At 44.4% G+C, this 72,089-nt stretch overlaps 2 protein-coding genes across 4 annotated transcripts; one reads left to right on the top strand and one right to left on the bottom strand.

Annotated features, from left to right (window-relative positions):
• Positions 1-15,510: 15,510 nt before the first annotated feature.
• LOC115177301 (teashirt homolog 1) lies at positions 15,511-52,859 on the bottom strand. Of its 3 annotated transcripts, XM_029737949.1 has the most exons (4): positions 52,719-52,859; positions 51,092-51,167; positions 50,379-50,937; positions 15,511-20,283 (listed from the first exon to the last, which is right to left on the bottom strand). In XM_029737949.1, the coding sequence occupies exons 3-4, from the start codon at positions 50,416-50,418 to the stop codon at positions 16,808-16,810; spliced, it is 3,516 nt and encodes a 1,171-aa protein (XP_029593809.1). In that variant the 5' UTR covers positions 50,419-50,937; positions 51,092-51,167; positions 52,719-52,859; the 3' UTR covers positions 15,511-16,807. The 3 variants fall into 3 exon arrangements, with proteins under 3 accessions (XP_029593809.1, XP_029593810.1, XP_029593808.1); XM_029737950.1 differs by lacking the exon at positions 51,092-51,167; XM_029737948.1 differs by lacking the exon at positions 52,719-52,859 and having other exon boundaries at positions 51,092-51,704.
• Positions 51,991-56,458, top strand: LOC115177303 (prostaglandin reductase 3). Its single transcript, XM_029737951.1, has 2 exons — positions 51,991-52,563; positions 55,257-56,458. Exons 1-2 carry the CDS (start codon positions 52,280-52,282, stop codon positions 56,182-56,184), a joined length of 1,212 nt encoding a protein of 403 aa, XP_029593811.1. The 5' UTR covers positions 51,991-52,279; the 3' UTR covers positions 56,185-56,458.
• Positions 56,459-72,089: the final 15,631 nt, after the last annotated feature.

Raw genomic sequence — 72,089 nt, 5'->3', positions numbered from 1 at the left:
GAAGTAGAAGTCCTGGGAGTGCATTCTGACGAAGAACAGCAAAGGTAATCCAATTTTTCTACTAGTAATTCTGAGTTTACTGAGCCTCGATGTTAGCTAGCCTTGATGGCCGAGCTATCTACTCAGAATATTGCAAAATGTGCTTTTGCCGAAAAGCTATTTTAAAATCTGACACCGCGATTGCATAAAGGAGTTCTGTATCTATAATTCTTTAAATAATTGTTATGTATTTTGTAAACGTTTATCAAGAGTAATTTAGTAAATTCACCGGAGGTTTTCGGTGTGTATGCTAGTTCTGAACATCACATGCTAATGTAAAAAGCTGTTTTTTGATATAAATATGAACTTGATTGAACAAAACATGCATGTATTGTATAACATAATGTCTTAGGAGTGTCATCTGATGAAGATCATCAAAGGTTAGTGCTGCATTTAGCTGTGGTTTTGGTTTTTGTGACATATATGCATGCTTTAAAAATGGCAGTGTGATTATTTTTGGGAGGGTACTCTCCTAACATAATCTAATGTTTTGCTTTCGCTGTAAAGCCTTTTTGAAATCGGACAATGTGGTTAGATTAACGATAGTCTTGTCTTTAAAATGGTGTAAAATAGTCATATGTTTGAGAAATTGAAGTTATAGCATTTTTAAGGTTTTTGTATTTCGCGCCACTCGATTCCACTGGCTGTTGACTAGGTGGGACGATTTCGTCCCACATACCCGAGCCCTTAAGAGCTTGTACAAGGTCTACACCTGTTGTATTTGGCGCATGTGACAAATACCATTTGATGTGATTTGATTTGATTTTCAGAGTCCACAAGACACAAAACTCTGTGGCCTTTTACAAAACAGTGAATGCATTTTCGAAATGTAAATGCCTTCTCAAAACATAAATAAATGAATCAAAACGATATTATACCGTCAAAATTGCAAATGCAGTCATCAAAAGAACACGACTGCCTGCGAAAATATTTAATGCAACCAGTCATCGCTTGAGTCCAAGCAGGAAATACAGAAAGTTAATCTATTATGAAAGGTCACAATTTTAGAGATTATTTACTGTAGGAGTAACCCAAAGTTACTTAGAGGTAACCAAACTTTATTCGCTGCATCTCTTTTTAGATTTAGTCTAGTCTTAGAGATTTTTACTAAAATATGATTCAGTCTTAATAACATTTTTGTCATTTGAATAATGATTTAGTTTAGTTATTGTCAACATGGTGAAAACAGTGGGCCATTTTAGTAAACTAAATTCCCTTTCATTTTAGTCACATCACATTTGTATTGCCTTCCAAACATACATAGCTTTGTCCTACCAACACATTTTTCTGCATAACACCCTATTCTCTTCCCAACAGCCGAAATATGACAAACATATAGAAGAATATAGAATAATTATCTGGCCATGTAAATTCCTAATTCAGAAATACAAAACAGACAAGACACACACAAGCACAGAGAGAGAGAGAGAGAGAGAGAGAGAGCGAGAGAGAGAGAGAGAGAGAGAGAGAGAGAGAGAGAGAGAGAGAATCAATCACCAGATGGTGCTACAAAGTGTTGGTAAAGTAGTATGGGCTGCACCTCCGTCACTCGGTCGCGTCATTGCCATTGTTCTCAACGTTCCACGGACGCCGCAGCCACATTGGTGTCCAAAAGCAGAACAGGGGCTAATGACTTTGAGCAGGAGCTAATGACTGTTTCGCCCAGTGTTGTAGTCGAGTCACTAAACCTCCAGTCCGAATCGAGTCCCAAGTCCCCTGGCTCAAGTCCGAGTCAAGTCATGAGTCCTCATGGCTGAAGTCTGAGTCCCAGTGCTCAAGTTCTGGTCCAAGTGCCCAAATCTGAGTCAATGGGTCCACATTAACTCAAAATAAAGTTATTCACTTAGTCAGATATAGTGTAGTTGCAAGAGGAATTGAATCAATAAATTGTTTGCTATCCCTTTTCCATTCTTTCTGTGCCACCAAGTGTTGCATATAGGCTACTGCTAATGTTACAAAGGCCACGTTCAGTTGCAAAACGTTCTCAAACGTTGCTGATAGAAATTCCAATGAATAGTTCCAAAGTTATTCCTTATTCAACATGTCAGAGAGGCATGTTTGTTCTACCTAGCATATTTCTATCTGTACATTCCAAAACGTTGCGTCCTGCTGAACGCACCTCAGGTTGTTAGCCGTAGAAAGAAAGAAATGTAGCGATGCTGTTACGGGTCACATCATTTGAATTAAGGGTTAAAATCAAGCCATTTTTTTCTGAGAAAAAGAGGGAGACTTGATTTGGCTATAACCTGGCTATGAAAGCCATTGGGGAAAGTGGGAGGGAGACTACAAATTCAAAGACAGCCTTCTTTTTACACTCAAGGGAGAGAAAAACAGAGCTCGACTGTTATTTTACTATTACACTCAATCCTGTTGTTGTTTTTATTTGGTCAAGCAGATTACGTTTCTTATCCAGGTAATGGGTAGTTCACTACTGTAGAAGGCTGGTGACGACTGGTTAGCTACAGTTAAGCAAGAGAGTTGCCTGCGAGAAGGGTAGCTAACTAGAAGGCAGGCGGTAACTGGTTATCTACAGGGAAGAATGTGTATAATCGGAGGCTGAGCTGGAGCAGAGACTTTCTGCCCACACTCATCTCTTGCTCCCCGAACCTCACCAGCTGATGTAGGCTGTATGTGACGGGTGTGGCGAGTCTTTCCCACTGCTGAACACAACTGCGCTAGCGCATCTGTACTACTCATATTAATTGTACTTATCAATGAAAATCTGTCAATCTCTACACTCTCCAAAAACTATCGTCCAGTCCATTTACTAGTCTGATTTTCGTCACAAGCTAGGTTGCCATCCAATTGGCAACAGATTTTCATGCGAATATTCTAAATTCCGAATGAAGAAAATATGCACATTTTCCCACCAGTGTGTTTCCACCCAACGGACTTGTTGCTGATAAAAAATAATTGTGTGATGACATAGTGCACACAAAATGTACTTTTCGCTTAAGTTTTCATATACTGAATACAAATCTAAAGTTCAATGTGTTTCCATCACATTTTCAACTCTCCGGATGAATAGCAAATGTGCCTACTCTGGTCTTGGCACGTGCGCTCTAGCCAACAGTTCACAGATACAGTACAGCCTAATAAACTGCATGGTTTATTAGGCTATCATACCAATTAATTTTACCCACAGAAAAAGATCCCACCATGTTGAATGAACAAATTATCTGTCGGCATTTATACAATTGTACAGAAGCTACCTGTTTCCGTCACAGCTGTCATTATTACATTTTTTTATATAGGGTATGACTTTACTCGTAAAAATTGGAGATGGAAACGTGGTTAGTGAGATAATTTTCTCTTCTCGTTTTAGTCAACTGAAATTAAAAATAATTTTCGTTTAGTTATAGTTTTTTCTGGGTCTATTGTTTAGTCAGTTAAGTCTCCTCAACTGCCACTGAAAAATGTTTGATGAATATTTGAGTCACTATTTTTGTTGATGAAATTAACACTGCATCTCTGCAAAAGTGTGAAAAAGCATAACAATTAGACAGTCCCCATTGCCTAGATCTTTCCATATATTGTACATGGTATGACACTAGTGGAGGCTCCTCAGAAAAGGACCATCCTCCTCATTGAATTTCTGAAAAATAAAAATAGTTAAACATTAAAAAAGTTTGCCTTTTTAGATAAAACTATACTAAATGTATTCACGCCATCAAATAATTAATTAAAACACACTGTTTTGCAAAGGTCTACGGTAGCCTCAACAGCTCTCTGTAGGGAAGCACCATAGTGTAGCTGGAGGACGGGTACATTGACTTCAATACAAAACCTAGGAGGCTCGTGGTTCTCACCCCCTTCCACAGACTTACGCAGTAATTATGACAACTTCCAGAGGACGTCCTCCAACCTATCAGAGCTCTTGCAGCATGAACTGACATATTGTCCACCTAATCAAAGGATTAGGGAATGAATCTAGTACTGAAAGCCTGAGCTACGCTATCTAGCAGTGCATACCATGTGATGAGTAGTTGACTCAAAGAGAAAGTTTTGAAAACAAATATTTATTTAAAAAGGAAGGAGAAGCGAGAGTGAGATATTTCATTGTATTTTTATTTCCACTTTCACTTACTTAGTTAGCGAATGCAGCTAGCTAGTTTAGCCTACTCAAACACCTGGGTAAAACAGAAAGGGATGCTATGTTAGCTAGCTGGCTATGGCTATCCAACACTTTAACTCTTCCAAGTCAAGGTAAGCTTTTGGTTTTATTAATTTATTGCCACCAGGGCCCGCCAGTGTAACGGCTAAACTGCTTATTGGCTGTGGTGCATGATTGTAGCAGGTTTACTAATGCGTTGGTTCTAGTAGCTATGTTGACTAAGACGCTAGCTAATATGGTGACAATGATGTAGGCTGTGTGTAGCGGTTAGCGGTTATGATATGGTTTGGCTTGGAAAGTTTTTTTTGCCTGGTCAAAGAATGCTGATGCACTGTGCACTGAAGTCCACAAGCGAAGGGAAAAGGTGAGAGGAGGAGAGCGCGAAGATGCAGGAATGAATTATACAATGGTAAAAGGGATCATGCTGTTTGTATGTGGCTGCTATGAAAGGTAACTGTGTTTGCGTGTGATCAGGGGTCTCTTCCTTCCGCCGATTCTGTTGAAAAATATTTATTAAAGTGGAAGCAAACGGAACGAAACGGGGATAAACATACAATACATGACCAAAAGTCGTCGAACATCTCATTCCAAAATCGTGGGCATTAATATGGAGTTGGTCCCCCGTTTGCTGCTATAACAGCCTCCACTTTTCTGGGAAGGCTTTTCATTAGATGTTGGAACATTGCTGCGGGGACTTGCTTCCATTCAGCCACAAAAGCATTAGTGAGGTCTGGCACTGATGTTGGGCGATTAGGTGTTTGATGGGGTTGAGGTCAGGGCTCTGTGCCGGCCAGTCAAGTTCTTCCACACCTATCTCGACAAACCATTTCTGTATGGACCTCACTTTGTGCACAGGGGCATTGTCATACTGAAACAGGAAAGGGCCTTCCAGAAACTGTTGCCACAAAGTTGGAAGCACAAAATCGTCTAGAATGTCATTGTATGCTGTAGCATTAATATTTCTATTCACTGGAACTAAAGGGCCCAGCCCGAACCATGAAAAACAGCCCCAGACCATTATTCCTCCTCCACCAAACTTTACAATTGGCACTATGCATTAGGGCAGGAAAGCATTCTCCTGGCATCCGTCAAACCCAGATTCGTCCGTTGGACTGCCAGATGGTGAAGCATGATTCATCACTCCAGAGAACGCGTTTCCACTACTCCAGCCGACACTTGGCATTGCACATGGTGATCTTAGGCTTATGTGTGGCTGCTCGGCCATGGCAACCCATTCCATGAAGCTCCCGACGAACAGTTCTTGTGCTGACGTTTCTTCCAGAGGCAGTTAGGAACTTGGTAGTGAATGTTGCAACCGAGGACAGACAATTTTTACGTGCTACGCTCTTCAGCACTTGCCGGTCTCATTCTGTGAGCTTCTGTGGCCTACCACTTCGTGGCTGATCCATTGTTGCTCCTAGACTTTCTACTTCACAACAGCATTTACAGTTGACCGGGGAAGCTCTAGCAGGGCAGAAAGGTAACCAACTTACTTGTTGGAAAGGTGGCATCCTATGACAGTGCCATGTTGAAAGTCACTGAGCTCTTCAGTAAGGCTATTATACGTTCAATGTTTGTATATGGGGATTGCATGGCTGTGTGCTCAATTTTAAACACCTGTCAGCAACGGGTGTGGTGAAATAGCTGAATCCACAAATTTTAAGGTGTGACAACATACTTTTGTACCAGTCAAAAGTTTGGACACACCTACTCATTCAAGGGTTTTCCTTTATTTTGACTATTTTCTACATTGTAGAATAATAGTGAAAACGTCAAAACTATGAAATTACACATATGGAATCCTGTAGTAACCAAAAAAGTGTTAAACAAATCAAAAAATATTTTAGATTTTAGATTCTTCAAAGTTGCCTTGATGACAGCTTTGCACACTCTTGGCATTCTCTCAACTAGCTTTATGAGGTAGTCACCTTGAATACATTTCAATTAACAGGTGTGCCTTGTTAAAAATGTATTTGTCTAATTTCTTTCCTTCTTAATATATTTGTGTCATGTGTGCTCTCTCTCCGGCCTCTAGGTCACCAGGCTGCTTGTTTATGGCGCACACCTGTCACCAGCGTTACACGCATTTGCGTATAATGCCACTCACCTGGACTCAATCACCTCCTTGATTACCTGCCCTTTATATGTCACTCCCTTTGGTTTCTTCCTCAGTAGTCATTGTTTCTGTTTCATGTCGGTGCGCTGTTTGTGTTTCTTGTTTTGTTCGTTTATTAAATGTATTCACTCCCTGAACTTCCTTCCCGACTCTCTGCGTACATCATTACAATTTGAGCCAATCAGTTGTGTTGTGACAAGGTAGGGGTGGTATACAGAAGATAGCCCTATTTGGTAAAAGACCAAGTCCATATTATGGCAAAAACAGCTCAAATAAGCAAAGAGAAACAACAGTCCATCTTTACTTTAAGACATGAAGGTCAGCCAATTAGGAACATTTTTAGAACTTTGAAAGTTTCTTCAAGTGTAGTCAGAAAAACCATCAAGCGCTATGATGAAACTGGCTCTCACGAGGACCACCACAGGAAAGGAAAACCCAGCGTTACCTCTTCTGCAGAGGATAAGTTCATTAGAGTTACCAGCCTCAGAAATTGCAGCCCAAATAAATGCTTCACAGAGTTCAACAGACACATCTCAACATAAACTGTTCAGAGGAGACAGCGTGAATCAGGCATTCATGGTCAAATTGCTGCAAAGAAACCACTACTAAAGGATACCAATAAGAAGAAGAGACTTGCTTGGGCCAAGAAACACGAGCAATGGACATTAGACCGGTGGAAATCTGTCCTTTGGTCTGATGAGTCCAAATTTGAGATTTTTGGTTCCAACTGCCGTGTCTTTGTGAGACACAGAGTAGATGAACGGATGATCTCCGCATTTGTGGTTCCCACCGTGAAGCATGGAGGAGAAGGTGTGATGGTGTGGGGGTGCTTTGCTAGTGACACTGTCTGTGATTTATTTAGAATTCAAGGCACACTTAACCAGCATGGCTACCACAGCATTCTGTAGCGATACGCCATCCCATCTGGTTTGCGCTTAGTGGGACTATCTGTTTTACTACAGGACGACCCAACACACCTCCAGGCTGTGTAAGGGCTATTTGACCAAGAAGAAGAGTGATGGAGTGCTGCATCAGATGACCTGGCCTCCACAATCACCCAACCTCAACCAAATTAACATGGTTTGGAATGAGTTGGACCGCAGAGTGAAGGAAATGCAGCAAACTCAAGTGCTCAGCATATGTGGGAACTCCTTCAAGACTGTTGGAAAAGCATTCCAGGCGAAGCTGGTTGAGAGAATGCCAAGAGTGTGCAAAGCTGCCATCAAGGCAAAAGGTGGCTACTTTGAAGAATCATTGAACTGGGTTACATTGAACTGGGTGAATGGAATATGAAAGACAGTCATTCAATATGCTGTACTAGAAATAAGGCCACGCTCATAAAAAAAAATGTCCTCCCTCATCTTACTAAACGCACCGACCACCACTGTATGACAGTGATGGGGTGATTTAGAATTTTGTGCAGTAGTATTTACTGATTGACAGAATAAGTTAACGCAATTGCGCACATTTCTCTTTGAAACAATGTGCAAATATTTTGTGAAACAGACACGTAACAGTGAATTTTGTATGCACTGACGACATTTGTGTTTAAAGTGTTGCAAAAGGTGGTCTAAGGCATGTATTTGAGCATTTGATAATTTACTGTTCTGCTATAGATACACTGTACGTTTCAACATAGATCCAAAAATGTATTTTCCTCGATTGAGAAAAAAACACAACAAACACAACACAACAACTCCCCTTCTTAGGAGAAAGTAACCTGCAGTCGGGCAGTATGGAGAGATTTTAGCGGAGGGGAGGGTGTTCAATAAAACCACATCCCTCACATCAAGACTCACATCAAACATCTCCAATCCAAAGTTAAATCTAGAATTGGCTTCCTATTCGCAACAAAGCATCCTTCACTCATGCTGCCAAACATACCCTCGTAAAACTGACCATCCTACCGATCCTCGACTTCGGCGATGTCATTTACAAAATAGCCTCCAATACCCTACTCAATAAATTGGATGCAGTCTACCACAGTGCCATCCGTTTTGTCACCAAAGCCCCATATACTACCCACCACTGCGACCTGTACGCTCTCGTTGGCTGGCCCTCGCTTCATACTCGTCGCCAAACCCACTGGCTCCAGGTCATCTACAAGACCCTGCTAGGTAAAGTCCCCCCTTATCTCAGCTCGCTGGTCACCATAGCAGCACCCACCTGTAGCACACGCTCCAGCAGGTATATCTCACTGGTCACCCCCAAAGCCAATTCCTCCTTCGGCCGCCTCTCCTTCCAGTTCTCTGCTGCCAATGACTGGAACGAACTACAAAAATCTCTGAAACTGGAAACACTTATCTCCCTCACTAGCTTTAAGCACCAGCTGTCAGAGCAGCTCACAGATTACTGCACCTGTACATAGCCCATCTATAATTTAGCCTAAACAACTACCTCTTCCCCTAATGTATTTATTTATTTATTTATGTTGCTCCTTTGCACCCCATTATTTCTATTTCTACTTTGCACTTTCTTCCACTGCAAATCTACCATTCCAGTGTTTTACTTGCTATATTGTATGTACTTCGCCACCATGGCCTTTTTTTGCCTTTACCTCCCTTATCTCACCTCATTTGCTCACATTGTATATAGACTTATTTTTCTACTGTATTATTGACTATATGCTTGTTTTACTTCATGTGTAACTCTGTGTTATTGTATGTGTCAAACTGCTTTGCTTTATCTTGGCCAGGTCGCAATTGTAAATGAGAACTTGTTCTCAACTTGCCTACCTGGTTAAATAAAGGTGAAATAAATAAATAAATACATCCCCAAGATGGAGAAACATTTCATCTTCAGCATTTTGTCTGGGCATGTGATGGATGAAGGTGCTTGGCGATATACACCTGCAGTCCTCATCCAGGCAGGCTAAGAGATCATAACTAAAGACATGGCAGACAAAGATTATCTACAACATCCGTTATAGCCGCATGTGTCAGCCACCATCATTCTGCCAAGACAACTTTGTCACATCTCCCTCCTACGCCAACATAACCTTGCTTTGATAAAAGGGCCCCTGGCCGACCATCTAAAACAACTGCACTATTTCTGACACTAATATGGCATTTTACAAGGGCGCCTCAGTGGCAACCAGCAGATATCAATTACATCCAGCTGAAGGAAGCAGTGTGACTGCAACATGACGGACTCCATTGAGTTACAACACCATGAAACACCAGGGAGAGTGTTCAGGGTGAATCAATGATACAGCAGACTGATCAGCAGCATAGATAACATGGAAACTTAACTAGAGAGTGAAATTTAATATCCTAATCTCGAGCCAACTATTTCTGTGGAGCGCTGTATTCAAACTGAAGCGAACATCAGATCAACATGAAATTTGACTGTGGAATGAGAAAAGGAAACAGCGTTTTTTAGCCACCTTTCACGTTGCGCAAACACACATCGATAACTTCCAACGTTGACAATAGCTACTCATATCAGGAGACAAACAGATTGCCCCCGTGTTCGTTTCAGTTATGGTACAAAGTTGCCTTTTGACTGTGTTGGTTTTGTTGTGCTGATACTGTCAGGTATTGTTTTGCTGGGCGTGTGGTATTTTGGGGGGGTATTAAAGCGTACGTTGGAGTGCACAGAGTTCAAGGCTTTAAGCGCCCGGTGGTGGGATCCTCTGCTGCCGCTTGTCTTTCTTTAAGGGGGAGTAACTCTGATCTATCTGCCTGCCGGTAACCACGACATATTCACAGGTAAGACAGTCCACAGACACATGGACCTAAAAGGTACTTGAGGTGTGTGTGTGTGTGTGTGTGTGTGTGTGTGTGTGTGTGTGTGTGTGTGTGTGTGTGTGTGTGTGTGTGTGTGTGTGTGTGTGTGTGTGTGTGTGTGTGTGTGTGTGTGTGTGTGTGTGCGTGTGTGTGCGCGTGTGTGCGCGTGTGTGCGTGTGTGTGTGTGTGCGTGCGTGCGCAATGTACAGAATACAAACCCAGAGGCAGAGCTTAGTTTTATAATACACCTTGAAGGGGATTTAATGCTCATGTGAGGGATCAGATGCAAAGTCATACAGGAAATGAAAACATGGCAACACACACACTTCCTCAAGCATTTAAACTATTGAGATCTGATAGAGCTTAGGAGTGACTAATGTTACATACACCTTTCCATTTAGGGGACATTTCCGTGTACTGTAGGCTACAGTAGGTTATTATTTGTAGCGATTGTTCTTCTTTCATATTTTGTTACAGTAAGAGCGGCAGAGAAGTTGATATGTTCACCTCCGCACACTGTTACAAGCCCAGGTAATATTTAGTTATTCTGTCTGTGGCCCTTCTCGACACCCACCTCTGTCTGCTGCTCCTGTACATAATGGTCCGATCCCTGGGAGGAAGTCGGCATTTACTAATACAAAACCTCGAGGAAATCCCTACGAATCCTCAAGGCGCACGTTTCTGCGCGCCCAAAACACAAAAGCTATGCAAATCTGCCCAGACTGTGTTTATCTACCCTCGGTTTTCCGTTTGCACCACGGGAACCAGCATTGTGTCCTGCGTTGCGATTATCGCATGTAATTTACATAGAATACGCACAGGAAACAGTGTGCTGATCTCTAACAAAGCAGGGAGAGAGTCTCTATCTGCTCAAAAGACAGCGATCTGACAGCAGAGCAAAATTACAGGTTTAACCGTAGGGTATTAAACTGACAAATGTACAAGATTTTTCCCTTTTTATTTCTTGTGTGCATTGAACAGTATCTCCTCAAAGTGTTCCTTGTTTATCTGCTCTGTTTGTTTTATAACCTCACTTCCTAACACCCCTTCCAGGAAAACTGCATCCTCATTCCGGGTTAATCTTCACTCTCTGTGTTTCCTTTGTCACCGAATCCATGTAGCACATGCTAAGGTGCAGCTGGATCAAAAAAGGTCTGTAATTTTTCACAAAGACTCTACTTACTAATGTGTTTGTGTGTGTGTGTGTGTCAGTGATAGGCACAGCACACTCTGCCAATACAACACGTTTTGAGAATGAGGAATGTGAGTCATCACACTGTTGTGCTCCTCTGCTGATACAAAGTCTAGTCAGTACCCAGTCTGAAATCTGAGACCTGAGGGAGAGATGAGCGATCAAATTCTTGATGGTGTAATTTCTCTACAGCTGCTCGAGGAACATACAGTGGGCTCCAAAATTACTGGCACCCCTGACTGGCAATGCACAAACAATACTTTAAAAAATATAAACAACATAATTATAGAGATAAACTCAAAATACCAACATGTGAGAAATACTGTACTTTATTAATGTTTCAATGGAACCAACCAAAATCATACAATTATTTAAAACAAAATAAAGTTAACCAAAATCAAGGTTTCATAATTATTGGCACTCCTCATTTAGTACTTAGTGCAACCACCTCTGGCAGGGATAACAGCATGGAGTCTCTTCCTGTAATGTTAGACAAGGTTAAGGAACACATTTGGAGGGATTTTGGACCATTCCTCTATGCAGATCCTTTCAACATCCTTCACATTCTTGGGTTTGCGCTTATCAACAGCCCTCTTCCACTCGGCCCACAGGTTTTCGATTGGATTGAGGTCCGGTGACTGAGATTGCCATGGCAGAACATTGATTTTGTTGACACAGAACCATTTCTGTGTGGATCTTGAGGTATGTTTCAGGTCATTGTCTTGTTAGAAAGTCCACCTACGGCCAAGTCCCAGCCTTCTGGCAGAGGCAACCAGATTGTCAGCCAAAATTGCCTGATTTTTGGTGGAATTCATTATGCCATCAATCTTAACCAGTGCCCCTGGGCCTCTGGAATTAAAACAGCCTCAAAACATCACTGACCCCCCCCCCCCCCCTCCATATTTTACCGTGGGTATGAGGTTCCTCTCCTTGTATGCATCTCTGTTTCGACGTCAAACATGCCAATGCTGTATCTGACCAAAATGTTTAATTTTGGTCTCATCTGACCAGAGCACCTTCTTCCAGTCATAATTTAAATGACATTTGGAAAACTCCAAGCGCTTTCGTCTGTGTCTTGGGGTCAGAAAGGGCTTTCTTCTGGCAACCCTTCCAAAGAGCCTGTGGTTGTGGAGGTGGCATCTGATGGTGCTTTTTGAAACCTGGTGACCCCAAGACGCCACCAAGGCCTGCAATTCTTTCACAGTGATTCTTGGGGATTTTGTTGCTTCTCTCACCATCCTCCTCCCTATCCTGGGGGGCAAAATGCATTTGCGTCCTCTATCCGTGAGGTTTTCAACTGTTCCATATCTTTTGAATGTTTTAATAATTGCCCTGACAGTGCTCAGTGGTATATTCAATCGTTTGTGGATCTTCTTGTAGCCATGACCAGATTTATGAAGGTCTACGACCATCTGTCTCTTTTGAACTGCCAGTTCTTCTGTTTTCTTCATGGTGCTGGATGACAGCAGGATATTGCATGTGTGTTATCTCATTTTTATACCCAAGTGAAACAGGAAGTGATGTAATGGCTCAATATAGTTCCTTAAGACTTAGATAAACTTAAATAAGTGGAATTTAATTTGTGGTTTAATTTTGGTAGATGTTATTTACAATAATCTTTAAGGGTGCCATTAAATGTGAAACCTTGATTTGGAGGACATTGATTTTTAATTAAATCAATAAATTATTTTGGTTGGTTCCATTGAAACATGAATAAAGTACAGTATTTCTCACATGTTGGTATTTTGAGTTTATCTCTAGAATTATATTGTTTATATTTGTTTAAGCATTGTTTGTGCATTGCCAGTCAGGGGTGCCAGTAATTTTGGAGCCCACTGTATCTTATGTGAGACTGTTAAACTACAGCAAAGGTCAAACAAAGGTCACTTCCCACTGGGCACATTTCATTGAAATTATACGGAAACCATGTTGATTCAACCAGTGTGCGCCCAGTGGGTTAATACTATGATTCATCTTTCTGTTCCTGATCTATTGCATTAACTTTTGTAAGAGTTGGCTGTGTGACATTATTAAGAGAAACTCATATAAAAGTATTGTCTCAGTCCAAAATACTCTTTGCGTGACATCTTAATTGTGTTATTTATTGAGTTGCTCAGTGTCGACAGTCAGCAGTCTGGATCAAATGGAACAGACACCCATCTGACTCGTTTCCAGGAAGACAGGCACAAGCACATTCATTCCCATCATGAAGACAACACTGATTCTTTCAGTGCAGAAAACTCCAAAGGCCAGTCACAAGCCTAGCATGGGGCTCACAGCACAATAAACACCCTTACAGCTTATCATCACCCTCATCATCATCATTATATGATGATTCTCAGTCATTAGTCTGTGGTATGACACTAGGTTTTTTTATAGACTTTTTATAGACATTATTTTTATCAATGATAAAGGAAAGCTAATGTTCTTTTGTGTGTACTGTAAACGTAATATATCATTTGATGTCATTTGATATCATATAATGTTGCACCTTACATAACCTTGAAAAAACAGAATGTTGTGCAAGGTGAGTATTTCGTTACAGTATTTAATCTGAGCAACTATAAGAGTGTTATTTATTTTCTTAACCATAAAATAGTAACCAGAGAATTATGGAAGTTAGCCCCAGTCTTTTCACTGTGTCTACAGTTGAAGTCGGAAGTTTACATACACCTTAGGAAAATGCATTTAAACACAATTTCACAATTCCTGACATTTAATCCTTGTAAAAATTCCCTGTCTTAGGTCAGTTAGGATCACCACTTTATTTTAAGAATGTGAAATGTCAGAATAATAGTAGAGAGAATGATTTATTTCAACTTTTATTTCTTTCATCACATTCCCAGTGGGTCAGAAGTTTACATACACTCAATTAGTATTTGGTAGCATTGCTTTTAAATTGTTTAACTTAGCCTACCACAAGCTTCCCACAATAAGCTTCCACAATAAGTTGGGTGAATTTTGGCCAATTCCTCCTGACAGACCTGGTGTAACTGACTCTGGTTTGTAGGCCTCTTTGCTCGCACACACTTTTTCAAATTTTTCCAACAAATTTTCCATGGGATTGAGGTCAGGGCTTTGTGATGGCCACTCCAATACCTTGACTTTGTTGTCCTTAAGCCATTTTGCCACAACTTTGGAAGTATGCTTGGGGTCATTGTCCATTTGGAAGACCCATTTGAAACCAAGCTTTAACTTCCTGACTGACGTCTTGAGACGTTGCTTCAAAATATCCACATAATTTTCCTCCCTCATGATGCCATCTATTTTGTGAAGTGCACCAGTCCCTCCTGCAGCAAAGCACACCCACAACATGATGCTGCCACCCCCGTGCTTCACAGTTGGGATGGTGTTCTTCGGCTTGCAAGCCTTCCCCTTTTTCCCCCAAACATAACCATGGTCATTATGGCCAAACATTTCTATTTTTGTTTCATCAGACCAGAGGACATTTCTTCAAAAAGTACAATCTTTGTCCCCATGTGCAGTTCCAAACCGTAGTCTGGCTTTTTTATGGCGGTTTTGAAGCAGTGGCTTCTTCCATGCTGAGCGGCTTTTCAGGTTATGTTGATATAGGACTCGTGTTACTGTGGATATAGATACTTTTGTACCTGTTTCCTCCAGCATCTTCACAAGGTCCTTTGCTGTTGTTCTGGGATTGATTTGCACTTTTCACACCAAAGTACATTCATCTCTAGGAGACAGAACGCGTCTCCTTCCTGAGCGGTATGACAGCTGTGTGGTCCCATGGTGTTTGTACTTGCGTACTATTGTTTGTACAGATGCACGTGGTACCTTCAGGCGTTTGGAAATTGCTCCCAAGGATGAATCAGACTTGTGGAAGTCTACAATTTTTTTTTCTGAGGTCTTGGCTGATTTCTTTTGATTTTCCCATGATGTCAAGCAAAGAGGCACTGAGTTTGAAGGTAAGCCTTGAAATACATCCACAGGTACACCTCCAATTGACTTAAATGATGTCAATTAGCCTATCAGAAGCTTCTAAAGCCATGACATCATTTTCTGGAATTTTCCAAGCTGTTTAAAGGCACAGTCAACTTAGTGTATGTAAACTTCTGACCCACTGGAATTGTGATTCAGTGAATTATAAGTGAAATAATCTGTCTGTAAACAATTGTTGGAAAAATTACTTGTGTCATGCACAAAGTAGATGTCCTAACCGATTTGCCAAAACTATAGTACGTTAAAAAGAAATTTGTGGAGTGGTTGAAAAATTAGTTTTAATGCCGCCAACCTAAGTGTACGTAAACTTCCGACTTCAACTGTATATACTTCCATGCAAAATGAACACACAATCACAAATGCATGACTGTTAACAAGAACTGCTTTGAGATTTATTTTACAATTGAGAAAAAACAAAATGAAACAAACTAATCGGTGCTAGAAATATTTTTTTTTTACAATATCATTGATAAAACATTGAAATGTATAGTCATTGTGCATCGCTTAATTCTTTTTCACACCATATCATGCATCAAATTGGATGCAAGTATAATTCAAATCATTTCTGTAAACCAAGCCAAAGAAGCTAAATTCTTATTTCTTAAAAAATGACATTTTTGTGGATCTACAGTATATATCTATATACACCATTTTTTTAAACATTATTTATTATTTTTTAAATATAAAATGATGATATAAAAGTTAAAGAATGCACACACCTTTAAGAACAAAGAATGTTGAGCTGTTGCAAATGGCAAGATATGTCTTATGGAGTATGACATTTCACTGCGAGTCATTTACATGTAAAGGACTGTTCTTTTTATGGTTGAATTAAAAGCGGCAAAATTTTAAAAGAGGAGTTGGTAACAAACCATACAATTGGAAAGTTACTGTAAGTGATACTTCACATAAAAATGATTTTTTTGTTGTTGCAAACTTGCATACTGTACGGCCATTCATTTTCACTGACTGATATGTAACCGGAAGCAGCATTTCAATTACTCTGAATGTTTACATTATCTGTTTATTTTTGTAATACACTGACAGATTTCTGAGCAGGCCATTCATTATCAAAGATGTTGCAGTGTGACAAGAACTGAGAGAAGAAAATAATTTATCTTTCAACTTAAAACAGATTTTGACAAATGCAGAATATCTTAAAACATGTTCTCTTTACAAATAAAATCTTAAACGTCTATAAGGTGCTACTTCAGTCTTTCAAGGGGTTCTTCCATTCTTTTGGTGTGTACAATGAATGTTCACCTTCTTCATATCAAGTATTGTACAGTTTTCTTTTCCCCTTAATTCATTTTCACCACTTTAGTCACCATTGAAACAGTAGTTGTTTTTTTTGTCATGAAAAGATACAAAAAAACGTGTGTTTAACGTTGGTTCACTAAAATACATGCACAGATCAGACAAATAGCATATAAATACATTACAAAATAAGTGTTAAAAAAGCTTGGCAAAAAAAATCTAATAAGACATGGTCCAGTCAGGCAGTATCACAACAAAAAAATAAGACTGATTCTGGCAGCTCAGTTCGGCCCAGTGCAGTAACTGTGAACAATGTTATTTTAGTGCAATGAAATTCTGGTCAGTTACACAGCCGTCTTTCTGTCTGTTTTATCTGTCTCTTCCCTCAGCTCCAGACCCCTCTACTACTTCTCCAGTTTCTCAAGAGCAGTGACGAACACCAGGTGATCTTCTGGTGACTTGCCATGGGTCTTGCTGAGGTGCAGTTTGACCGCGTGCTTGCTGACGAATGTCCGATTGCAAAGCCTGCACTGGTAAACTGAGCCAGTGTCATCGTCTGGTGCGGTCAGAGATGCCAGGGTGCTGCCAAAAGTCATTTTGTCTGTGATCACCTTGGAGGCAGCCTGCTGCTCCCGTAGGTGCTCATTGGACAGCTTGGACAGGTCCTTCAAGCTGAAGCCCAGGTGAGACTCCAGGTGGCCGATGTAGGCGGGCGCAGTCCTGAACTGCGAGGCACAGTCACCGCAGAGGAACACAGGCTGGCAGGAGTCCATGTTCTTCAGGAACTTGGTCCCGCCAGTCCGCCGGAGCTGGTACTTGACGTTGGCCAGCCAGTGAGAGATGGTGGTCATGGAGAGGCCTGTGAACTTGCAGATGTGGACCCGCTCTTGGGGGCCGAGGTCCGTCATGGCGTAGCGGCCCTCCGGGTTCTCCCGCAGGCTAGAGCAGAACTGAGCCTGGAGGATGAGGAGGTGCTGGGGGTTCCAGTTGGACTGCCGCCCTTTCCTCTTCTGGACCGGGGAGAGGTCATCCAGAGCATCCTCGAACGCACTGCCGTCTGCGTCTGACTTCTCTGAGATGGATGACGGGGTGGAGGACTTGGGTGTCAGCCTGCCTGTAAGGTTCTTCACCATGTCTGAGATGTCCATCAAAGCATTCTCTCTCAGAGGAGAAGAAATGTCAGACAGAGACAGGCTTGACATTATGGGCTTGTTACCATTTATGCTGCTGTTGCTGTTGATGACAGTGCTGCTGTTGCTGTTGTTGTTGTTGCTGTTGTTGTTGTTGCTGTTTTTGGACTTCCTCAGGTCCATAGGCTGGTCGTTGCTCTCGTACTGATAGTAGCAGTTGATGGGCTCGGGTTGCTTGGCTTGAGTCTGGTTGAAGGCCGGTTTCTCCATCATGCTGTTGCTGATTTTGTAGAGCATGGCCAGCGGGTCGCCCGCGGGGCTGACGGACTTGGAGGCCTTGCCTAGGTGGTTGTTCATGATTGACTGAAGTGCGCTGAGGGGGTTGATGAAAGGCCTCTCTGGTGAGTGATCGGTGATGATGCCCAAGCTGTTGGTGCCGTTGGTGATGGGAGACTGGCGAGTCTCTGGGCCGTTCTTTGAATGGCTGTGGTGGTTGTCTACCAGGCTCTCTTTAGGCTCCTTTTTGCAGACCAGCTCTGATTCTACATTTCCAGGGCTGCTGTTCCTCACGAGGGCCTTCCCGACGGTGAGGTCATTAGGTGTTGAGTGATGGTCCCTCTGCTCTTTCAGTACAGGAGACGGCGACTTGAGGGAGGATGGATGCCTGTGGCGGTCCAAGCTGACCATCTTCTCCTCTTTCTTCACAGCAGCAGCAACAGCTTTCCTTGTGACTTTCTCCACCAGCTCTTCCATGGCAGTAACATTGCTCCTGAGAGAGGGCGGAGATGCAGGGCTCCTAGGGGAGTGGATCACTGAGCCGGAGTCCTGGGTCACCAGCCCGCGGAGCCCGCTGTTGAACACCGGCTGGATCTGCACACTCTGGACCGAGGAGTGCAGTGCTGCATGCTTCATGTGGCCCTGGAGCTGGTAAGCAGCGTGGATGCTGGGGTAGCCACCACCCCACTGAGGCGTGCCCGTCTGGGCCTTGCTGATGGCACTGGACACAGTGTTCTCCAGGGACTTGAGGATGTCCAAACCTCCTTTAGGAGCCTCCTCCAGGTCCTCCTCTGTCAGATACTTATACGACCCAGCGTTCACCTCAGTCTTCTCACCTGGCTCTTCCTTCTCCTCTTTGATCTTTTTCTCCCTGGGTTCGCTCGCCTCCATCCTCTCGTCTCCCGGTTCTCTCTTTTCGTCAGAGCCGCAGGAGAGTGCAGGGGAGACAGGCTGAGATTTGACACTGGGGACGGGAAGCCTGTTGGTGGTGGGTGGCAGAGGGATGGATTGGATCTTCTCCTCCACCACTGGGTCAAACACTAGCTGCTTGCCCTTTTTTGAGGCAGAGTTGGTGACCTTGAGGAAGTGGCCCGTGACCATCATGTGGGCAGTCAGCTGCTGCAGTGTATCATGGGAGCTCCCGCACTCCATGCACTTCAGGATCTGGGCCTTGCGAGCCTCGAACTGCCAAGTGTAGCTGGCACCGTTCTGATAGCCGTAGCGGTTGTTGGGTGTGACATAGGGGTTTGTCGTGGACTTGGGGTCTTTCCCAATGTCCCCTTGGGGCATGTGGCCACCGCTACCATGTACAGAGTCTGGGGAGCATGGGGATACCAGGGCGTCCTGGAAGCCTCTTTTTTTGGCAGAGGGCATCAGTTTAGTGGCCAGGGCTGGCACCGGTTCTTTGAGAGGCACTTTCTGGTAATGCTTGGTCTTGATCATGTGGACGCTCAGGTCCTGCAGAGACTCGAAGGAGTGGCCGCAGTACATGCACTTGAGCACCTTCTGAGCGTCCTCTTTGCCCTCCATCTCCATCAGGGAGCGCTTGCGGGGCTTGGACCAGCGCTTGCCCCGCTCTTCCTCCTTGTCCTTGTTGTCGTCACGGTAGTGGCCCGACTCGTTCATGTGGACCGTGAGCCCCACCAGCGTGTCGTAGGCGCCGCTGCAGTCTTTGCACCGGAACTTGCTGGCGCCGGTGAAGACTGAGCCGTAGAGCTTGTTGTTCTGGCGGTAGAGCTGCACCGTGCTGAACAGGCTGGGCTCAGGCAGCAGTTGGTAAGGGGTATGCTGGAGGGTCTTAGCCAAGGCTGCCTGGTGCCAGTCATAGGCCACAGCCCCACCGTTACAAGCACCACCACCGCCACTGCTGGTGCCACTGTTGCTACTGATGGAGTTAGCCGCGGTGCCGTTAGAGCTGCCACTGCTTGTGTGGTGGTTGGCGGTGGCGGTACTTCTTCTCCCATTGTGGTGGTGGCTGCTAGCATTGCTGTTCTCACTATTGTTGTTGTTGTGTGTGGTGGTAGTGGTGGGGCTGGTGGCGGTGGGGATGGGGATGGGGATGGCGCCAGCAGTAGCCGGCGTGGCTTTCATGATGTCCATGGCAATGCTGGACCAGGAGGCATCTGAGATCAGGTTTGCATAGACAGCTTTCATCTGAGCCAGGCTGTCCCTCAGGGAGAGGCCATTGTTCAGTCCAGAGGGGAGGGGGGCTTCCTCCCTCTCATGGCCATCCCTGGAGGAGGTGCTCTTGAAGTCTGTGAGCCGGTCGCTGGCATCGCTGAGCGGGGAGCCGTAACCAGCGTCTGGGTTGGTGCCGTTGCTGAGTGGAGAGGCCCGGTAGCTGGGCGGCTGGCCTCCATCCTCTTCCTCGTTGCAAAGGTACGCAGTGTCCTCCCCGTTCAGTGACAGCCCGTCATCCTGCAGGTGTTCCTCATCAACTGCTCCTGCCTTAAACTCATCCTCTGGTGAGTAAGCTGGAAGAGAGAGCGGTAGAGAAAAGGGGAAAAGGAGGTCAACAAAGTGAAATAAAAGATTTACAATGCACTAACACAACCACTGACAAAACCTAGTGATGAATAATCTGTGGCAGGAAATATGGGCTTTTATCTGTGTGTGTGTGTGTGTGTGTGTGTGTGTGTGTGTGTGTGTGTGTGTGTGTGTGTGTGTGTGTGTGTGTGTGTGTGTGTGTGTCTGAGTGTCAGTGGTGAAGAAATCTAGTTTCATAGAGAAAAAAGACACTAAAGTGTTGACATTTTCTTTCTTTACTCCCTATTTCATTGCCCATGCCTCCTGTTCCCTAGGATATCGCTAACTGCGTGGCCTTGTTAGCCAGCTGCTTGACTCTCCTCCTTTCCTTCTCCCTCATGCCTTATCTCTACACCCAATCATTCACACACACACACGCACACGCACACACACACACACACGCACACGCACACGCACACACACACACACACACGCACACACACACACACACACACACACACATACACACATGCATTTCACTTTATTTAGTCATTCACATGGTGAGCTTACGCAACCAATCAGGAGGGAGGGAAACAAAACACTCATTCTGGGATGTTGCAGAATCTCCTTCACCCACACTCATGTGCCAAAGGCCACTCTCACTGAGTTAACAAATACAACTCTATTAAATACCAGACAGTACTGTCAAGTCACCTCTACAATGTCAAATAGGGGAGTGACACCCCTTGACTGTCTCTGTTATGTTTGACAGCGTTATTGAGAGGCGGACGTGGGTATGGGTCATACTATACATGGCGTTCTGTATTGTTTGCCTTGACACATACAGCATGTAAACAACTTATCGTCAAAAACACAGGGGATGAAACTAAAGAATGCACAGGGTAGACAACATAACGTAACAGGTACGAGAGAGAGAGAGAGAGAGAGAGAGAGAGAGAGAGAGAGAAGAAGGGAGAGAGAGAGAGAGAGAGAGAGAGAGAGAGAGAGAGAGAGCAAGGGAGAGAGAGTAAGGGCAAGAATATGGGAAAATATTGTGAGGGTGTCTGCGAGCAAGTAGAACGTCGGGGGGGGACAGAATAAAAAGAGGTGGAGAGAGGGAGCTAGAGACGGAGCAAGGGAGGGAGACAGGAAAGACGGCCCCCTCAGTTCTCCCTTTATCTCCTTCCTCCATGGTGAGATGTGTGTCCCAGATGCCAGCATCAGTCTCTCCTGATGAAACAGATGTGCTGTCAGCTTCAAACAGCATGCTAACCTGTCATATCATAATCTAAGTGGACATAATACCTGCTATATGTACACTGGCACCATTTACTGCTGCCTGAGAGGAGACGGGAGGGAAAAAAGGCGAGCAACTGCATACGGAAGTGTGTGTGTGTGCGTGTGTGTGTGTGTGTGTGTGCACGTGCGTGTGTTTGCGTGTGTGTGTGTGTGCCTGCATTGGTGTATGCCATTCGCATGTTCTCATACATGTACGCTTTAACACGGTAGCTTTTGACATAAAGGCCCTAACGTTGTCTATAGGTTTGTATTTTCTGTCTATGACTGATAGGCCCTTCTCTCCAAAATGAGCCACATACTGTATTCTCCTCATTCTCTTGATTCCTGACAGGATCTGGAGGGAAACGAGCACAGCACAGGAGAACCTGGCTGTGTTTCAATCCCACTGACAGACAGATGCTGAGACAGTTCCTAAAACTCTGAAAATCCCTAACACAGCAGATTAGCGTTAGCTGTATACTATACAAACTCTAACTGTAAGACATGTCCCCGTTATTATGCCAGCCTTCCCCTCACCAACAGCCATCCTGTGCTTGAAAAGAAAGAGGACTATGAAATCATGCAGTAAAATGGCTATTCAGTCGTCACTAGCCTCTGATCAGTTCCAGTGAACTCATGTGAATTACCCATGTGAATAACTGTCCACATCATCGGTGCCAAAAACTGCATTTTGGCAGCCCCACAAATCTACGGAATGAAAGGGTGAATGGAAGGGAAGAAAAATATCTGTGAGTGAATGACAAAATACAGACAGGGAGGGGAGGGGCAGGAAATGGTGAACGACAGGACGTGAAGGAAACCCTTTGACGATAGCTGTCAATCAATGCTTATCCCCTCATGTTGTCATGGAAACAACATAGAGAGCCTGCAGACAAAAGAACGACCTAAAACATCTGTAAAATCACAGGTTGGAAAGTGGAAGGCTTCAGAAACCATGAATATGGGATCTCATGATGAAACCCATCAAAAAATTAGGCCTAGGTAGAGAATTGCGAAACATAAAATCTATAGATTTTGATGCTGTGATTAAATCGCAAGCAGATGACAACACCCCCCTCCAAAAAAAAACTTAAACAGAAATAGGACAGCTTTATCAGTTCAGCCATTCATGAAACCCGATCGAACACAACGACTCAAAATCCGACTGGTGACCGAATCCCGCCTCCTCAATGTGTCCTAGACCTAGACGCACATATGAGGGGAGACGGGAGTGAGGGGAGGGGTTTGGCGTGCCGTCCCCGGTGGTTTAGCTTGCCGAGTGGGTGATGGCTGTGAGCGGGGCCATCTGCACGGGCGTAAAGGCGCCTGTCACTTCTGCTCCGGGACGCCTCGCCGTCAAGGGGACAGGTGGTGGCGTGGCCAGGATGTGTCCGAGGCCTGTGCTGTCACAAACGGCCGGGATCAAGCCACGCCATGTCACCCCAACACACACACTAAACGTCACGCCATTTCTGGGCACCACACACGTACACATAATAAACATCATCAACAACACGGAGGATCTACATTGTTTTGAAAAAAGTAGTTAGTGGACAGTCCATCTATATTATGCGCAACAAACTCCACTATCAGTAACATGCCTACTGCACGTCTGTGGACATGTAACAGGGAAGCCTTAACTGTTACCAAACAAAGTAAACTCTAGTTTCGTCTCACGTTAGGGGGTTTCCAGATGTGTGTAGTCTTGTCGGAGAGTAGACGGACAGACAGACAGAGCGACAGAGACAGAGAGACACGGGTTTAGACGGTGTTATGATTAATGAGTCTAGGATGACTGTGTTCCTTTTCACTCTGTACTGTCTCAACATAATGCTAGGGCTGGAGGTGACACACACACACACACACTAGTCTGTTTCATTTAATTTGGGGAATGATAACAAATTAAATGTAATCACATGCACATCAGCGTTTTAGCAGAGAGTAGCTCGGCGTCATATCACTTCTTCTCAAACTTTGGCATCTCGGTCTGGCCTTTCCATTTTGTGTTTTTGTTGTCTTTCCGAATTCTGCTAGTTGTTAAATCAATAAATCTCTCTGTCAGGCTGGCGGTGCCTCGCCATTTGGCCGCAGTCAAACCCAAACAAAACAGATAAGAAAAGCAGAAAGGCGATGAAACGAGAGAGGGAGAGAGAGGGAGGGAGAGAACGGGGAATGAGACCCAGTCAGTTACTCCGCCATCCGATCCCATTTCCCGTCCCCAACACCCCTCCTATTTCCTTACACACATCTCTCTATTTATCTGATGTGATTTTGGGAAGAGGGGTGCAATCACCGCAGTCATTTGCGCCACTAATGTCCAATCCCGGCCCCCTTCACTCACGCAATTTAGGCTGGTGTTGGAGTGGGCTAGTGGGGGTATGGGGAGCTGGGAGGGAGGTGGGGGCCAGGGGCCATTTATCCCACGCTCTAATGGGAAACTGGCAGTCTTATTCCTTCCCCTACATTCTGTTTGTCACCCCGCTCCTCCATTACAGTCCTCTCAGCCCTGATGGCTTTGGACAGGAGCTGATCAAAAAGCCATCGCTTGACCTACGCTCCGTGGCAGCCCGGCGAGACGACTCGCGCCAGCCAGAGAGAGAGAGGGATGAGATAGAGAAGAGGAGGGGGGGGGGTAGTATGAGTGTATGTGAAGGGGATGAGGAGGACGGGTGGGGGGGGTGATAGCTCCTCGGACCAGGACAAGAGGGGAGGGGGTTGTAAATAAAATGACATTATTATTTATTCTGTCCCATCATGTAGATAACCCAATTATGGTAAAGTCTGCTGCCGGCCCGCCGTGTCAGAGAGAGGGAGAGCAGACAGAGAGCATGCTGGGTTGTGGATTCCTCTGGAGCGGCTAACGTGAGAGCAGTGGTCTGCCTGCATGTCGGTCTGCCCACCGAGGCCCTGCCCTCGATCCCCTGACAGTACACACTTAGAAAAAAGGGTTCCAAATGGGTTCTTTGGCTGTCCCCATAGGAGAACCCTTTTTGGTTCAAGGTAGAACTATTTTGGGTTCCGTGTAGAATTTTCTGGGGAAAGGGTTCCATATGGAAGCCAATATGTTTTTTATTTTTTTTATTTCACCTTTATTTAACCAGGTAGGCTAGTTGAGAACAAGTTTTCATTTACAACTGCGACCTGGCCAAGATAAAGCAAAGCAGTGTGACACAAACAACAACACAGAGATGGAATAAACAAACATAAAGTCAATAACACAATATATATATATTTTTTTAAAGTCTATGTACAGTTTGTGCAAATGAGGTAAGATAAGGAAGGTAAGGCAATAAATAGGCCATGGTGGCGAAATAACTACAATTTAGCAATTTAAACACTGGAGTGATAGATGTGCAGAAGATGAATGTGCAAGTAGAGATACTGGGGTGCAAAGGAGCAAAAACATGAATAACAGTATGGGGATGAGGTAGTTGGATGGGCTATGTACAGGTGTAGTGATCTGTGAGCTGCTCTGACAGCTGGTGCTTAAAGTTAGTGAGGGAGATATGAGTCTCCAGCTTCAGTGATTTTTGCAATTCGTTCCAGTCATTGGCAGCAGAGAACTGGAAGGAAAGGCGGCCAAAGGAGGAATTGGCTTTGGGGGTTACCAGTGAAATATACCTTCTGGAGCGCATGCTACGAGTGGGTGCTGCTATGGTGACCAGTGAGCTGAGATAAGGCGGGGCTTTACCTAGCAAAGACTTATAGATGACCTGGAGCCAGTGGGTTTGGCGACGAATATGAAGCGAGGGCCAGCCAACGAGAGCATACAGGTCACAGTGGTGGGTAGTATATGGGGCTTTGGTGACAAAACGGATGGCACTGTGATAGACTGCATCCAATTTGCTGAGTAGAATGTTGGAGGCTATTTTGTAAACGACACCGCCGAAGTCAAGGGTCGGTAGGATAGTCAGTTTTACAAGGGCATGTTTGGCAGCATGAGTGAAGGATGCTTTGTTGCGAAATAGAAAGCCAGTCTGAGTCTGGAAGGAGAGTTTACAGTCTAACCAGACACCTAGGTATTTGTAGTTGTCCACATATTCTAAGTCAGAACCGTCCAGAGTAGTGATTCTGGACGGGCAGGCAGGTGCGGGCAGCGATCGGTTGAAAAGCATGCATTTAGTTTTACTTGCATTTAACAGCAGTTGGAGGCCACGGAAGGAGAGTTGTATGGCATTGAAGCTTGTCTGGAGGTTAGTTAACACAGTGTCCAAAGAAGGGCCAGAAGTACACAGAATGGTGTCATCTGCGTAGAGGTGGATCAGAGAATCACCAGCAGCAAGAGTGACATCGTTGATGCATACAGAGAAAAGAGTCGGCCCGAGAATTGAACCCTGTGGCACCCCCGTAGAGACTGACAGAGGTCCGGACAACAGGCCCTCCGATTTGACACACTGAAATCTATCTGAGAAGTAGTTGGTGAACCAGGCGAGGCAGTCATTTGAGAAACCAAGGTTGTTGAGTCTACCGATAAGAATGTGGTGATTGACAGAGTCAAAAGCCTTGGCCAGCTCGATGAATACAGCTACACAGAACTGTCTCTTATCAATGGCGGTTATGATATCGTTTAGGACCTTGAGCGTGGCTGAGGTGCACCCATGACCAGCTCGGAAACCAGATTGCATAGCGGAGAAGGTACGGTGGGATTCGAAATGGTTGGTGATCTGTTTGTTAACTTGGCTTTCGAAGACCTTAGAAAGGCGGGGTAGAATAGATATAGGTCTGTAGCAGTTTGGGTCTAGAGTGTCTCCCCCTTTGAAGAGGGGGATGACCGCAGCAGCTTTCCAATCTTTGGGGATCTCAGACGATACAAAAGAGAGGTTGAACAGGCTAGTAATAGGGGTTGCAACAATTTTGGCTGCTCATTTTAGAAAGAGAGGGTCCAGATTGTCTAGCCCTGCTGATTTGTAGGAGTCCAGATTTTGCGATCTTTCAGAGCATCAGCTATCTGGATTTGGGTGAAGGAGAAATGGTGGGGGAGGCTTGGGCAAGTTGCTGTGGGTGGTGCAGGGCTGTTGACCAGGGTAGGGGTGGCCAGGTGGAAAGCATGGCCAGCCGTCGAAAAATTCTTATTGAAATTCTCAATTATTGTGGATTTATCGGTGGTGACAGTGTTTCCTAGCCTCAGTGCAGTGGGCAGCTGGGAGGAGGTGCTCTTATTCTCCATGGACTTTACAGTGTCCCAGAACATTTTGGAGTTTGTGCTGCAGGATGAACATTTCTGTTTGAAAAAGCTAGCCTTTGCTTTCCTAACTGCCTGTGTATATTGGTTCCTAACTTCCCTGAAAAGTTGCATATCGCGGGGGCTATTCGATGCTAATGCCGTACGCCACAGGATGTTTTTGTGCTGGTCAAGGGCAGTCAGGTCTGGAGTGAACCAAGGGCTACATTTTTTGAATGGAGCATGCTTATTTAAGATTGTGAGGAACTCACTTTTAAAGAATAACCAGGCATCTTCTACTGATGGAATGAGGTCAATATCCTCCCAGGATACCCGGGCCAGGTCGATTAGAAAGGCCTGCTCGCTGAAGTGTTTTAGGGAGCGTTTGACTGTGATAGGGTTCTAGGGTTCTACATGGAACCAAAAGGGTTCTTCCTGGAACCAAAAAGGTTCTTCAAAGGGTTCTCCTATGGGGACTGCCGAATAACCGTTTTAGGTTCTAGATAACACCTTTTTTTCTAAGATTGTAGGCACAACAGCGGGCCAGCATTTTGGCCTGGCAGCTTCCACTCTGGGCCTGGCACCCTCCACTCTGGGCCTGGCACCCTCCACTCTGGGCCTGGCACCATCCATGATACAGTGGGTTGCATACAGGACCGTATAGAGTAGGCTACATGTAGATGTGTAAGAAAGAGCGGATATCTACTGTAAGTGTCTGGAGTTTAGCACCACTGGAGGGACCATCTTACCTAAAAACTTAAGATGTAAAAAGTATTTGTAAAATACAGAGAAATCAAAAGATGTACGATAATGATCAATTTCTGCAAATCGTTATTTGTTTCCCTTGCATCGTCTTCCTAAGTCCTAATACCTAGTCTGGAGATGTGCGTGATATAGGTTCTTCTAAAATAATTCCCCTCTACTGCCACCCACACCTCTTTCCACCTCCTCCTCCTCCTCCTCCTTTCCTTTCCCTCCCCTGCTTTTCGCTCTCTCTCTCTCTTGTCCTCCACACTGGTCCAACCCCCGACGTCAGCCCCTCCCGAGTATCAGAATAGAGCATATGGCCAAGCACCTACAGAGCCTTAAATAACTGCTGCGCCATTCCACCTCACCGTACCGATTCATCTCCACTCATTTGAGGAAACTGCCAGCCGGAGCAGAGTGGAGCGGTGGCCGCACACACTATTCCTGTAGACAGAGCCGGAGCGTGTGTGTGTGTGTGTAGACATGTTTAACAATACTTGTGGGGACCAGAAGAACAGTAAACAAACCAACATTTGACCAACTGGGGACATTTTGCCAGTCCCCACAAGGAAAAAGGCTATTTCTAAGGGATTTAGGGTTGGGTTAGAATTAGGGTTAGGGAAATGTCATACCTAGTCAGTTGTACAACTGAAAGCATTCAACCGAAATATGTCTTCTGCATTTAATCCAACCCCTCTGAATCAGAGAGATGCGGACAGCAGTTGTTCGAATTAGGGTTAGGGGTTAAAGGTTAGGTTTAAGGTTAAGGTTAGGGTTTAATGAAAATAGGATTTTGAATGGGTATCAATTGTGTGTCCCCACAAGGTTGGGGGTTGAACGCTGATGTATACACAACTTGCAAGGCATAGTTACAGTTGCTGTAATGTGGCCTCATAACCTTGAACATTTTTGTCAGCTTAAGTGTTAGCCAAGGGTGAAGAGTGAGGCGATGAAGTCATGTCAACAGAATTCCTTCCAGATTGCTCTATTCCCTTCTGTGTCCATACAGTAGTCCCTCGGCTTAGTGACTTCACTACGACACAAAATCCCATTATTATTTGTGAGATTACGATGGGAAACACACACTGGACACTGCGGTGTTGTATGGTAACAGCTCTTAACATGACACATCTAGAGAACATAGAGAGGAAAAGTACTGCCTGGCAGACAGGTAGTACTGTTCTGTGTGTACGTTTAGACATGTTGAATGAGAGGGAGGGGAGGTGTGAGGTGTGCATGTACAGTATGTGTGTGTAGATACAAGATGTGTGTGTGTGTGTGTGTGTGCGTGTGTGTGGGTGTGGGTGCGCATTAATAGACCTGGCTCTATAAATAAAACAGAAGCACCACACACACACGCATATGCACACGCACACGCAAACACACACACACACACACAGAGACATCATTTCTGCACCACGTATTCTTGTACACTAACCCACACCCCCACATATTTATTTATCAATATGATTGTTGGTTCTCCTGTCTGATTGTTAAGAGGGGGGATGTGAAAACGAGCGTCTGTTTTCAGAGGGTGTTGAATGAACGCACTTGCTGGAGTACAGCTGGACTGAACGTGCTGTGTGATCAATAGAGTCGACCGGCAGGGATCGATCGCAATTCATCTCACTTTTTTTATTTTCATTCTCACCCACACACACACTGAGCATGTTACTAGCTTGTTAGGAGAGGGACAAAATAGGTTCACGCACGTATAGGCGTGCATGTAAAAACACACACACACACATGCAAAACACACACAGACACACACATTCAAACACACGCACACAAACAGTCCGAGGTTCAATAAAACAATATGGAATGTATTTATTGGGCATATCAGCTCACCCCCGTCGTCTCCTCTGCATAACAAGCCCTGTATAATTAAACCATAAATTTCAACACGTCCGTTTAATTACCAGAGACAATGTCGGGAGGCAGGAGAGTAAACAAGCGCCTTTGAAGTGAGGAGTTAAAATCCGCTCCAACACAGATGCTGTTCATTTAGGTGGGATGTTGTTTTATATGAAGATGTAATGTTCAAAAGAATGCCTATTTGTGTGTATGTGTGGGTGTGTGTGTGTGTGTTTTGTATTTTTTTGGTACTTCTCCAGGAATGCTTGGAAAGTAGTAGGCTGGTGAGGTAGTGGGTACAGGTACTAGGGGTGTGTGTGTGTGTGCCCGTACATGCCCGATGTGTGTGTGTGTGTGTGTTACATGGTAGTGTATGCATTATGTGTGTGTGTTCCCTGAACAAACACAATGGGCTGAGGGTATAATAATTGATTGAGGGCCACCTCCTTGTCCAGGGTGACCGTGACAGCGGACGACAGAGGGACAGACACGACAGTGGCTGGGACGGTCGAGTGGACGCTTCAGGTCAATGTCAACACACACTCGTCGCTTCCAGCAGCTTAGCTAATTACACAACAGCCCTTAAGGCCACTTACAATAGGTTAGCTAATTAACAAACAGCTGATTACAAATTAACAGAGAGGTGTTCTTAATCTCCCACCCAAACAACCTGATGACAAACACTAACCGCTTGTAATTAGTTCTGGGTAAAGGGAGGGGTGGAGAGGGCAGGGTTGTTTGTGTGTGTGTGTGTGTGTGTGTGTGTGCGCTGTTTTGGTAAAGGGACCGCATCTATGTGTCAGACTAACAACAACACTGTCACAATGTAGTTGCCACTTTGTGAAAAGTTCAACGGTCCAGCCACAGTTAACTCAGTCTCTGTACCTTCCTATTAGCATAGTGAGAGTCATCAAAATAATATAGGGGTTGAGGGCTAACACAACTCACAGGCCCAGACGGCCATAAGGCTCCGAGTCGCACCTGCCAACAGTTATAAAATCCTTTCTCCACCCTAATTTTCACGGCCCCTAAAACATCCACTCTCTCGCAAGGCCCCAAACGTCCATCTGCCCATATAAATCCCTTTCTAAAACGTACCCCCCCCCACCAACACACACACACACACACACACACACACACACACACACACACACACACACACACACACACACACACACACACACGTCACCTGTGCCTTTTAAGCCACCGTCCCCCCGTCCCTCCCTCCCCCTCAAACACTTCCCTTGAATTCCACCTGCCCCCTTTCAACATTAATACCCCTTCCTCTCTCCTTCCTTCCCTCTCTCTCGCTATAAAGGCACCTGTGACTTTAAATCTCTGTGTCAGGCCCTGCCCAGGCCCGACAATCCAGCAAGCCCAACTTCACCTGAGCACCCCCACCCACTTCCCCTCCCCTCCACCTCGACAAGACAACAGTGCAGCCTAGAAAACGGCCAGGCCAGCCGCAGCTGTCTCCATCGCCTAGCAACGGCGAGCCTGATAGATGACCCCAACGATGGATAATTACCGTAAATCACAAGAGCTCAGACACTAAGGGGGAGAGCAGGGGAGAGAGGGAGAGAGAGAGAGAGAGAGAAAATACAAAAGAGAGAGAGCAAAATAGAGGGTGAGAGAGATTGAGCAGTAGAGAGAGAGAGAGAGAGAGAGAGATCAAAAATAAAGGAGGGGTGGAACTGGTCATGCATGCACTAATGCACCTTGATGAGCTCAGATTCCCCCCCCCTGACTCAAACACGCACACAAAAACACAGGAACACACAAACGCACAGGCAGGAACACAGAGGCAGCAGCCTTGTCGCTGTAATCCGACACCCCATTCCCCGCCTCCCTGCAGAGGCGCTTGTCTGTCAGAGATTCACCTCTTTACACAGAGGCGCCAATCAAAGGCCAGACAGAGCAGCCCAAAACATTGAGAAGGCAGGGGAGAGCAGACCGGTCCAAAAGCCAGAGGGGAAGGGGTGCACTGCACTGTACAGCATACCAGTATAAAACAAAGCCACACACTTGGATTGAGGAGGAATGGTGACAAAAAGTCCAAAACAAGTTTAAATAACCTAAAGATTTCATGTAGAACTGTCCAAAGCACAGTTTACTCAATAGCAAAGGTTCAGCCTTTTTCTACTAGTCTTACAAACTGTCCCTTCTCTCTCCCTCCATCTCCACTCCTCTCCCTCCCTCTCTTCCTCTCTCCCACTGCCTACACACCTCCCTTCCTCTCCTCTCCTCTCCTCTCCTCCCTCCCTCCCTTTCCCCCCCTCCCCGTTCCAGATGTTTGATCTGGTTCTGCGTGTGATAGACAGGTAATGGGGGAAGTTGAAGGGGCGATGGAGGCAGGAGCAGGTGTTCAGCACAGTCTTTCTGGCCGGCGTGAAGCTGCCTTGTCCTTCACTACATCTACACCGCCTTTCTCGCTCTCTTTCTCTCTCCCCATGGCTCAATCTCTCTCTCTCTCTCTTGTTCTCTCCCCCCTCTCTTTCGGTCTCTGTTTGAGAGGTGTAATCCGTCAGCATAGTGAAAGGGTTGGACATGTAGGCCTACTGTCGTTCATGGGGAAACACATGTGCAGTGGGGTGGGGGGGGGGGGATAACACAATAAGAGCCCAGAGTCCCAGCCACAAAACTACTGTGTAACTGTGTGACACTGAGCACTACTGAGCACTACTGAGCAAAAGAGGTTATTACTGAGTAACTCGCGCAATTTCAGGTCACGTGTCCATCGCAAACTGCAATTATTACAGGAGGAGGGGGAGAGAAGAGAGTGAAGACCAAAGGGAAAGAAAAATGAAGAGGAGTGTGATGAGTAGGGGAGAGAGAGAGAGAGAGAGAAAGAGAGAGAGAGAGAGAAGGAGGGGGGATGCAGGCCATAAATCAAAAGTGTGGTGACGGTAAATAACTGCGGCGAGGCTGTAACTACCTGCCATCATGTGACCCCAGGAGAGCGTTCAGCGCGAGGGAAACAGGGGTCTCGCTGATAAATCCCCTCCAATTTTTACTGCATAACATTAAAGGACATGTCACCGTCGCAAATCACTTCGGCTCTGCTTTGGAGATGGAAGTAGGGAGTTCAAAACAGGCTCTATTTGGATGCTGGAGCTCCAACATTCCGGAGGAGTGGATATCGGATAAGAAAATCCCTCACTGACTGGGGTGTATTAACTTGAAAGTACAAACACTTAAAGACATGCTCCAGAATTTTGGCGAGTAGTAAATATTTTTTAAACCTCCTGCTTTGGCCTGGATCTCTCAATGCGTAGTCCATGCAGTACATGCATAATCTATGAGCAGAATTACTGTCTTACCTCAATTAGCCATGAAATCCCTAGTTTGAAAGTGAGTATTCACTGGAAGCTGTACAGGGCCATTTCCCATACATTTTCCCCCATGTGGACCAGCCCCCTAGCAATTCGAGTTCCAGCCAATGAGCTTCAGCCCCTCGTCGTTTGAGCGACAGCTAGCAAGATGCACAGACAGCAGAGTGAGAGAGCAGTGACGTGTTGGACATATCTGCACATACTGTACGTGACATAGTAGACAACTTTTGGGGGGGGACACTTTTGGCTGGTGATCGCTACTTTCAGAACTACTGGCTAAAAAGTACACAAAAGGACCTGAGAAACTCTTTAAACCAGAGATTATAATCATTAGGTAAATGTGGTGGACCTCAGTTTAATCACTCAACTTGCTGGCGGTGTTCGTATTTTTAAAGAAAGGGGAGGACACAGGCAATACAGAAATCCTCCCGTTTGAATCCCACTGTAACTGCATTGTAACATTCAAATTCAGCACTTGTTCATAAAGCATCAGCTGGAAGCCGACGGACTGAAACAGGGAGGGGCCACCTCGACCTTTCCGATAAGGAAGGCTCATTTTCACTTTCTGTTGCAAAACAATGTCTGTTGAGTGCTCTAATGAACAGGGCCCTGCTAATGCAAATTCCACACCGGCTCTATCTCTTCCAGTTCTACCTTGTCCAAGTCTGTGTCCCAAATGGCACTATATCCCCTACACAGTGCACTGCTTTATAGGGAATAGGGTGCCGTTTCGGACGCAGACCATTGCTACCTGACTTCGCCTGAACTGACTCACAGGATAACTTGATAACAACATCAGTCTGTATTTATTTCCTTATTGCCCATCATATAAGACTTGCACAAGTTAACAGTATCCCCGACAGAAAGGTACAGAGGTTCAAACTGGTCACTCCTCGGCAGTTATCTAGAAGCAAACAATCACTTTGAAACACACATGCTTTCTGTTATTTGATAACTCGCTCTTTCGCTCGCTCGCTCGCACACACACACACCACACACACTTTTCAAGCAGTGTGCCGGGCATCTGCTGTCACACGACCTGTCTCAGTGAACTAAGCAGAGACAGACACTGTCAACTTAGAGTGCCTCAAATGCCCACCGAAGAACAGGCGAGGTAGGAATCAAGGCTGTCTCCCTGTATAATTTGAGCTAATCCGCAATAGGAGATAGTCAAGTTTATGGCATATCTGTCTGACAGCGTCAGTCACCGGCAGCTTTTAATCTCATATTTGGACCTGTTTCCATCGCACGCTGACGACAAAAGCAGCCGCACAAAGTGTGATTACCTTGCCTATTTTTACATTTCTGCATGACTTCTGATAATGGCGAGGATTTGAAACAGAAGAAAGAATACACTTAGATTCCCTTCTTAGTGAAGGAAAGCAGGTAAGTTATGGCAGGCGACTGGCTATAGGAGAGGAGTGAAAAAGGAATGTTTCAAATGTGAGCTACACTGAGTGGACAAAGCATTAGGAACACCTTTCTAATATTGAGCTGCACCCCCTTTTGCCCTCAAAACAGCCTCAATTCGTCGGGGCATGGACTCTACAAGGTGTTGAAAGCGATCCACAGAGATACTGGCCCATGTTGACTCCAATGCTTCCCACAGTTGTGTTAAGTTGGCTGGAAGTCCTTTTGGGTGGTGGACCATTCTTGATACACACGGGAAACTATTGAGCGTGAAAAAACTCAGCAGCGTGCAGTTTTTGACACACACAAACTGGTGCGTTCAAAGGCACTTAAATATTTTTGTCTTGCCCATTCACCCTCTGAATGGCACACACACAATCCATGTCTCAAGGCTTTAAAAATACTTCTTTAACTGCCTCCTCCCCTTCATCTACACTGATTGAAGTGGACGTAACAAGTGACATCAATAAGGAATCAGAACTTTCACCTGGGTTCGCCAGGTTCACTATTTCATGGAAAGAGCAGGTGTTCCCATTGTTTTGTACTCAAAAAGTGGAGGTTAACACAGACACACTAACACACACACACACACACACACACACACACTCCCGTGCACAAGAGCAAACAAACACACTCGTACACATGCACACACACACACTTCCTATTCAGTGCCAAGGTTTACACCCTGTGGTGTTTGTCCTGCACTGTTGGCCACATGACCGCCTGCATTTGAATGTCGGTTGGAGTGCATCCCTCATCTTCATCCAGAGAGAAGACAAGAACCATAAAAGACGACACACACAATGAAGGCTTTTACCCGAGAGGGGCTTAGAGGGTGTGTGTGGGGGGGGGGGGGTACGCTGGGGTGCAACTCTGGCAGGGTAGGTACTTTCAGGGCACAAGGCAGAAACCCAACCTAGGCACAACAAGAAAATACCTCTTAAAAACATTTGGGAGTGGGGTAAAGTTAACTCCGTAAAAAGAGTTGAGTTGCTTGATTTAGTTGATAAGTCTCTTTCTCTCGGTCTCCCCCACAGAGAGTGGTTTTGGTTTGGCTCTTCCATAGAGGAGTGACCTGGGAGAGAGGAAACAGACAAAGGAAAAAGGGGAGACAGCACACGGATCCTAATGAAGCCATAAATCAAACGTCCGGTGAGAAAAGACTCCGAAGGAGGATCACATCGCTGGGGATCAATGGAGGCACATCTAAAGGAGGAGACAACAACAGCCCGCGAACACACACACACACACACACACACACACACACACACACACACACACACACACACACACACACACACACACACACACACACACACACACACACACACACACAGCTAGAAGGACACAAACAAGCGCATGCAAGTACACACAGGCTGAACAACAGCCTCATAAACACACACATATACACCCTTGAACATACACACACATACTCTCTCACAAAGGCGCAGAGTAACTGAGACACGCGCTTGTCTTCAATCTATTAAACTTCCTCGCACATTGTCCCCCCCTACCACCCAGGAGAGCTCCGAGTTACACCTCCACGCTCAATCCCTCTCGTCTAAATAATACCGGCCGTGATAAATGGCGCCATAACTCTGATATCCACAATCAATCTCTGCTTTAAAGACACATCCATCTTCAGTAATTCTGATGGGGGTGGGGGGGGTGGGGGGTCCAGGGAAGTGTGAGAGGTGTGGAGGGGAGGGGGGAGCCGAGGGAAGACGTGACTGTTTTCCTGACCTCCTGGTGGGGGACTAGGGTGGGGGACGGGGGGACCCGGTGGAGGCGGGCCACTGAGTGATGTCTGTCAGCTCACATCTGGCTGGGAAAATAAACTAGGCTTATGAAGACAAATGAAAAGGGCTGTTCCCGCCGACACCGCCGAGACACGGCGAGAGCGAGAGAGCGGGAGAGAGAGAGGAGACAAAGAAGCAGAGAGAGAGAGAGAGACTGAATAAAAAAGGGAGCGAGGGGGAGAGAAGCAAAGCAGCCATTAACGTAGTCACGCTGCAAAGACGCAGAGCTCACTTAGTCAAAACCTTGTCCTTCTCCCTTCTCTCTCTCTCTCTCTTCTTTTTCCTCTCTTGTTATCAGTCGTTGAGTGGCACGCCAGGAACATTCTAGATGGCAATATGGCCACAGTATGAGGAAGACAAAAGACAAGACACTGTCTCCTTCCTTTCATCCTCAGTGGTTGTGCAGTGTACAAGTAGGGAGGGGGGTTGGGGGGTGGAGTGAACTAGGGCTGGGAATTGCCAGGGACCTCGCGGTACAATATTATCACGATACCTAGGTGTCAATATAGTTTTTAGTTTTTCAACTAGTTTTTCAACCACTCCATAAAGTTCTTGTTAACAAACTACAGTTTTGGCAAGTCGGTTAGGACATCTACTTTGTGCATGACACAAGTCATTTTTCCAACAATTGTTTTCAGACAGATTATTTCACTTATAATTCACTGTATAACAATTCCAGTGGGTCAGAAGTTTACATACACTAAGTTGACTGTGCCTTTAAACAGCTTGGAAAATTCCAGAAAATTATGTCATGGCTTTAAAAGCTTCTGATAGGCTACTTGACATCATTTGAGTCAATTGGAGGTGTACCTGTGGATGTATTTCAAGGCTTACCTTCAAACTCAAACTTTGCTTGACATCATTGGAAAATCAAAAGAAATCAGCCAAGACCTCAGAAAACAAATTGTAGACTTCCACAAGTCTGGTTCATCCTTGGGAGCAATTTCCAAATGCCTGAAGGTACCACGTCCATCTGTACAAACAATAGTACGCAAGTATAAACACCGTGGGACCACGCAGCCGTCATACAGCTTAGGAAGGAGACGCATTCTGTCTCCTAGAGATGAACGTACTTTGGTGTGAAAAGTGCAAATCAATCCAGACTACGGTTTGCAACTGAACATGGGGACAAAGATTGTACTTTTTGGAGAAATGTCCTCTTGTCTAATGAAACAAAAATAGAACTGTTTGGCCATAATGACCATCGTTATGTTTGGAGGAAAAAGAGGGAAGCTTGCAAGCCGAAGAACACCATCCCAACTGTGAAGCACGGGGGTGGCAGCATCATGTTGTGGGGGGGCTTTGCTGCAGAATGGACTGGTGCACTTCACAAAATAGATGGCATCATGAGGGAGGAAAATGATGTGGATATATTGAAGCAATATCTCAAGACATCAGTCAGCAAGTTCAAGCTTGGTCGCAAATGGCTCTTCCAAATGGACAACGACCCCAAGCATACTTCTAAAGTTGTGGCAAAATGGCCTAAGGACAGCAAAGTCAAGGTATTGGAGTGGCCATCACAAAGACCTGACCTCAATCCCATAGAAAATTTGTGGGCAGAAATGAAAAAGCGTGTGTGAGCAAGGAGGCCTACAAACCTGACTCAATTACACCAGCTGTCAGGAGGAATTAGCCAAAATTCACCCAAATTATTGTGGGAAGCTTGTGGAAGGCTACACAAAACGTTTGACCCAAGTTAAACAATTTAAAAGCAATGCTACCAAATACTAATTGAGTGTATGTAAACTTCTGACCCACTGGGAATGTGATGAAAGAAATAAAAGCTGAAATAAATCATTCTCTCTACTATTATCCTGACATTTCACATTCTTAAAATAAAGTGGTGTAAAATAGACTGACTTAAGACAGGGAATTTTTACTAGGATTAAATGTCAGGAATTGTGAAAAACTGAGTTTAAATGTATTTGGCTAAGATTTATGTAAACTTCCGACTTCAACTGTATGTATCGCGATTCTCACAGTTGTATATGTACTGCGATTCGATAATTAGATTTGATTGCAACTGGATGTTCCAAACATATTGCTCACATATGTCTGCTGCAGAGGAACAAGAGAGAGCCATGAGAAAGTTCTGATCGGTCATTGAAATAAAAGATGGAGAACGAGCTATGAAGGACAAAATGATGGCGTTTCGGTGCAGGTACAGCCAACTAGTGCAGAAATAATATTGCGATAGTCAAAACGATAAGCTACGATATATTGTCAAAAATAATATCCCGATATATAACTGTATCGATTATTTCCCCCCATCACTAGAGTGAACTATCTCTGACCTATCGGCGGGGTCGTCACTCAGCCATGTTCCCCCTTAATGATGAACCACGTCTTTTATCAGACGGACAAAAGCAAACGAAAACTCTCCCCTCCCACCATTTCTTCTTCGTTCTATCTAGCTGCCCCCCTCCCTCTCTCTATTATTTTCTCCCTCTCTCTGTCTGTCTTGTCTGTTAGCCACCTAATGCTGCCCTGGGTCTGAACTTAATTATTAAACAGAGACGTCCACACAGCCTTTTTATCTGCTCTGCTCTCCTCCATCCTCCTCCAGCACCAGATAATATTATGCACCTACCACCCAGCCGCTGCTTCTGCTGCTGCTCCAGTCAAAATATCTTCCACTTTCTTACCCCAAAAATTAAAAGGTACACAAGTTACATTTACTCAAAGTCATAAGGTGGGCGACCTGAGGTTTTTATCGAGCTTGGCCGCGGTGTGAGAGCAAACACTTCAATAAATCATAAACTAGGCTTTCGGATTATTTCGGAGGGTTTACAGATTAGAAAAGGGCACTATCAAAGCTCTGAAAATTACACCAAACGAGTGTGAGAACTTGGAAGATGTGGAACAGTCGCCGGTTGAAAGGCATTTACGTCCGTTCACGCGATCTCCAAGAGTTTGTCACATAATTGGCCTAGCATATGCTTCCTGTCGCCATACACTTCTATGGCATCCCTCACAACAGAGCGTTGTGACTCAACAAGGCCAGACGTAGTACTAGCCCTACTGTAAACACTATCTGCTGTAGCTTAAGTTGCACTAACAATGCTGTGATATAGTGCAGCGTTTTGACAGGGGCCCTCCCACACACCCCAATCTATCTCTACGATAGAGGAAATGAGAGAGAGAGAGAGAGAGACAGAGAGAGAGAGAGAGAGAGCAGACACCTAAGGCTTGTCTGGTGCACCGTGTCCCTGCTTCCCTGCCACGCCAAGGTGAGTTTGTTTATTGATTCTGGAGGCGTCTGGTGATGTGGTGTTCTAACCCTGTTGGCGTGGCCGGTGGGTTAGAGGGGGGTGAGGTGTTTGGTAGTGCTGCTAACTCCAAGGACCTCACTGGGGGAGCCTGGGTAGGAGATAATCACTCTGTTAAACAACTCCGGCAACAGCAGGTAACGAGTGACGCACACAAACACGCACACAGACGTAAACACACGGACACACACAAGCACGAACGTAAACACACACACACACGGACATAAACAAACACACGCACGGACGCACACAAACATGGACGTAAACACACACGCACGGGCGCACACACAAACCCTTACCAAAACGAGATACAGGGAGACGGCGTTGTAGACCATAGCAAGAGACAAAAAACACGAAGGTAACATAAGTAGCTACTAGTATGTTAGTGACTACAGTGAAGAATGATGTGGGAGGAAGGGGGGCAGGCAGGGCAAAACCATGCTTAGCACTAGTAACAATACCCCGGAGGAGTTACAGTGAGCCACACACAAACACACCACAGCTGAGTACAGGCAGGGCCCCTGTGTGTGTGTGTGTGTGTGTGTTGGGAAGACAGAAAACGTTACAGGGCCTTATTTTGGCACCAGGCGAAGCGAGGAGAGCGAAAGGGTGAGGAAAGAGAGAGAACGGCGGGGGCGGAGTGGAGACGTGGGGGGGGGGGTTGAGCGTTGGAATGAACTCTCTCAGGCTTTGTGGTGCACGTTTCCCAAGGCCCCGGCCTGGCCCCTTTGATAAATGACACATGTCATTCTGTCAGCCCGTGACACTGCAGCTGGGAGGCCCTGTGATGTATAGCTCTGCTGAAAAAGGAAATCAGCTTTTTTCCCTTCTCTCTCTCTCTCTCTACCTCTCTGTTGTCCTGGGCAGAGTGCATGTTCTTTTTTTATGAGGATTTAGGTTTTCTTTAGCCCAGTAAGCCCCCCCCCCCCCCCCCCGCTCTTCTCCCTTCTCTCTTTCCCTGACACAGGCATGCTCAGAGACAGCTAGGCTGTGGCCTGGTTTGGTTCTCACTCACACAATGACACAGCTTCAAATGACGTACTAATCTAGTAACTCGAGGAAGGACACCGCAACGTCCGAGGTGAATCGAAGATTTATCACAGTGGGGAAGTAAACAAAGTATGAACATAGCGGGGGCCTTAGTACATTCCGGTTATTCAGGATGACTGTCTCCCTACTGGGTCATCTGTCATCCATCTGTCTATGAAAAGGACAATGCAGTAATAAACATGATCCCACAGAATGAATATACACTGCATGAACTAACGAATAGCTCTGTATATCTGTTTGACTATCAGACTCCAAAGTAGCTTGGCGGAACAAATGAGAGAGAAATCGAGCACAGCCAATAAAGAGCTCCGCGAGACACGGCCGACCCCCCCCCCCCCCCCCTCCTGTCAGATTAGCCTATCGCAGCTCCCCACTGACCCTTCGACTGCGCACGCCGCCCACACAGCAGCATGTGAGGCAACTCTCACGCTCTCCCTCCCTCCCTCCCTCTCTATCTCTCCCTCTCTCTAACGGCTGACCTGTTATCAGTTCTCTGGAGGTTTGACAGCCAACAAACCCCATAGTGCGAATCAGCTGTGACAGAGGAAACGTTTGAGTGTCACCTCTCAATCGTCATGCGACCAAAAGCCAGTCCCGAAAATCAAAGAGGCCTTCAACAAAGTGGGTGGGAATAAGGACCAGTAGTTCAGTACATATCATCCAACCATGTGGTCGACTGGAAGAAAAAAAAAGGACAGCCAGATACTGCAGAGGGATCACTTGATATCATTCCTGAACGATGAGGGAGAGTGAGAAGCGACTGATACGAGATCAGTTCGGGTCCGTCAGAAATGTCAGGAATGAGGAATAGGAGAGGACCAGATACAGGCACCAACACAGGGTATTCATCAACACGGATTCCACACATTATTGGTCCACTGAACCACTACAACATTAAAAGAGTTCACAATGTGTTGCTATGGGGACCAGCTACTTTGACTGAGGGAGGGAGGGAGAGAGAGAGAAGAGAGACAAGAGATAGTTAAAGCACAGAGAGAGAGAGCGAGAGAGAGAGAGAGAGAGAGAGCACAGAGCTAGAGAGAGCAAACAAAAACAAGAGTCGTCTAGCGAGAGGGCCCGGGCAGCCACCTGGGGGTCGTGACCCACGGATGACCCCGTCAGATGTGCACTCTGGCTGGGTGCTAGCAGGGAGAGGGGCGGGAAAACAAGGAATCATTAGGGCTGAGTGATGAGCCCCTTGCCATGTTTGACCTCCTCCTTCAGTGACTGCATGGCTACAACGCTCCACCACAGGACCGACACTGCATTCACACACAGAGGGCCTTCACACACACACAGGCGCGTGCACGCACACAGAGAGCGAGAGAGACACACACACACACATAGAGGGAGAGCGAGAAACAAACTGCCTAAGCACACATAAAACACACAGACACAATTCCTGAGGAACCCGCTACTGAGACTGACCCCACACACCCGTAGCATCCCTGCTAACAGCATAGCATGCCTGTGTGACCCGCTGCATATTGGCTGTTTTTCCATGAGGCATCCCCACTGACCGACCCAACAGACGCCATTGCCTGTAGCTAGCAGAACGTCATTCATATGCCCGGTGTGTTGCGCTTACAAACACACTGAGGCCATTGTTAACATTTCGTTTTTGTTTTTTTTTTGGGGGGGGGGGGGGATTTTTCACGTTTAATCACAGAAGATGAAGTGGTGGGGAAAGGAAATAGGGCAAAAATGAAACAAAAAGGCCAGTGTATGGTAGTTGCACAGTTCAGAGTGCGTATATAAGCGACCGTACAGGTCGCTAAACGACACAGTCCACAGTGTTGGACTCCACGGTTGATCACGGGAGGCTAAACAGAACCCTAAATGCACATAATTGGGCCGGCGATGCTGAAAGTTCTAGGCATAGAAATAGACTGATTTGAGTCAAAGTGCCTTAAGTTTGAGGGGCTTCATCCCGTCTAGTAATTATATTTCTGTGGTTCCCGGTACCTGTGCTCCCTGAGCCTCGGTGCGCTGCCTCAATGAATCATCCCAGTGGTTATACTGTGGTGATAATAAAACAATCTCCATGATCACACACACAAACAACATTTCAAATTGCTATCATCCATCTCATCTACCCCTTTAAGAGCAGGGGGTTGTACACCCCCCCCCACACTGGGCCAGGGCTGGCCGTTGGAATAGATGATGGTGGAAAAAAAATGTAGCGCGGCTGCCAAACGCGTAAAGGCACCGGGCGAGGGGATCAATGCATGGCGGACCGCCGCGACGGGAGCTGCTATGTAAAACACTGCCTTAAGTCAGCCGCATCCGGTTAATATTTAATCCCTCCATCCATCTCGGCGCGAAGCTCTGCTTCCCTTTAGCTTAGCTCTGCCGTTTACTTTGATTACACACAAACGTTTGGGGGGGAGAAAGTGATAAGAGAGAGCACATCCGATTTGCATGGGGATGGAACATGGAGTGTGATGGAATAAAAACGCAAGTTTGATCATAGCTTGGAGCAGTCTGGGGCCAGTCTGAGAAATTGAGGGAGAGATAGAAAGAGTGAGAGGGGAGAGAGAGAGAGAGAGAGAAGGGGAAGGCCTGAGTAGGAAAAGGTGAATCACAGAGGCTATAAAAAGCTAGCATTTTCGCTTGGAGGGATGCCTTATTTTTTTTTTTAAACCGAGATATGCAAATACAACAGAATGGAAAAATAACACCGATGGTATCTTTATTTCCCAGTAATTTTGCGTGGCAAATGATTTCTAGGGAGGAATTTCCAAAGAAATAACTCCCACGTGCGTACGTAAATCTCCATAGCCGAATATTCCCAGAATCGTCTCAGTTCTCCTCGGCTACTTTCCTTCTGTCACCGATTGTCTATTCCATGAAGGCTGTTTATAAAACGGTTTCAGAATATTCATATTCTATATCCCATACTAGGCGTTTAACTGGTTTGATAATACTATGCAATATGTATGTGATATGTACTCACTCCCTCAACAACCGTGTATGAGACTGTGTTGTGATCAAAAATATTAGCTTTTGGAAAAACAATCATTCAGAATGTAGAAGACGTGGTACAATACAACATGATATTCACACACCTACAGTCATACTGCTCAGCTACCACTTGTATCTATGTTCTCCTCTCACACACACACACACACACACCTCTAGCTAAACTATCCCAATGACAAACCAACACACTTCTCTGCACCCCTGCTACAAGAGCAGAGCATAGTCAGTGAAAAGAGCGTTTTACCATTCATGCCAATGACATCATTTCCTACAACTCCCAGCAGCGCCCTCTTTCCCAGTAGTTCCCTGCTCGGGAGGAAGCTGTTCCTCAGTAATGATGAGGTGGAAGCAGCATGGGCCTCAGAATGACTTCCTCCCTCCCTGTATTTCAAACATCCAACGACACTCACACTCAACTAAACCCCTGGCAACAGTTGGGTAAAAATCAGTTTCTTTTACTTTCTATATACACACACGTGCCAACCACAGTGAAATGGATTGGGACGAGCAGTGGTGTGTGTGTTAGATGTGAGTTAAAGCAACACTTAGGGAGGAAATAAGCCTTCAGGACTGCCAATGACAAGTGTTCATTTTCTCACTCACTGAACAGAGCTAGCCACTTTACAATGTGTGCGCCTGTGAGATTAGCCTGTCCTGAAATAGAGAGGGGTAGAGTGGGTCAGTGAAATAGATGGTGAGGTTTGGTCTCTCTGTCAGGGGGAAGGTTTGCCAGTCTGACTTTGGTCCCACAGGTACTCCACACAGGATAGAGTCCAATCGGCCCGACACACATCCCTCAACACACACCTCTCCAGCTACCTCAGCGAGGCCTGGTGAAGAGGAGGATCATGGGAAGTCCTTATCTCTGGCTAACAACACCCATCGGACGCCACAGCCCTCCACGGACCGAAGGGCGCAATAATTACTAATACAGCACTTTATCGATTGGCACGCTCGCTGGCGCCCCTTGTTTTCGGGGGCCGGCGACTAGGGGGGCTAACCAAAGTGACACGAGTAAAGTGTTATTTCTTTCACACGCCGACAGCTGGGTGAGAGAGGAGGGGTCGCCCTGGCTCACTCCACCCGGCAGTAATTCTTAATTGACACCTGTCAGGATAATGGCGGCAGTCACAGCTGCTGCAGGAGAATTTGTCCATCGTCCCGTTCCTCTGTCAGCTTTAACACCCGTCCTGTGGAACTGCCCCCCTCCAGCCCTGTTGCTGCCTGCCTAGCTAATAGCTACCCCCTCTCCTGCTTTCCTCTCCCGCTCACCCCCTTTTCTTTCGCTCGCCTGCATTTTGCCGCCAATCTACATACTGCATTGTTTGAAAAAGTAACAAAAAACAAAATGGATATCTTAAGCGCTGGTTACGGAGAGCTTTACCTAATCTCTGCAATGTTGGGAAAAGAGTAGAAGATACAATTGAGAGGTCTTTGCACTAGTAAGAGAGGAGGGAGTGTGAGGGATGCATGTTAGAAAGAGGGAAGGGTAGGGGGAGAAAGATAGGGGGAGAGAGATAAGATGGACGTGAGAAAAACAGAAAGAGAGAGAGGGAAAGGTGGAGGATGAGGGTGAGGGTGTCCCTGGGTAGGGCTTGGCTCCTCTGTAGTAGGCCCACCTGGTTTGTCTGTTTGTTTTGTTGGCATCAAAGCGCTTGCCTCTCGTTCTCCGTGCTCGTCCCCTGCTAACTGATGTAATGAGTGGGTAAGCTACATGTTTTTCTGTGCCGAGGAATTCAAATACTTATTAGACAAAATATTCTGTAATTGCTCATCTTTTATTGATGGCAGAAACATGTTCAATTTGGCTGGTACAGACTTCCCATAGCACTGCCAAGCCTCTCGAGGAGGAACACTAGCACTGATCAAGAGAACAAACTAACTCGCTGGAAATAGAATACTTTACTTAACTACATTTTGGAGATCAAAAAAACATTTTCCTGTTACTGGACTCAAATTATGAACCACATAAAGCGGCAACAATTTTACAATAATTTGCTGTTAAACCACCTAGACCATCTGTAACTACTTAACGGAAAACAGTAAGCTAACTCAGCATTAAATGTTATCTACGGAATAACATATGAAACAAAACGTGACTTTAATAACAAACAAAAGCATTTATTTAAATATATATCACAGTTATTGTATTGCATGTACTCTTGTTCTCAATGGAATTAAAATTCCCTACAAATAACATTACTAAAATACTTTCACGTAAAAATGTTAAAAAATAAACACTTTTAAAAACAGTTAAGACTATAATAACGGTGACAAATCAAACAGAGGACCGGGCTAGAGAATCCAATCCCACAGGGTTGCCTTCTATATGTTTGTCGTTGTTTTCTTTTCTTTTCTGCCCCACTCCGAGAGACATTTTTCTCCCGGGCAACAAAGCACATCTGGCTGCTTTAATGATATGATTTCCCATCATACTAAGCCACCCCCATTATGACCTCCCACCGTGCCATAGTGTGTGTGTGTGTGTGTGTGTGTGTGTGTGTGTGTGTGTGTGTGTGTGTGTGTGTGTGTGTGTGTGTGTGTGTGTGTGTGTGTCTACAGTGCAGAGAGGGCGACACTCTTCTGATGGTAGCTCCGTGCCCTGAGGGCAGCTTAGTGAAAGAATGAGAAAGATAGAGGAAGACAAGATGAGCTTAAACATTATATGAAATGTATCCTTAGCTTCACACATACAGTACTGAACGCAGAAAATATGTACGGTTATACGGCTTAAACACTTACAAACAAATATTCCCAATGTCTACTACTCTCATGCCTTATATCTGGAATATATGTGTCACTACTAAACACACACACACACACACACACACACAACTCCAGCTAAGGCAGAGGTTGGGCGACTAACTGGCTCAATTCCCAGATGCAAATTTAACTATTAGTCTCAGAGGGTGGCAGAAGAGCAAAACTGGCTATCGACGAAAGAAATCGATGCCACCTGCTAACGACACAGGCGCTCCAATTAAAGTAACCTCTAGTGAAGCAGAGAGAAGAGAGCCTGACCGCCAAACACACACTCAGGGAACTGTTACACACACACACACACAGCACAGAAAAACACCCTACTGTATATCACTGTACATTAGTGATACGTGTGTGACGCTTGTGTGTCCTAGTTAGCTTGGAGTCCTTGTGTTACTAATATGGTAAACAGAGTGTCAATGTACTGCCCTCTCACATACTCTAAACGCAGGGCCCAACAGAAGGGAGACACTAGAGTGCTATAACGACTACTTGGTATCAGCATTTATTCCACCAAAACACACACACTCACACACACACACACACACATGTTCCTATTCAGAGGCACATCTTTGCAAGTCACAAATGTCATATTCACATTTCCTTAGAATTGTTAGATGTACACAAAAACACGCAATTCTGACGACGACAAGCGTTGATGTCTCAGTCGACTTCAGAGAAAGCACGTGAAACATTAATCGCTTAACATTTCCTTGACCTTGACTAAATTGTCCACTACATTTGCACGCACCTCCAAAAATAAATCTTTATGTTCTCCGGGCTTCCAGATTATAATTTTTCCCGGTGCTAGTATCATTTTTCAGATTACTCCCCAAGATATTTTAGTCAGACAACTACAGGGAAATAAAATGGAAAAAAATACACCTTGTTTAAGATTGTCTTCCTCAGGCCGTTGATTTAAGAGTGGGCCACATAAATCTCGGCATTGCTGATTCTTTCGAGCGCAGAATATCATGTAACAGCATCGTCTAGTTAGAGCACAAAGGTCGCTGTGTAATCTTAGCTACCCCGGGCATGCTAAACCATTAATCCCAGGGCACTGGGCTTCTTAACCCACTAGAAATACACTGGGAGATTTTTTTTATACCAGGTTTCTAGAATGCCCCCTAAACACAAGAGAGGGAGAGATACATTTTCCACACGTTAAGACTAGGGCTATATGTGGTTTAGACATGAAGATGTGAAAAGGTGTGTGTGTGTCTACCTCAATGTGCTGCTTCAAAACGTTTACAAAATGTACCATCAAGTGAAAATGCCTAGCAAAAAAAAGCTATACTTTGTATGCTAGAATTATGTTGCATAAACATATTAACATATTATCTGATTATTATTATTTCATTTTACACAGACCAAATTTTGTTAAAAAAAAATAGGCACCCAAAAAAAAATGTTCTGGAAAATGTAGCTACAATTCCCGCATTAAAAACATTTACAAACCCTCAAAACTAGTTTGAGGTGTATAATTTTCTTCTTTACGCACAGTAACGATCGTATGGGATATTAAGAAAGACAATTGCGGTTCTTATAACATATAAAGGGAAACATTAACATTCCTTCGCCATTTTGATGCAGGAGTGTAGCCTACATGTTACGACGCAGCTGATTTTGGTTCGGTGTGTCTGGCCTTTATTACGTCGTTAAAGGCAGAGGATTAGGGAGGTCGTTAAGAGTCATTGTCTCCTCCGACGTGATTAGTCAGGTAGCAAAGTCCATTTGTCACCTGCACGAGCAAATTGAGTTGATACTGCACTAGGGGCTGTGGGGACTATATCATATCAACTTGATTACATCAAGGCAGCTGCGGACTTGACACCCTACTGAATTTGTCAGCATTAATCGTCAGGGCCTGTCACAAATCCATCAGGTTTACAGATAATTAGGGGCTTTCTCTAATGAAGCCCAGAGAAGCAACCTTACCTTTTCTCTCTGATAATGAAGAAGCCTCTATCCCTAGGAAAGAGATGTTTTTCTCCCCAGACTACTAGCTCTGACTGGCTGAGACACACAGCCCCCAATTTAATGAAAGACAACGTCCCTCTTCCCTCTTCTCTCTCTCTCTTTTTTTTACATCGCTCCTGTCCTCATCACCCTCGACTGAAACTGATATTCAAGGACAAAATGAGGCCTGAAATGAAGCGACACACAGTGATGTGTAGCACACATACACTCTTACCAACTGCCTTAAGTCCACTGTCGGAGATAAACCGTAGCTCGTCTTAACCGTAAATGACAGGATATCTGAAGTAAGAGGAGTAGATATCATGGTTTTCCCATGACACTACGTATACTGTATATATGGGAAAGGCCTTTTGTGTGGCTCTGGCCCCATTATAACCGTTAAAACGTTCACACACACACACACACAAACAGACACACACACACACACAAACAACACGCACGCACACAGAAAGTAAAAGCCCCTATATTAAATGTTGCTATATTCTACCCCCCCCAACACTAGTGAAAAATAAGGGTGCCCAATACTATATATTGTGTGTATAAAATGTGTCCAGACATGTCTCCTTGTGGTGCTCTGTTCCATCCTCCTCTAAAGCTCCAGTCCTGTACCCCTGGGGTTCCACATTTGTTTTGGTTGAACCTGGTTTACCATCTCAGCGAAAATATAACTCACAACAACCTCTTTTCCGATGGTCGCTCGAGTACTCATTCTCTCAACCTCTATTACCATGGTATTACCATGGCGATTTCCCCCTCGACTCTCCCTCTCTATTTTCCTTACAGGCTACAGAGTACCAGGCATGGTTCAGAAGCTACTAGCTAGCATTGAAACACTGGACCATCACGCTTTAGTTTGAGTGTGTGTCTGCATTTGTGTTAAAGGGGAGGGTTGGAGTGTGCTGTTACTTCCAACAAACTGTCACGATCATGACGGATAGGTAACACTCCCGTCTGCCAAGTTGTGATTGACCATTAAAAGGCCATGATGTATAAGCCGGTCAATGACAGTCAAGCGGATCAATAGGACCATGTGCAGGGGTCAAGGTGAAGGCATGTTTTCATGTAAGATTTGCTGGGAACCATCCTATATGCGATGCTATAGCCTGCTACCCAGCTTTTTTTGTTGTTGTCGATGTGATACAAGACAAGAGACGAATCAGATGCGACTCAAACAGTGAGCATAAAGCATAAGACGGCTATTCAACTGTGCGTCAGAAGCGTATGAGCTGCAGAGAGAAGCACTAGTTGAATACTTTTCACAGTCAATCCACACTGACTCCCCCGTCACTTGGCTCCTATTTAAAATGATAAACCCGCCGAGTTCAAAGTCTTCGCTGCCCGGCCCTCCTGTTCCGTCCGCTTTACACCTCATATTTCAGAATCTCTTTAAAATTCCATGACTGTCTTTTGTTCACTCCACTTGTTAATGCCTGTCTTCAAAGGCTGCGCCTCATTAGCACAGAGGTAGAAATCCCTGTCACTCATTTACATTTGTTTTAAAGCGGCTTGAAAGAGAGAAGAGAGTCAAAATCCAAACCACTAGACCTCCACCTCGACATCTGGTTTATCAGTGGTTGTCAGATAAATAGTGCAGTCCTGTGGATATAGACATGGGCTGCATTGGTAAAGTGTTCTGTAGGATGAGAGGAGGGTGTGCATTTTGATAAGAAGTGCAAACCTCTGTGTCTTTAACCCAGACCTGGGGGGGCTACTGGTGGTAGGCTAGCTCAGGTGCCTGAATTAATTAGGATTTAGCCCTTTCTGTGATCGTCAAAACACTTCTACCTCCTCCCTCTTTCATTTTCATTCTTCCTCTTTCTCCCCTCTAGTGTTTCCTTTTGAAAATATTAAAGAGATAAGGATTCCCCTCCTTTTAGAAACTTTTTTCGTCCTTTTTTTTGTTTTTTTTGACAACAGGGTGGGTTGTCCTTGAGTGGCTAAATCCGGTAAGGATTCATGCGTGTCTCCATGGAGAGACGTATTGATGTTGATCAGGGATGACTAGATCAAAGGCTGCCACATCAATCACGCATCAAATCAATGACGGCAATCCTCAAATAAAACCGAAAAGAAACAAAACCGGCTCTTTGGACAGTTTTTCTCCCCCTCTTTCGAAGTCAATTTTTCATTATTACTCGCTCTTTAACACTGCAATGAACCCCAATAGAAACTCTATCTCTGACGTTTCGTTTATCTAACTACCCAAGTAGTCGACTTTTCTGGCAAGTTAACACATCAGGCCTAGCGTGTCGTTACAAATGCACCTGGTTTACTGAAATCACATGGCAAAAGAGAAAATAATAATGGTCAACAAACGAAGATGTGTCCAAAGTAAAACTTATTTTTAGTCTATTACGTAGATAAATGGAAAATTGAAAAATAAAACATTTAGCGAATTAATTTAAAAAAATTAAGTCCAACATTGTATCTCCATTTAGTAAGAGACGGTGAAAATGAACTTGTGTGTGCGCTTGTGCTTACCTGCTGATCGCCTGGGTTCTTGCTGCTTTCTCCTCGGCATATTGACCGTCACGTTCCACGGTACGTTTTTAAGTCTGTCAGTGGAGAAAAACCATCCCGTAGCTTTTTTTCCCCCTCGGAAATAACTGTAAACAGTTTTTCTATTACAATGGTTTATTTCTTTTGGAATTGTGGGCTTATACCAGACAACCTGAAACGGCCACAATATAACTAAATATGTCCTTTAGGCCTACGAATAGAAACAAATGACAGAAGATAAAGGACAAACGAAAAAAAATGGGTTTCTGTCATATCAAAACGATGCACGAATTTCGCCAGCTCGTAAAATGTCTATCAAATATCATCTTCCCTCATCTCTGTGTGTCAGAAAAAAGAGGCAGACATCGAAAGCCAAGTTTCAGTCACTCCCCTACTGCCATATGGGGCTATATGGCGGTGTTGGGGCTACTTTGTATCGTCCTCACTCCAAAATAAATAAACTCTGATGGTAAACAAATAAGTCCAGTGTGAGCGAACACAATGTATTTCCGTGGAAGGCTGCGCTTCTTCAAGCTCAGATCTGAAACAAAACAGAATTGGGAGAAAATAAGACAGGCATTAGATGGTTAATGGCAATCCGTCACCACGCCACCTATTCCCGATCAAGCCTCGCCGTCAGCGGATACTTTTCTCCCCTCTCTAGCTTGAGTCGGGGAGGTAGGGATTCTACTTACGTTTCTAGTCGTTCAAATGACTATTATCAGCCGCCGATCAAGGAATATGCAGGTTGATGTGGTGGGGTGTCTGCGACTAAAGAGAAACAAACATGATGCAGGCATCCACCCTCGCCGGAGAGAATTTTTCTTCTGTAAACTCCAGGGAGTGAACCGAGGTCTCGTCTGCTCCTCCGGGGGGGGGGGGGGGGAATGAAACGCAGGGAATCTAGACGCGTTTCAGACAGTCTCAACTGATAGACAGACGCATCGAGTGGCTTTTCCTGCTTCATGTTCACTCCTCCCCTCGCCCTACGAGCGTCACCCTGACAGTAGAACCCACCTGTCAATCTTTTTAATTGTCTTGTTTTTCCCCTCCGCTTAAAATTGAAATGACTGACAAAGGAAAGCTTCCATCGGTTGGCTAAATATCAAATTGTTGCTTTGAAATATTGATCCATAAACTTCCTGCATAATGTTATTATGGCAATTAGTCAATTATTACAAAGCTAATACTAGGTTAGGCTATATTACTACAACTAGGCTAATCATTCATCATCGTCATCATGCGACATACACTTACACTAACTTTATTTTGCCTGGCATATGCTATCCTATGTCAAACCCAACATGGAAATGTTTTGAACGTGCAATGTTTTTTGGACCATTCGGGCAGAAGTTTCCTAATGTGAGAGCACCATTATTTACGCATGCTTGAGGAGAAAAAATATATTTCTGCAGATAATATCCTATTAACGGTGCCTGTTAAGACCCGAATGGTTGTGGTCGGCACTGGCTGTGTTGGCAACTCTATGGCTTTTTGTTGTTGTTGTTGTTGTGTACAATCGTTGAGGAGATGTTTGAGACTACGATTGATATGTTTCACCTTACTAGGAAGTGTGTCATGTCCCGGAAGAGGAGGGACTCAGAAGAAGACACGCCGCTAACAGTAAGAGTTTGGCTGCTGCTACAAGGTTGCGCCGTGTTGTAGCCTAGTTGTCATCAAAGCAAACAATCTAAAAGCACGTTATTGCGTGTCGATCTTATGCGACAAAAAAACCACGCTGGTGATATTGTTTTCATCGCATTGCATCGGCGTGGCCTACCCTGCTAGGTGAAGAAAGCCTAGCGTGGGCTAACGATAAGCATTTTGATATCAACGCACAGCCAGTGCCCGTGAACTTTGTCACATATACCCTCCCTGGTGCAATGTCCACCTCTTTCTTATTGAGAAACGGTAAGAGGGTGTTTTCAGTAATCGGCGGGGGGTGCAGAGGAACCGACGCACTTTCTGGAGTTCATTCCATAGCGCGCCGCTTCATTATAGATTTGTCATACTCCACGCACTTCATGGATTTTAAAGGTTCCTCGATACCGAGCTCCATGAAAAAGCTGGTCGTAACGAAGCTCAGCCAGAATTTCAGAGACGCCGTTGCCTTGCAAACTGTTCCAGTCCCGACACCTGGCGACGGGGACTTGCTAGTCAGAAATCGGTAAGTTTTGGTTAGAAATTGGATAGGTTCCCATTTTCCGCGGGTGCGTAGCCTATAGCCTATGTATAGACGATTCCAGTATTGGGCGCATTTTGGAGCCAATATCTTTGATAAACTATTTGGTATTGTTTTCAAGTTATGAAAGGGTCTCTTACCTCGGTTAGACTCGCCTATCCATCCCCATCGATATTAGTAGCCTACTTGCGACCATTTCAGGAGCGAGCAAAATACGTGAGGAATATTTCCAAGTTCCGCCCCTACATTTGTCTATCAATCCATCTCGGCATCTCGCTCTGTCCTGTCTCCTTACGTCACGAACCTGCAAACAGAAAGTCATGGGGGGGGGGGGGGGGGGGGGTGTAAAGACTCGCACGAATAGATGAGGAGATGGAGAAACAGCTATGCATGGCATGTGGGGCTGCGGCAGGATCATCATTTACCGCTGCATAAAACCAATTCATAAGACTATGTATGTCTGTCCGCTTCAAAGCAAGATATTTACAAACGTTGATTACATTAACGGGGTACTGTAACAGAGCAGGAATGTAGGCTCCTTAATCTAACCGGTTATTTACTACAATTTAAGTCAAAGGGATATTAAAATGCGGGTCAATGCTGGTGTAGCCTATTAGAGCGCAATTGATCAGTGAAATGAAGGCAGGGTCTTGCATGATGGTTTAGAGACCAAGGACATAGTAACATCATCCAAAGATCAAATAGCTTTTAACATTTACAGAAATTGTCATATGTAGCCTAAACCTTTTTCACAGGTTTGTTTTGTGTGCTTAATTGCGTATGCGTAATTTAGGGAATACAAAAAAAAAATATCTCGTGTGTCATTTATAACTTGAAAATGTGGAACATTGAATTATAAATACAATTTACCATGGAGGGGTAGCCTCTCTCTCTCTCGGGGAAAGGAAATAACTGTTGATGCAGTGGTATAGGTTAGGTGCTTTGCCCTCTCCCCACGCCCGAAACCTCGAACTGTAGATTGAAATAGATTGAAAAGTATGGCATCACGTATTGTTCTATAATTTAATGTGGGCCTATGCCCTTATACTTTTTAGCAATTCTTTGTGTGTTGTCTGTAATGAATCCCCATCATATGAGTTGGCCTGGAAAATTACAACATTTAGCCATAAGCTAACAACTAGGCTTCACAGGCACCTTCAACTGACAAAAATAAGTTAAAGGGCTTAGTTATCAAGGCATATTTCTTGATATGGGTTATTATTTATTTGTTAATAATAAGAAATGTATGTGACGTGGCATTTAGGCCTTGTATGAAGTCTGCTTGGTTAAATGATCTGAGGTGGGAAGACAGCTGCATAACATAGCCTACTGTAGTCCAAGGTCATTTAATTGCACATATAGTCTATTGCCCATGATAATTTCCATGGGCTATTGATGACCCTTGACCTACGAACTGTGATTTACCCATGAATTAGGCTGGACTTTATGAATTAGATAGTGTAGGCTGTCATTTAAAACGCACACAGCTGCAAACCACAGGTGAAACGAGCTTTGTTTAGAAAATTGAGTGGGTTAGCTCCACTGCTAAGGTAATTGCACAAAAGAGGAACCATTAGCGATAGTTAATCGTAATATATGATCATGTATTGATGTAGATAAAGGTTTTAGAACGTTATTGTAGTTGTGTGGCACGTCTACGGACAGGACATGGCTGGACCACTTGTTGGCCTCTGCAATGCTTTGGTTCACAATGCAATGCGTATCAGGAAATGGTTTTTTTTCTTTTCTTTTATGCATTATTAACCAGAATTTGACAAATGTTGAGTTTTAATTGAGATATGCATTAATATCGTGCTTCAGTGACCGAGATGATTGTGCATTCAAAGTTGCACATTTTTTAAATCAAGCATCTTTAAGAATATCAGGCCCAATCCTGACTAGAGATCCCAGTTCACTTTAGTTTTGACTTTTGAACTTGGTCTTCTTTAATGCATGGCGTTTCGGTACCGTTGGTCCATAATGAGAGATTCAGGTTAAAATATTTACTGGTATGGAAAAATTCAGAAGGGCTGCAAAGAAAAAGCGATCTGGAAAGTATAGTCAAAGCTAGATCTTTTCCTATATGTAATTGGAGCCATTTATTTGTAACTAAACCGGGCTGGTACATTTAAGTGCTAAAAATGCAAATGTGACATGCACCATGATGAGTCGCAACAAGGGTTCTTCTGGAGAATAGAAAATTATTTATTTATACATTTCTTTCACACAAGGATTGTTTTCCTCTCCGTGTCATCAACTGAGATGAAACCAGTTTTATTTTTTCATGTCGAGGTACAGAAATATACAAGATTTAAAAGTGCAGTTTGTTCTTGTGTGTCTCTCAAGACAATGACTCATAACATCATGCAATGTGTTTTGGGTGGGTGTTTTTTCAAGACAAATGGAATAATTGCCAAAACAAACCGATGTTTCCTTCCCGAACGACGTCCCAGATGTTTTCTAGGGAATAGAAGTGAAATCTTGACCTTCGCATTCATTACTGTAGGCACTCTGAAGTGCACCTGTTTATGTTATTATAACAAACTATTATCATGTTATTATCCAAATCACTAAAGTATCCTATACCGACATTCATTGATTTTAATGTTATGTAACAATTGTTAATCATTCTGAACTGTCATTCACTTATATTTCCTTCTCTGTTCCATTCCATGCAGATTTGTTGGAATCAATGCCTCGGACATCAACTACTCAGCAGGCCGCTACGACCCTACGGTCAAGCCACCGTTTGACGCCGGGTTCGAGGGCGTTGGCGAGGTGGTCGGACTCGGCCTGAGTGCCAGCGCCCGCTACACCGTTGGCGACACCGTGGCCTACTTTGCCGATGGGGCCTTTGCAGAGTACACGGTGATACCCATGATCAAGACCGTACCCGTACCCGCGGTGAAGCCAGAGTTCCTCACCCTGCTGTTAAGCGGTGCCACGGCTTATATCGCCATGAAGCGGCTTGGCGACCTGGTGAAGGGCGAGACTGTGCTGGTGACGGCCGCTGCCGGTGGCACGGGACAGTTCGCCGTGCAGTTTGCCAAACAGGCCGGCTGCCATGTTGTGGGCACCTGCTCCTCCAACGAGAAGGCTGGCTTCTTAAAGACCATTGGCTGCGACAGGCCCATCAACTACACGTCTGAGGACCTGAGCGCCACGCTGCGCAAAGAGTACCCACAAGGCCTGGACGTAGTCTACGAGTCCATAGGCGGCAGAATCTTTGACATGGCGGTCAACAATCTGGCCAATAAGGGCAGGCTGATCGTGATAGGGTTCATCTCAGGGTACCAAACGGCATCAGGGGTCCCAACTGTTAAAGGAGGGACTCTGCCCGTGAAGCTGCTCCAGAAGTCAGCCAGCGTGAGGGGGTTCTTCCTACCTCACTTCCTGGCTGACTACAAGGAGGCGATGGGAAGCATGATGCAGATGTTTGCTAAAGGGAAGCTGGTGTGTGAAGTGGACTGTGGGGACATGGCCCCCGAAGGCCGTTTCGTGGGGCTGGAGTCCGTCTTTAGGGCTGTGGACTACATGTACGCTGGGAAAAACGTTGGAAAGGTGGTGGTTGAGGTGACTCCACCCTCACTGGACAGCAAACTGTGATTTGCCTTAATGTGAATGCACTGGAATCCTCGAACAAATCAAATGTGTGTATGTACATTGAAATGAACTATGCAAGTACATATGTTGAAGGCAAATTACCCAAACTGTGACAATCTACAGTACTCTGAGTTGAATATATTTTTTGAACAGTTTATTTCACCTGAATATATTTTGATATTACTCAAATGTTGTTCTGTTCGAGACAGTTGCTTGTTAATGTTTTGATGAACATATTGAATAAAGCAAAGCCAAAGTCCCAATGAACGGGGATAGTACTTGTAGAGTGAAGATTACTGTTGTAACAACAGAAGGTTATCTCAAGAAAATAATACTGTAGCCCTCTAGATCAAATGCCTCCCTCATTCTCATGCTATCACACACACACACACACACACACACTTGTTTAATTGTTCTGTGCTCAAGACTAGAGCTAACTAAAATGTAATCCTATTAAAATGTGTATTTACAGTAACTAGACCAGTGGCTGCATTGACCGTCCACAGCTTATGCATGATTACTGCACACCAGACAATGTAGCAGCATATGAGCTGAACTCGTCCCTCTGTTTAACAGGAAACAAAGTAGCTGAGGACAATATTGCATAATGATCACATTTAGTGTTACCAGTTTAAACCTCTGTCATACTTTTGGAATATAGGCCTAAGCATGCCCAGAGAAATTGACCTGTTTAGTCCCTCACGCATGCGCACACACACACACACACACACACACACACACACACACACACACACACACACACACTCATAAAGTATACATGAACAGATTACACATTCATATAATTAATAAATTAACTTAAATCAACAGAAAAGATTGCACATTTCTCAATGTATTGTCGATGTACAGTAGGTTTTAAAATAGCACATTTTGAGAAGTATTTGCAATGTATCCTGTGTAATTAACACTCAAATATCTAGAATACATTATTTATCTTACATTCTTGATTTTAAAATGAAATGTGTTTTGTTGTAGTAAAATCTGTATATACACTTGTCAGAACTGGATGCAGCATCAGGTGTGCTTGGTATTTTATAGCATGTTTGTGGCTGACAGAAACAGCGTTCATATAATCCATCTTTCCATTCACATGCCCCAAGCTGCACATAATAAACAATTAGTCCAGCTAACCAGAACTTGGGGTTGAAAATACCATTCGTTTTTCACACAAGCAGAAAACCACTTATATTTAATGTATTGTGGAATGCCCTCTGAGGTAGGCCTATGTTTTTTGGGGTTTTTTTTACCTTGAGGATAAGGTTCCACTTTATGTTTTGGATTCTCTTAAGCCAATTCACTAATTTCATTTTTTTCTAATTTAAATATAGAACCCTTTTAAGCTAAGTATCATGTTATCGCCTACATTAGAGGTGAGGGTAGATGAGATACTAGGTGGGATACAATTGTCATGGAGAAATACCTTATCTTACATATTAATTCTCAAAACTATTTACAAGTTAATGTGGGTGTTACTCTGTGGCCTTTTTTTTTAGAAGTGAGAAAAGGTCATCAAAAAAAATTCTAAGACAATACGTTATGTATCAAGCCTAGGAACACAGAAACAAACACCCGTTTCCACCGGGGAGGGACATCTGTGTGTTCATACACTGTGGACATGCAATATCCTCCTCCAGGTGGCCACTCAAAAAAGATCTCAGTGTGAAATACGTTACAGGTGTGACCACAGCATGCAAATCTGCTACCTTCGCCAGGCAGGCAGCTCAGGAAATCAGAAACATACCCCACCAGCCTGAAGCAATTTGAACCTGCGTCTCACACACACATACACACACCCGTATGTGTTCCAATAGAATAGTGGTCTGTGTAATGCATGCAGTGTATTGTTGTAGATTGGTTCTTACTATCTTTAGTCTTTTTTTGGTATTTTAGGTCCTCTTTGATTTCTACCCCTGTGTTAAATATAGGAATGAAGTGACCCGTCTCTGCACCCGTCCTTGTAAGTGTTTGACGACAGTGTCACTGTACAGCATGAATGAAGGTGAGCAACCTGAAAGCTATTGTTAAGGCAGGTGCACTTACCGCTCGTAAAATGGATCGTTCACTCAGTCATTCTAATGCAAGAGCATGCGCTCACACGCTAGTCGCACAAAGGTGAGCATGGTGATACGAATGAACGTTCACTTGAATTTACCGTGCTCGAGCACAGTTGCGCGCATGCTCTGGATAGAGGTACGGACTGTCAATGTGTATCCGTCTTCAATTACCAACCGGGGCCTCACTGGTCCTCCGGGGCCCACCTGTAGCAGCCGTGATTAGTGCGCGTTCACAGTCCAATTAAAGCACAAGACATCCTGGAGAAAACAACCCATTTTATATAATTGGCTTGTAGCTGTTAGCAGGCTCTTAACAAACCATATAGACACATACCCGCTGTCGTCACCTTCTGAGGTACATGACTATTGTTGGTGGAGTGACAAACATGTTTTGGAAAGTGTAGCGTTTCTCAACGTAGTTTGAGAATATTAGTTATTTTTTATTTTTTTATTGCTCAGACTATAGTTAGGGGTTTTGACATACAGTATATTACGTCCACCTTTAACCTGTGTATAGTCCTTAAACCCTAAACATAAAATTGAAAAGATTAGAATATGGCAAACGTGAAACAACCACAATTATGTGAGAAATGTTCAAATCTAAAATAAATGTACAAAAGTGCATGTCATGAATCGGTGTGATACTTGGTTTGGCAGAGGTCTGTGTTTTGTGCATTTCAGATACACACCCAAAATGGGATCTGTGACCTTTTTTACAGCTTTGCTTTCAATTCAATTGAACCATATAATTGTTGATTATAAGAATACATGGGAAATGCTGTCAACAGTTTAGTGAAATGCCAGTGTTGTAATACATCAAATCAATTTGATCAGCTGGGTATTCAATCAACAGTGTTACTTTAGACTCTGCCATCCCTGTTCCCCATACTCGAACACCTAACATAGACATCATTCGGTGTGGTCTGGTATAACCTGGTGCCTTAGTGGCTGACTCTGTCATGGCTCAGGTCCACTCTCAGTCACTAAGAGTCACTCAGACCCCTCAACCATCATCACTCCTCCCCTCGTTACAAAACCCCACTGAAATAATTAGTCAATGCACACCCAAACTGTCACGGTTGTCGTCGGTTAAGGAGGACCAAAATGCAGCAGGTACGTGTAGGCTCATCTTGACGTTTATTTATTTTCAAAATGAACATACAAAAATAACAAAACGAAATACGATCGACAAAAACAGTCTGGCTAGGCATAATGCTAAGCACAGAACAATCACCCACAAATAACAAACACACCCTAATATATGGGACTCTCAATCAAAGGCAGATAGACAACACCTGCCTTCAACTGAGAGTCCCAACCCCAATTAACCAAACATAGAAAACGACACACTAGACTCAACATAGAATTCATGAAACTCACCCAGTGCCCAAAACCCCGGAATACTAAATCAAATGCCCTCCTAACTCATACAACACCCAGAACCACATAAAACAAATACCCTCTGCCACGTCCTGACCAAACTACAATACTAATTAACCCTTATACTGGCCAGGACGTGACACAAACACTGTAAGTTAAGGTAAAAACAGGTGACTTTCCAATATTTTTTTCCTGGTGGTTTTATTTAACAAAATATATAATAATATGTTACTTTTGCTCATTTTGTATTGCATAGAAATATGAACACTCAAGGTTTCTCTTGCGAGCATTTTCCATACTAATGACATTATTTTGCATTTCTCCATTTTGTTATGGTTCACTTTTAGAAAAAAGGAGAATAGGAGAAAATAGGAGAACCCTTTTTTGGTTCCAGGTAGAACTATTTTGGGTTCCATGAAGAACCCTCTGGGGAAAGGGTTTTACATGGAGCCCAATAGGGTTCTACCTGGAGCCAAAAAAGGGTTCTTCAAAGGGTTCTCCTATTGGGACAGCCGAAGAACCCTATTAGGTTCTAGATAGCACCTTTTTTTCGAAGAGTGTAGGCTAGCAGTGTGTGTGTGTGCATGCGTCAATACTGCTGGCATTCTGTCTGTCTGTCTGTCAGAGTCACAAGGACTCAGTGGGACATAAATTAGAATATGCAGCCGGGCCACTCAAGTCACTGAGGAGGAGGAATACCTTTCTTAATCAAGTTCCCCTGATTAATTGTAATAAAGGTGTCATCCATAAATGTGTCCTCCTGATTGAGTAATTTGAGGCTGAAGACAGTAAGCACATCCCTAGTGATTGGGGTTTTACAGTGGGGGGGATGTAAGAGGGAGACACGGCGATGACACAAATAGCTCTTCAGTGCGTTGGCAGTCACCCTCCCTCCACGGACAGCCTTCGCACAGCTGACGGAAATACAATTATCAGTGTGATCTGCTTAAGAATTCATCAGTGGCTCCACTGCCCAGTGAAGGCATTCACAGAGTTGGAGAGAAAAAGAGAGCAGAGAGAGAGGAGGGGAGGGTGCCGAAAGGGAGGCCTGACTGATTAAATGAGGTTTTATTTTGTACAGGCCCGAATATTCCTTTAATATTATGCTATAAATTCATGTATCGATTCAACCCGCATGTTATTTTACATGTTCCAAATCAATGTCTTTATTCCTCCCGTTTTATTTGAAATGTGAATGAAAAACATCCAGGTGCCTATAAACGTACTATATGTGTATTAAATACTGTTCAGATTGCATTTCAATATCACAAACCAGTCAAATGCATATTGGTCACACGATATGAGTAGTAGAGAAAACAAACGTATCCAAATGGATCTGATGTTGGCGGCAATATACAAAGTAGCGAACCTGAGCCACGTAACAACGCAGTGCAACCTGTACAGTCAGGAAAGGCTAGCCTACAATCATTGAGTCTGATGTTATGTGTGCAGGTGAAAGTCAAGGGCAGTAGATATTCATACAGTGGATGGATGATATTATCAGCACACCATGCCGGATGACAGCGTCCCAATTTCATCGGTCGGTGTCTCTCCACTGCGGACGTAAAGATCGAAACGCCCAGTCCATCCCACCCCGTGTGAATGACGGACAGGTCCTCAGTTAGCTCAAACACCAGATCCCCCCTCTGTCCCCATTCTTTACCCGCCAAACGCCACTGCACCCAAGGACACTGGGGTGTCAGCAGCGAGGCATCTGGGCGACATCGTTCATCAGGGCGCATCGGTAATGGGAACCTCCCGGTGACAGTGGTCATCAGGACACAAAAGCAAAAGGGACCATAAACATGTTATGACAGATGGCCAGGGGGACAAGCTCCGTCAGGGCGAGAGGGATGGAGAAAGAGAGAGAGCGAGATAAAAGTGAGATAGCGAGAAGGACAGAGAGGAAGAGAGATTTCATGCTAAAGTGTTTGGTGTTATGAAAAACAAATCCTCAACCCCCGGATGATAACTATATAAAAATATGCAATGGAACCCCTTCCCTCGGGTCCCATCAAAGAGGAAGTTACAGAAGTAGTTCTGTCTCTCCCCTACTCAATGAACAAGATAGGCTAGCTACATTTAGAAAAGAAGCAGAAATTGTTTTTTTTCTTCTCTTAACATCTCTTCCTTTTCTCTCTCTCTCCTCTGATCAGTCTAATGAGCTTGCGTTTGTTTCAGTTTGTTTACCATCGTGTCAGCGTTGACATCGGCCAATTAGCGAAGTGAAACCGTTTAACTGTAGCTACGGTATGTCGGGGAGTGAAGGCACAGCGAGAGGAAGGAGAGAGATGTTGATTTAGGAACACGTGGACAACCACCAGGTTTTATGACAAAAACTGGGACCAACAGGCATGGTAGCTACTGCAGGAGCTAAAGCTGCTAGCACCATACGCTAGCTCAGAAGTTCTTCAGATATTGCCTCCCTGATCCTTTGAAAACAAATGAGAAACCAACCAGAATTGAGACAACACATGGTCATTATGATCTGGATGTTTTTGGTTTAATCCAGCTACTGGAAACTGGGCCCTAATACTTTGCCTGAAGAGGGTGGGACCTACTTATTGTAGGTCCCAGAAGAGAGAAGACATCGTTGTGCTAACATCTACATCACCTCAGGACTCACATGTTGTCTCAACTTTCTTATATGAGGTATTAAAGAAAGTAGCATGTACAGCACAGCTACATCCAATAAAAAAAGTGCTCTATAGGCTACTAGCTGTCTTCTTCTTGTTATTGTTCTTGTTCTTCTTTTTTTGTTCTTCTACTTCGTCGTCTTCTTCGCCGTGCCGGAGCCAAGCTGCGCGGACAAAGATGTGAGCTTATTGTTTGGTGGAAACAGTCTCGTCCGTTAATCGTCACCCATCCATCCCTTGCACCTGTATATAACGCGGAGATTACAATATCCATCACCCCGCCGTGCCGTCACTTTGATTGATGGATTACTCACAGAGTCCCTCTGTTTTCACAGAAGTGTGTCGTTCTGGAGTGAGAAGTGAACAACGTCTCGTCCTATGATCAGATTTAAAGTGCAGGTTCCATCCGAGAGTGTATTTGGTTCAGTGATACACAATCACCTACGGGGCCGGCCAAGCAAAATGCTTATGGAAATCTAATTTCATTAGGCGTTACGGTTTGTTGTGTCTGTTATTCATGTAGTAGGCCGTTGACGTTCTCAGGCAATAGCGTAACACAATGTAACACGACAGAATCTCATTCGGTGGGAGTTCTTCAAGTCTGTCAGGGACTGGTGACACTGTCATGGATGTTGAGCAATATCGGAGCCAACACTTGGTAGAACGAGAGGTATGCTTAAATACCAGACAAGCTCCCTCGGAATGGAATCCTTCAATTAATACTATAAGAGCATAATCATCTCTCAGAGGTTTTGAATAACAGATTTGAGCAAGCATGGTGCGCCAGCCTTGCCTCTAGAGAGATTCACACAGAGCGTGAGACAAAAAGAGACACAAATATGGACTCTATTACAGCAAACAATTGAACTGGCACTGCAGCGAAGGACCGCCTTTCCTCCCCTTCCCAAAGACTTCCTCGTCATTGTAACCCAAGGCAAATGAATTCATCATTATTGTTTTTCCGTCCCATCCCTAATTTGTGTAGCTCTAAGTGTCTGCAGCACCTGAGCAGGGACGTGTGTTTATGTGTGTGTGTGTGTGTGTGTATGTGTGTGTGTGTGTGCTGGGAGAGGCTTTGACGCGGCGATGACAGGAGACCTAACGCTGCAGGATGGAGAAAGGTGAGCAGGAAACAGAAGGCGCCTATGGAGGAGGTATATGACATCTGTCAGAATCCAGGGTGGTTGGGGGGACAAAGCCCCCCCCCCTCCGGCCAGGGGTCACATCTAACACTGCAGTCGCTGAAGTTGTCAGGACACTGCTGACACTTCTTTGGCAATAGTGGCCGGGGACCTGGACAGGCACGGGCGTTCAAGGCACACTTATTTCTGAGTAAATGTATCTGAGGGCATTTGTTCAGCTTCTTTTTTCTTCCCAAGGACCAACAGAAACGTCGGGGTTTTCTTTTTTGTCGGTTGCGGATGCAGGAAGGTCACCTGACATGGCAAGGTCGACAAACAAACAAACAAATAAAAGGAATTAAAATGGAGAAAAACATAACAGGCGAAACAAGGGGGAAAAGGATGAAATGTTTATTTTGAACATGATGGCATGTAACAGGCATTACTTCCTGTGCTGTCCTCTGCCCCCCATTGGCTACGACACCACCTCCTGGGCTGACACAAGGGTCGTCCAAACGTCCAATCATGTCAAAACCAGCGATCCAACTTCAACTAGAGAACAGATTCATTATTAAAAATCATGAATACATTTAAATCCTTACTTTTGTTTGTGTACCTGCAATTGTTTGAGTAGAACATCACATATTTCACTTCTGACAAAGTATGACTGCAATATCAGTTAATGATGGTCTGACAAGAGAGAGAGAGACGAGGAGAGAGAGAGAGAGTCAGTTAAGAACAAATTCTAATTTACAATGACGGCCTACCCCAGCCAAACCATAACCCGGACGACGCTGGACCAATTGTGCGCTGCCATAGGAGACTCCCAATCACGGCCGGTTGTGATACAGCCTGGAATCGAACCAGGGTCTGTAGTGACACCTCTACCACTGAGATACAGTGCTTTAGACCGCTGTGCAACTCGGGAGCCCCATTGACAAAGGCTACAATGAGAAATCTGGGCCATGCACTGGAGCAGTGGGTTTGTATTGGGTATGCATTGGGTTAGATCTGATGATATAAAATATAGGCCTTCTACAAGAGCCGATCCATCACAGATCTGTATTCAGGGTGCCGTCTTAAAAAGCATGTTTCCTTTGTTTATTCTTTGCGTTGTCTTTTCCTTTCTCTGGAGTTTTGACATTGGATATGACAGGTGTCTGTGGGGAGGAGAGAGAGGGAGGGAAAGGGGAGAGAGGAAAGTGGGAAGCGCTGGTAAGAAAGAAAACAATCTTTGACTGCCTGTGGGTGAACGTGGGTTCCTCTAGGCAAGGCGGCCTTCAGCGTTTAGCTGGGGGCGCCGTATCCGAATCACAGCCACTGCTGTACCCCTAAGGCGTTAATCTCAACCAGTTACCGTCAAGTGCTGCTCTTCTTTATATTATCCTCCATTTTCCTCCGTTCCTTACTATCTCTCCATCTCCATCTTCTTTGTTATTTTCCCGCTATACTGTGCCCAATTCACAGAGGTGAGAGAAAAATGACAGCTTGAATAGATACGAGGGAAGACTTCTTGCATCCTAAGGCAAGCATTGTTTAGCTTTATTAGCAAAAAAAAACATGTAAAATATTCCAAACAGAGGATTTCTTTCATGAAGTGTGTAGGATATGTTGTTGGACAAGTTTCGCTTCATTCCGACTGAAATGTGCATATCAAGACATCAACAAATGTCGACGAGACCTCGCCGTCATCCAGAAGGCTTGATTGAAAAGGTTTGTTGTTTGATCTACAGAGAATTATTAATTCAATAAGTGTTGACTATGGTGACAGTGAGGGAAAAAAAGGGAAATGTAGGTAGAAAAAAACCAAAGATTAACTGATGACATGTTCAACTGTGCGCATAATAAAAGGCTTAGTTAAAAACACATGCTATTTGTCAATTATAAAAAATAAAAAAAACTGGAAATTAAATCCAGATAATCTCATGAAGTGTAAATAACATTATTTCTCATGGCAGCTTAATTGAATAAATTTGACTGCGTTTAGAAATAACAGAATTACATTCTCTTTCAAATATCTCCTATACCGTTTGTGAAAAGGTGAAACGGAAACATAAATACCCTGATTCTTTGTCAATTAATTAATTGACAAAGATATTGATCACAATGAATCTGAATTCATCTAAATTAAATTGTCTATGATTTAAACTAGTAACCGAAAGGTTGCAAGTTCAATTCCCCGAGCTGACAAGGTACAAATCTGTCATTCTGCCCCTGAACAAGGCAGTTAACCCACTGTTCCTAGGCCGTCATTGAAAATAAGAATTTGTTCTTAACTGACTTGCCTGGTTAAATAATGGTAAAATTAAATAAATAAATAAAAACTATAGTAGTTCCCTCCAAAACGTATATCCCAATCTCTTAAAAGGATAGTTTACCCAAATTACAAAATGACACATTGGTTTCTTTAACCTGTAAGCAGTCTATGGACAAGGTATGACAGTAATCCATGCTTTGGCACTAGTTTCCAAATGCTAACATTTTAGCATTTGTGGCACAAATCCCATTCAAGTCCTGGTACCGATACTACTGTAGCATTTTTCGTGCATCATATTCAAATAATCCAAAAGTATCTAAAATTGATTGTGAAGATCAAAAGATTGATATATAGATGATTTGAACATGATGCGCTTAAAATGCTAATATCGGTACCAGGATTTCTATGTGATTTGTGCCATGAATCCTAAAATGTTAGCATTTGGAAACTGCTAGGAAAGTGCCAGGGAAACTAAACCAATGCTTGGATTGCTGTCATACCTTGTCCATAGACTGCTTACGGGGTAAGTAAAACAATATGTAATTTTGTAATTTCGGTGAACTATCTCTTTAAAGACATATTATCATCAAACATTTTTTATTTTGTATTTTTTTTTTACAAATAGGAAAATTCCTTGCAAAATGGTACCCTGAATGAGGTTGATTCCCTACATAGGTTATTCACGCAGCGACAGACAAGACACAAATACAGACAGAAATACAGACAGAAAGACAGACAGACAGACAGACAGACAGACAGACAGACAGACAGACAGACAGACAGACAGACCCATGACGCTTGGGGAGGGGGGATGTGTGTGTTTATGTGGTTTATGTGAGTGACTGAGGGGAGGGAGGGAGACAGAGAAGGAAAAAGGAAAATGGAAGGATTAGATAAAGGCTGTGAGTGCGTGTCATCATCTCTGACATTCTGTAGGGCTTGACCTTAACAGAACAGATCATGTCAGAGAGAGACGGTCTCATCACGGCCGAGGAACACAGACAACCCTTCAGAAATCACTACTGACAACAGGAGCACTCAAGACACACACGCACACGAACACGCAGAACTGCCCACCCACACACAAGGGGGCACACACACACACACACGTACTCAAACACATACACACACGCAGAAAACACATGCAGGATGCACGAGCACACACACACGCGCACAATTAAATACACACATACACACAGTCTTACACACGCACACACACACAAATGCACCTATTTTCTTTGGAAATATAAGTCACATATTCTACCCTATTCATGGGTTGCGCGCTTCGATCACAATAGTGTTTTGCCCATCTGAGCATTCTAATCAATGCCATCTCATTAAGTGCTGATGAAGACTAAAGTGCATTACTGTGGCTTGGAAACACGATGACATTTCCAAAGGAGGCAAATCGTTAGTAGGACAAGCTTTTGTCATCATTGTGATGCAATCGAACTTGAGTTAGCTAGATAAGATTGAGGGGAGACCGCCAACATTTTAGCTAGGTAACGTTAGCATTGCTAGCTATTTCTGACCAACTCAGGGCAACATTGCCATCTTTCTAAAGTAACTCGACGACATCAAAGTGGTTTTCTACTCGTTATTTTTCTACTTTAGCAATGTCATTGTATTTCCAGGCCACTACGGTGCAATGTTGACGGAACTGTCATTAGCTCCCGCTCAGAAAGACTGAGCATTAACCGTCAGTCTGACATCAATACGCTGCAGCGTCTGTGGAACGCTGATAACAATGGCGACGACGCGGCCCGAGTGACGGAGGTGCCGCCCGTGAATATTAGTGTGCAATACCGTATTATAAACTTGATCTTCTCCACCTCTCATCTTCCCTCTTCTTCATGGCCAGATTTAGAGTTAGCCATCAGGCTGCTATTATAAAAAATATGGTTTGACCTTTGAGGACCAGAGGTAGTTTAGATCAGAGGTGGTCTTTCACACAGCTGTTTGGACAGCCTGCTCTTCTCCCTGATATGAACATATGCCAGTCTCCCTAAATGTTCATAGTCACTCTATTAAAAATCTTAAGTACAACAGTATAATTTTTATTATGCCCATAAAGGAAGTGCTAGCTCACATCATTTGTTTCATGAACAGTGAACTTTCGAAGCAAACTGCAATGGGTTACATAATTAATTGATGCTTTCTGTTAACCCACAGCTATATATTCCAGTCTGTTTCTCTCTTACTCTTCATTTTAACACAGGCTTTTTGGCATGTCTTTGATGAGACATTGGAGAAAGCTTACAAAATGGTACCCGCCCGTCCGTCCGTCTCTGTGAATGCAGTGAGATGTAGCTGTTTCTGACCCGTTGCTTGTCTCTGCTTTAATGATGCCGAGGCCTCCATCAAAGTGGGGACCCCTATGGCTTCTGGAGGCCCCTGGGCTGAACCAGAGGTTCGTTCCTTCAGTCTTCCCCTCACTGCTAAAGGCTTGTCTGAGTAATGAGAAAATGAATTTGAAACAAAATGAACACAAATACTCCATTCCAGAATGGCAGGCACATGCTCTGTGTTCAGCTCGGAGTATCAAAAACAAAGATTGGTTTAAAAAGAGGAGTTCAGAAAGACTGGGCTCCTTTTATTTCTTATGCCATTTTCTCGCTCTCAGCACAGAGAAGGGGATTACGCTGAAATGTGTGTGCACGTATGGATTGATATGTTACAGCCTACTGGACCGATTCGATGTGGGGAAAAGTCTATTGATTTCTTGCCAATACGGGAGCTCAAGGCGACGTTCGTTTCTATCCCTCGGAACCCCCCAAAAAAAACAGGAGTGCCACGCTTGTTTTGCCAGTCGCCATGGCAACTGGGATCGTCAGAGTCAGGGGAGGTCAGTTGCCGTAGCAGAGGGGAATCTTGGTTTAGAGAAATCAACATTACATGAATTGCCCTCCAAACCCTCTCTCTCTCTCTCTCTCTCTCTCTGATCCTGGTATATTTGAGAGTGTTGTACGCTGTGTGTTGGGTTAGCCCCTAACTGGACTGGAGCTCTCTTTCCTCTGTGCTGTTGTTGATGGATGGAGTTTATTACAGCATTTCCAGAGGCACTGCCTCCACCTTTTTGGGAAGCAATACTATTCCACATCTTATCATTGTGCACTGTAAGCTGCAGAGCTCATGAGTGGATGATTCTAAGTGTGTGGAAATTGGTAGCAGCTCATCTCTCCTCAGGTGATAATTGGCCTCTGATGCAATACTCACCTTGTGTAATTAATCTCCCTCACTGACACCGTCTCTCCACTGCTTGTTGTGGAACCAATAAGACCTTGCAAGTGTTCACCTGCTGATGTGTGATGAAATACACTGTGTTTACAATCCTATCAGAGACAAGGAGCTACACAGTGGGAATGAAGCATGTGACTCCACTGTGCAGGGCTTGGCTCATTACACGTAAGCCTTGTTCACACTGCAGGCCTTAATGCTCAAATCATTTATGTTTTTCAAATCCGTTTTGGAATACTGACTGTCCAAACAGCTGACATGGCTACGCTAGTTGTTAGTGATGGCAGTGTGTGTTGGCTGATTGGTGGTGGTGCTAGTGCCTACTGTCCCTCAGAAGTTATGTAGCAAGCTAAGGTGATAACACAACCTGCCATGGACATTCCCCAGTTGCTTTAAATGTTCAAAATCATAGTGTAAGAACACTTTTAAAGCCTCAAAGGATAAGATGATCCAAATTTCAAAACAAGTTATTTTCGGCTAGCCACAGCAGTCAACTAGCTAGCCGCAGCAGTCAACTAGCTAGCCAGCTGTTCAGCTTTCTAGCACATTCCTTTATTTGTTTGTAAACAATTAACAAGCTAGTTTAGCTACCACCTGTTCTTGTTAAACTGTCAACAGAGTAGCTAGCAAGCAACAAGATAGTCTAAAATCCACTTGAGGGCAAATAAATCAGATTTGACCATTCAGACACAAGTCGCATATCTGATTTCAATCCCCCTATGAAGGTGCTTTAAAATGTGGCTTGAAATATCCGATTCCATGTGCTTTTTGTCTGTTCAGACTGCAGGAAAAATAACAGATTCAAATCGGATATGCAATTTCTTTTTTATTTCAGTCACTTCAAACTGTTAACATGAACAAGGCTTTAGAATACAATTTGACTTGATATTATATCATTATATTCCAGCCAGACCCCATTTTCAAAAAACTTTTGGGAGATATCGGAATTCATTGGAGATATAATTTCTGTTATTAATTTCTGTCTTAGATAAGGAATTGGAAAAATCCCTCCCAGCTGGGGACACGATAAGTAACCCAACAAACAGCGGGCCTCAAATTGTGTTAATTTAACAACATGTCCTCCGTGTTCAATTAACACAAGACAGTGAATCTGCTGCTTAACACCTCAACGACAGAGAGAGAGAGAGAGAAAGGAAGAGAGACAGACATATAGAGAGACAGAGAGAAAGAGAGATAGAGACAGCGAAGTACAGAGAGGGAGAGACAAACAGACAGAGAAAAAGACAGAGAGACATAGAGAGACAGAGAAAGACAGAGAGAAACAGAAAGAGAGAGATATGTGGGCCCCACCAAGAGAGACCAGTGTCACTTTATCCTGTGTCCACCGATAAACCCCAGGTGTTTCCATCCTAACCAAGGGCCTAGTCAGCCCGGGTGGTTGTTAACTTATTTTATGTTCTATCTGCTTTGTTTTAAAAAAAACTATATTTTTGACGCCTCGGAAAGGAAGCAGGCTTTGTTCTTTGTCTGAGCAGTGACTCCCCTACGGTGGCTTTCATTTGACTCCCAGTGTGCGCCTTGTGTTAATTAGGTAAACGCTACATGTACGTCGCAATCCGGCCTGCCGTTCCAGCGCGCTCCGCCGCCATCGCCAACAAAGGGCCCACCAGCGAGGGTAAGTTTGTGATTAAAGAAAAGGGGGCCTTTATCGCGAGGTGTAACAAAATGCATACAGCAAGGCTTTGAAGCTTATTTATGGAGCGCCATCTAATCTCCCCTCCTGTGGATGTGTAGGAGATATGTATGTATTATTCATACTAACGTATGGCGTCGACTTATGCAGATTCAGGGGGAGAAAGACCAAGAACAAAGGCAAAACTTTCTTTTGACCAATTATTTTCCTTTCAAGTGATCTGTTGTGGTCAAAGTATAAAAACTGAGTTTGATGTTGGGAGACTGATGTTGGCTTTATCAGTGGTCTGTACTGTAAGAGCTTGATTACACAGGATGACTCTACCAGACAACCAACGGTAAGAAACCCTATCTTGTTTAACTTTGACAAAAGTTGAGATTTCACACGGCTTCAAGAGATTCAGGTGTGTCACTACGAATAGCAAGTATACGTTTTGTTTTGTATTCTATGTCTTTGAGTATCTTATTGAAAGGGGAGCAGGAGCCAATGGAACCAGTTTCACATGCCTGTAAAAATAAATTGATATATCATGATATAATATTCATAGTGATATATTGACACTTTATGTATCGTGATACAACCTACGGTATTCCGTGATCCAAACCAGACTGATGAGTTGATCTGAACTCAACCCAGAGTCACTCATTGAAGGGGTGTCAGTTGGTGAAGAACCCCTCAGGGACAGCATCACTCTACAGTAGATAATCAAGACAACCACATGTTGTCATAATGGCCAGTGGCATAACGTACAACACACCACCACCCTGTGCTAACAACACTCTGGCACTACTCCAGGTCTCTAAACAGGACTGGTAAGGTGGTAGGACAGTGCCTACAAATCCTACACCCAAACTAAGAGGCTTTTTTTTTATATATACAATAATTCTTCAAATCAATAATGGATGAGGGAAGACATTAGTGAGAGAAATCTATTTACGATTTGAGCGGCAGACATGTGAATAGATGACATCTCTCGCTCTCTCTCTCTCTCTCTCTCTCTCTGTGTGTGTGTGTGTGTGTGTGTGTTCTGGAAGTGACAGTTGAGGGGCACTTTACAAAAGTGTTGGCAGTGAAGGATCTCCTGTACCACAGACACAGGGCCTGTCAGTCAGCACAGAGCTGTCACCCTCTGCTGAGATACAAGGGACAGTGTGTGTGTGTGTGTGTGTGTGTGTGTGTGTGTGTGTGTGTGTGTGTGTGTGTGTGTGTGTGTGTGTGTGTGTGTGTACGAGTGTGTGTACGAGTGTTTCAACGTGACAGGTCTGAATTAATGAGAGGTGGGTGTCAGGGGTAGAGAAAGACATTGAGGAGTAGGGAGGAGGGCAGAGAGGGAGGGGATGAGGGCTTTTGTAAAGATGCCCAGGATTGGGCTAGACTACCTTTAAAAATCAGAGGTGGGGAAAAGGCGCCGGCCCAGTAGTAGACCCACAATGTAGTGCCTGTATTTCTGTCTTTCTTTTCTTTAGGTGGGCTGTGGTGGGGATTAAATGATTGTCCTAAATATGGCTGTTGTTGACGGTTGTCTTATCCACCTTCATTGAGCACAGACAG

This window comes from Salmo trutta, chromosome 37 (assembly GCF_901001165.1).
Source record: "Salmo trutta chromosome 37, fSalTru1.1, whole genome shotgun sequence".
Taxonomy (NCBI): Eukaryota; Metazoa; Chordata; class Actinopteri; order Salmoniformes; family Salmonidae; genus Salmo; species Salmo trutta.
The sequence above is the reverse complement of the archived record's forward strand: the minus strand, read 5'-3'. Positions and strand labels throughout refer to the sequence as shown.

Excerpts from the sequence above, each read along its gene's own strand:
- LOC115177301 (XM_029737949.1), bottom strand. The coding sequence starts at position 50,418 with ATGCCGAGGAGAAAGCAGCAAGAACCCAGGCGATCAGCAG. Across the intron at positions 20,284-50,378 it reads AGAACCCAGGCGATCAGCAG|CTTACTCACCAGAGGATGAG; the intron begins GTAAGCACAAGC and ends TCTCTCTTCCAG.
- LOC115177303 (XM_029737951.1), top strand. The coding sequence starts at position 52,280 with ATGTCCACCTCTTTCTTATTGAGAAACGGTAAGAGGGTGTTTTCAGTA. Across the intron at positions 52,564-55,256 it reads GACTTGCTAGTCAGAAATCG|ATTTGTTGGAATCAATGCCT; the intron begins GTAAGTTTTGGT and ends CATTCCATGCAG.